Genomic DNA, 60948 nt, shown 5'->3' with positions numbered 1-60948 from the left:
TTTGGATTTGGGGAAAAATCTGCATTAATTATAAAACAAATGGATACAGTTAGTATGTTAACGATACAGTAAGCAGCGGTACTGGATACAAAACATATGATTCTATTTTTCAGATGGTTCACATTCTAATGCAGCTCATCTTAAAACACAGCAGCTGGCTTGTTTGCTCGTTCCTCCTCCTCGTCTTCCTCTTCAAAGAATCCGCTAACACCATTTGACGTCTTTCCAAAACACATTATTCGCTGTACGTGCCAAGTGGATACAAGCTGCTATTAGAAAAGTCGATCTGATTGTGATAGGGCAGCAACCGCGTCTCCTTTTCCTTCCTGTCACAGATATAGAGCTGCACTGAGGGTATTCGGTGTCAGTCCGAGTGGTGGGTTACTATTCTGGACCTTAATGCGTGTGGACAGAGTCTCTTTCTCCTTTGTCTCTTGTGAAAAATAAATGCTTCCGCTGGATGTAATAAAACGCCGCATTATTGTTCATAACTGCACTCGGGACGAACATGATACGACTCAAACGGCCTCTTCGGCCACGATTATATGGGCCGGATCAAAGCCAGTGGTCAGAGTGAACTGTTTTGGGGATATAATAGCCGGGCAGCTGTGAAAATGAAGATTTAATAGCAACAATTAATAACTGTAACACAAAGATATCGATAGGCCCCAATGCCAGTACAACACCATGAAGTGTGTGCGTGTATAAGCCAAAACAATGTAATACTGGGCACAGATAATTAATGGATGTATTTAATTTCCTAACTAGCTCATATGTCCCTTAAGGAACAGGCCACTGTGGGGAAGAGTATACAAACTTTGTTTAGTAGGTCAACTCTGCAGTGAATTATTTTATGGTTTTGGGGGAATCCACTAGACGGGCAAAAAATGCTCGGCGTACGGCGCTGGAGAAAATGCACTTTTCTTTATATATTTCAACAAATTATATTTTGTCTTTTGAAATACAATATTGTATTATTTCGTGTATACATCAATAGCCCTCAACCAACTTTCAGTCATTTAAGTCATTTGAAATATGTGCATTTTGAGCACGAGCGATTGACAAATGTCCACAGTCGACACGCTAAAAATCTACGCCAGTGCACATAAATGAGCTGTCAATGACAAGAGCGTTTGAAAACCTAAATGGGCTCGATTTATGAATTTCTCCGAAATTTCCTCATTTCAGTACAACAGGCTGCAAACAAACCCGGGGGGCTAGCGGCCACCTGGGCCTGGTAATGGCAAAGCTGGCCGATATTAACTTCAACCTGGAGAGAGCAATAGACTGCACATGGCCAAGGACACTACGAGATGGAAGGAGAGTTTTATTGTGGCCCTTATTGCCCCAAATTGGACCGACAGGATGACAAGCTTTATGTCTGCTTTCTTTTGGCACATTGAGCCTGTTCCTTGCACAACGCCGTGATCAATACTTTGGCACTTTAACAAATATATATATTTTGTACAGAGTATTTTTTATTTTGTATTTGTTGTACCGCAGTTTTTTCTTAAAAACACATTTGTTCATATAACCTGTGAAGGAAAGCACATCCAGATTTAACCTTTTTTGTGCAATGCGTAATGACTAGTTATATATAGATATAAATATATATATATATATATTAACTAATTTCCATATCCTTAATTGGTGAAAACTCTCAGGAGTACAACCATTATTACTACAAATCCTAATTTCAAAAATATCTAAGAAAATACTTAGTTTTAGAGTGAAATGTAAAATGATATCCTGAGTAGTTTTATATATCACGAAGAAGAAAAGCAAAGCCTAATAGGCTCTAATACAGGAAATTACATATGGCATTTCAAGAATTTAATGTGTAAAAGGTGCAGTTAGTCTTAAGAAAACAATTTAATCTATAAAGGCTTTCTTTCGTTATTTTATCCTTATTTGCTTTTTGTTACTGGTGTCAAGGGATTGGTTTGCTGTTGTTTACGCACGGAGATAGCTTGGTTAATCTTACTGAATTTAACATAATCAAGATTTACATTATCCAATATTCGTCCACAATCTTAAATAAAAAATGGTTATGTTTAACGTAATAGTAGACAGTTCAACGAAGTCAACTTGATGTTGACCACTTCAAAGACGTTCCCTGTTCTGCGAAAATCAAGAATCAGAATCAGCTTTATATGCCAGATATGACTACGTACAAATAATATTTTTTTGTTGTTAGTCCCACTGTACTTGCACAGAAAATAGACATACAGCTAAAGACAAGGACAACAAAACTAAAAAAAAGTAAACATACACATTTAATCATTCTGTAAGTAGCCTAGGTGACTATATGTCGGCTATGTATGTGTGTATATATATATATATATATATATATATATATATATATATATATATATATATATATATTATAACACACATTGACACACGCCAGACCGTTTCTGTAGATTGTAAAGAAAGAACAAAGAATGTTTAACAGTACTCTTAATCTCCTGGCAACACTAATTTTAGCACCTTTACATTTAGTGCGGAAGTGCCCAGTCTGTCTTCAGGCTAATGGATGCACCAAAACGGCTTTTTGCCAAGTCATTTCGCTAGAGGCGAATTCTACCTACAATTAAACACATTGTACTCTAAGTCCCATTGCCTTCATATTGTTTGTCCTTGTTGGTGGGTTCTGCAGCTTTTTAAAAACTCAATTTAAGACCATATTTGTATAGTTTCATTTGACCATGACTCTCACTTGAGTATTCATTTTTGTTTTATGAATCTGATACTTCTGTTTTGCACCTAATGAGCTTTGTGGTAACATTTGATTTGAATGAACAAACAATCAGGTCTTAAGACAGGACTGGTTGGGAAGGGATTTTAACGCTTGTTAAACGATTACATTTATGAAATGTTGCTTTTCAATATATATATATATACATTTTTCAACTTTGTATCATGCTGGACCTCGCCCCTTCTAGGGGGTAATGGTGGTGCATTAAGGCAAGGTGAGGGAGCACACTGATTGCTCTGCTGCCTTTTTCTCCGTCTCAGCTCCATGATGGATATGGCTCCGGCTGCTACGTAGCCACGGAATGGGAGGGACTGCCCGTCTTCCAGCATTTCCATTGGTTTTACAGTCTGCACGGCGGAGAGGGGGGTGCCTCTAATCATATCCAGCATGTTTTGCACAAGAAATGTCAGCCAGAAAGGGCTATCTTCTCCCCTCGCCAAAATACACCACAATAATGTCATGTTCAGACAGTCCGTCAGGAAATGCGTTTTTAGTGGATTCTCTGATCGGTGGCCGCACCGAGAGCGGCGGAAGTCACTATGCTGGGAGCGCGGTGTGCGTGCCTCATAGCGCCGCTACAGAAGTGCCTTACGGACTACACAACTATGGATACTTCCCAGGTATGGGGAAGCGCTGCGAGGTGGGTCCCCAAAACATGGTCTCCGCCTCTAGTGCGTACATGTCCAGCATGGAAATGTGGATGGACGCGCAGAGGTCATGTCGAATGGACCAGGAGCACCCGGTGGGTCCCCAGGTCGCACCCTGCTCGTTCCCGCAGAATATTAAGGAGGAGAGCACCTACTGCCTGTATGAGCAGCCGAAGTGCCCTAAAGCCTCAACCGCCGAAGATCTTACATATTCGAGGTTAACAGCAGCGGGCCTAGGCTCGAGTTCTTGTACAGTTACCGATGGTGGCGGCGGGGGCTCAGTGCCTGTGCCGGGCTACTTCCGCTTGTCTCAGACGCACGCACATTCTCATAAACTTTACAACACCAACAGCCCCCAGCCGAACCCTTCCCATTCTCATTTTGGCCTACACCCCATTGCTCCTGCTCGCTTCCACACACCACCAACTACTCCAGCCACGACGCAGGAAGGGAGGAACACCGAGGAGTCCGTGTCCTCGGGAAACGCCGACCTGCAGGCTCACGCTACACCGGGGACCGAGGAGGCACGCGAGTCCTCGGATGCAGAAGTCTCTTCAGCTGACGAGACGGAAGAGCATGCTAAAGAGAGACCAGCAAAGACAACTAAAGGTAATCACAGTTCAGAATAGGTGTGGTCCTATACTGTGGCTTTGTTTGCATGCAGTGCAGGTAGACTGAGGCTTTTTAATAATGGCACCTGTGTAGTTCTATTTTACTGGATAGACTTGCAATGCCAAGTCAAAACACGGGTATGGGAACGTTGCATTGACATATTATATTCTCTAAGTCTTTTGTCTCTAAGTTGTTGTAATATGAGTACGTTATGATGTATATGTGCATGATTACGCCCCGAAATAATATGCGTAAAACCGGAAAAAGTCAATTATTAAACAATACTAAAGTGTTATTTCAAATAAACAAAATAAAGGAATTATTGTAAAATAAAATATAATACATATTATCTACCTATACCTTAAGCCAGCATTTTTCTGAGCGCTGCGTAAAATGTTCTTAGGCCTACGTGTATTTGTGTAGGCCTTTGATATTTTCACAGTCTTTTTATTCTTTGACGACATATGCCACAAAACAAGATTTGTTTCACTGCACCATTGGTGTCAAATGTTCATGTGATATTTTCAAACTATTACTGACGTTTCAACTCTAAGTCAAGTCTGAGTCTAACAAAGCAGCCATAGTTTACGCATAAGACACACACACACAAACACACACGTTACTGTAACGTGTGTATAACACAACCGTAAACACTCCTAGATACATTACACACACACACACACACATACACACACACACACACACACACACACACACACACAGACACACACACACTATCCCATGTTCCAATGCGTAAAACCATGTATCTGCCATTTTCTGTAGGAGAAACAAAAAGTGAAAGCACGGCCAACTGGCTGACAGCAAAAAGCGGCCGGAAGAAACGCTGTCCATACACCAAGCATCAGACACTGGAGCTGGAGAAGGAGTTCCTCTTCAACATGTACCTGACCCGAGAGCGCCGCCTAGAGATCAGTAAAGGCGTCCACCTGACGGACAGACAAGTTAAAATCTGGTTCCAGAACCGCAGGATGAAACTGAAGAAAATGACGCGGGAAAATAGGATCCGGGAGCTCACCTCCAACTACGGATTTTCATGATGAACAAGGTGATCACATTGAAATAGAAGATCACTGGTGAAAGCAATGCCCCTCACCCTTCTCACCACTGTCCACACATTGACTCATTTCACTGTGGGGTTTATTTCCAGACACGCTTAAAGTTGATGTATCGTCCTCTGTGAGCCACTGAGAATAAGAAAAGGGGGGAAAAAAGTGAACGTTATGAGTTCAATTTGATTGTTTTCCGATGTTGTGTTTTTGTATTGTTGAACTGTTTCTGTCACTTCTGTCGTATGGTTGGATAGTGTTGTCAGTGGACTTAAATTAACGCAATTTAAAAAAAACATTGTGCCCTGAAAGGTGGCTTAAAATGACCACTTCTCTCCCCACCGCTGACAAATATAATATCTTTAAATTTACTCAAACAAATATCAATTTATTTTCTTTTAATTGGAATTGCATGATATAAAGTTATCATAATAAAAACAATTTCAAACCACTGGGATATAATGCCCATGTATCACCAAGGGTAGAATAATTCACCTTTGACCATTAGATGTAGTCTACCATAATATAGGCCTTTTCTATGTATGAGCTAAATGTATGAGTTGAATCTTTAATCATGTTGAGGACGTTTACACGAGACCGGTGTGCAAAGTGTAGTAGGAATGTTTTTATTGTATATTTCTGTGTACATATGACAGTGTTTTTGTGTAATGCTTAATAAATTATCAGCTAGCATTGAGGAGTATCTGCCTGTATGTTTGTACTATGGGATTATATTCAGTCAGTGTATTCTACAAAATTACAAAAATAGATTTGTTCAAATCCCAAATCCCAAATAATACGGGCTCCATTGCTGGAGACTCAACAGTTTTTTTTGGTGAACTGGCTAACAAATGTTCTGGAGGCTAATGTAATGGAGATCGGAAATAATTAAGATATTAGGCTATAAGCCGTCTTGCTGCATGCCCAGCCGGCTATTGTAGAGTTTTATGACTGCCTGCTATATGAGGTTTCTCCCTCTCCTCTAAGAGCAGCTTCAGTCGTGGGAGAGTCTTCCAGACGGAGAGGAGGCCCGGCTCTCAGCTAGAAATTCGAACTGTACAGATACACTGTGGATATGATACATTACCTTCTGCTTTAGTTTAGTTTTGGAATACTAGGATTAATATTTCGAGGATCGGGTAAGTCCATTTATCAATGTGAATGTGTCCTTTTGTGCCTTGTTGCACCGGCTTCGTGTGTACAAAACAGTTGTACTTTCTCAATACAGACGCATTTTGGACACTTGGTGACGGGACTGATGACCACGGTGCATTACGAATTGGCTGATTGTGTTTCACTTGAGGCCCGGATCGACTGTCGAGTGGTTTAGGTAGTTTCATGTTGTTGGGGTCCATTTCTAACTCTGCAACATGAAACTGTCTTAATTGCCGCAGTTCCACACATCAAAACCAAATGGGAAGCAAATCGGGGACATAAAGATGATGGGATTTGATGAAAATTGTGGAGATGTGTCTTGCAAGCATGTTCTAAAACTCCCTGGTTTATAAACCGAGGAAGGTTGATTGGCTATTGTGTAGGCTATATTCTTAACCTGTCTCCTGCAATGTTTTCTTTAGACTTTGCTACTTGTAATTCGTCGTTAAAATAAGCCCACGCGTGTGTGCTGAATCTAAACGTGATCAAAGCAGAGCTGCAGTATGCGTCGTGGACTTGGGATTAGGGTTAAACCGTGAGTGTTTTCCGTGAGTAGCAGTGACGCAGACACGCCAGACAAGGCCTCGGTTACGACCACTGCAGTGGAGGGGAAGGGGAAGGTGAATTGGACAACAGCGACCTCCGTGGGCAATGAGACCGGATGCTTCCGCTGCGCAATAGTGGCTCAGACAAAAGGAGGGGAAGGGCTTTATGGCGATATTTAGATCCGCCAGACAGGCTGTTATCTGCAGAGGCAAAAGAAGTGAATAGCCCCTGCGGTAAACTGGGTGAAAAAAACACCCTGATTTAGGTTTACAGCCTGAGAGCCATTGGCAAAGTGGCGTCTTTTCCTCCTCTGAAGGTGTTTGTCTATTCTAACTTTTAGTGCACAAATAGGAGGACAGCCGCTCCTTTGCCCCCTCGGCTTGTTTGATCTCTGCTGGCCAAATAAAGTGCAACTACCATTGAGGTGATAGCTTGCAACCAGAATGCACATTGTGGACAGCTTGCGCCCATTTCCTTTGCTTCTCTACCTACTAAATGCAAAAGTAAGACCTGAGTAGAGAGTATTCCTGCGCGTTGAATTGCCTGTGGCCTTGTGGGGTGTTGGCCAAGCCCTTCGTTTATTTGCTGGTGATAAATAAAAGCCGCAGCGTAATGTGTGCGAACTCAAGGTTGCTGTTTTGTAGACGTGATCTGCAATGTGGAGTTAGGTTTAGGATATTGTGGACGCTTATAAGCATTTAGTAAAAACAAATCTGCATTGCGATTCAGTTATTAATGCTTTCTGAAATATACATACATTCTCAGTATTTTATTATTGTGATACAATGTTTTTAGCTAAATGCATGTGCCAGTTGACATATGAATTTTCCACAAATACAAAGTTAATATGTATGCATTTATTTAATTATTTGTATGTTAACGCTTCTAGCGGGCGATGTCCTTATAATTAATTAATTAAATTGAATATGCGTGTTAGTATATTATAATCTCAATCTCTAGTACTCATATTTTAAATGTGCTCTTGTCTCCTGGTGTTCGCCACTGCTCGCACCATTTCGTTTTAAAAGGGGAAAACCACAAGCACCACATTACGCATATTCTTAGCTATATTTAGTGTAACGTTACACCGAGGCACTGGCTGCAAGCAGGCATTGCAGTTAATTTGTTGGTGGTGGTGATGATGGCGACGTAAAGGCCTATACAAGTGATAACGGCTGTGTGAATAATAAACGCTTGGGTTCAACTACGAGAAACTATGAGCCATTAATGGTATTTGTAAAATCTTCATTAAATATTTGGGTATCACAAGTTAATTCAGTCGGTCAAAACTACATTTTCACCACATTTATTCTGTTTCCCTTAGATATTTTAATTCATCGTATAATATATTTATATTTTGAAACCCAACTATTGTTTCAGATGTAATAATATGCAGTCATAAGCTATCCCGTAAATGTTATTTTTTATTTGATGCCAGTGGTTTTACACCGTTATTATAGCCAAACGAACACGTCAAACTGCTTGATTTTCTCTTTTGTTAATTTGATTGAAAATTTCTAAATAAAATCTTTCCCATTTTAAAGAAATAATGATGCTGATTGAGTTATTCTTCTGACTATGAGAAATGTACATAGATCTGCATTATCCTCGGTAAGACAGTAATGTGGATTATTAGATGTTAAAGCTGTAGCCATAACATATACGTGAAGTGGGCTATCAACTAAAAGCTAAATCACGAAATACGGTTATTGAAATATCAGCCCAGATACACATTATGCTTATATGTTTTAAACAGCACAGGTCGACAAACTATCTTTTTTAGAAATGTTAAACTGAAAATAACAGTTTTAGCCGCCTAATGTTAGACATTACCGCATATATTGTAGTGCGTCATTCTATACAATTGTTCAATGTGTGAAGCTGAAAAAAAAGGGAAGTATACGGACGTGTATGTCTGATACAGCCGAAAAAGAACAAATAAAGAAAAATTGAATTGTGGTTATTTGAGATCCATGCTTTGTTTCAGATTTGAGCTGCTAAGTTGCTTTAATATAGCGGTGGTTACAATGTGTTTTGGTGAACAGCAATGGCAGGGTGCTTACGTGTCCTATAAAGAACCTCGTAAAATAGGGCCTCCAAAAACACACTGCATCGTTTTGGATAACCAAATGTAATTTCATCAGCAGCAGTTGGCTAAGGTACTGTAAAACACCTTTTTCAATCAGTTATTCTATATTTCCGTCTTGTAGATCTAAATAATATCCTGATAATTCTTAGCTTTAAAACTAAAGGTTGTTATAGGAAAACGGGTGAGTATTTAATGACCAAAGAGATTGATTTATCCTTTATTGTTCAGCCTTTATGATCACGTGTGTCTGCTACCCAATGGCATGGCAGCCTGTCTCCCCATTACAAGCCCACTGTAGTTCTCTGTGGGGCCAAGTTGCTACTTGATTTCTCCACATTGTTATTTTGTGAGGCTGGGTTTACTGCGTGTGTATGTGTGTGTGGTGTGTGTGCACGTTTTACTTTTGCATGAATCTGCTGTATGGCTGCTTACATGTGAACGTATAATTTTTCTGCCATGTCGACATCCGGAACATTGACTAGTTACTACGTCGATTCCCTCATTTTGCCGGAGAGCGAGGAGCTCTCTGTGCCGAGATACCCCTCCGGTCCTGGGCTGCAGCACTCCAGGCAGCCCGCCTCGATTAGCGACCACAGCGAGCTCGGAACCTGCACCTTCCCGTCCAAACCTCCGGTATTCGGGCCATCGTGGAGTCACGTCCCTGCTCCGTTCCCAGGCACTGTTTCTTCTGTGTATCACCATTATGGGCATCCTCAAGGCCCGGTCGGTGCAGATTCAGATGGCCGCTATCAGTCATGGCTGCTGGAGCCGATGTCTGGTTCTCTGCCCATGGCCGGATTACCGACGACCCATCACTACGGAATCAAACCGGAGAGTCTTGCTACGCGAGCTGACGGCGCGCTGCCCGGCTCCCATACAGCGCTGCTGCTCTCTGATTACGCCAACGGGACGGTAGCGACGGCACCACCGGTGGAAAAGGACACACTGTCCGGCCAAGGAGGGGACACGAGCGGGGAAGGTGAAGAGAAACCGGGCATTGATCCAAGTAAGTCGCTGCAGACCCCTCTATGTTTATAGTCTATTTACATCGCATAAAGCGGTGACGACTGGGGTGCGTGATGGGGGTGCGCGTCTGAACAGATGCCATTCTGAACGTGCCATTTCCTTATGGGGACTGTTAATGGCCCAGCTCCCATTGTTATATTAGATAACCTTTTGCAGCTTAAAGTGAACGTGAGCTAGAAGAAATAGGGTTAGGTTTTATTTGGATGTAGCCATTTTCTTCTGATCAGAGGGGATATTTTTTTGGTCTGAGCCAAATTATGAGTGATGTTGTTTTTTTTTTGCATTTGGTCACCCCGGCACCGACCCCTCACACCAATGTCGCACCCCACTCTTTCCAGATAACCCAGTGGCCAACTGGCTCCACGCGAGTGCCACGAGAAAAAAGCGCTGTCCGTACACCAAGCACCAGATCCTGGAGCTGGAGAAAGAGTTCCTCTTTAACACCTACCTGACCAGGGACCGTAGGTACGAGGTGGCGAGGCAGTTAAACCTCACCGAGAGACAGGTTAAAATCTGGTTCCAGAACCGCAGGATGAAGATGAAGAAGTTTAATAAAGAAGGCGCACCGAAAGAGATTGACTGAACCGTAGATATACTATTTAGCGAGCTTTGTGTGTGGAAGCTCTTAACCCTGCTGGACCTTGTTTTTAAACTCATTGTCTTATTGTTCTGTATAACAGAAGCTGTTAGGCTTATTTGTCTTGTAAAAAAAAAGCATGTTGGGCTTCAGTTTGATGCGACTTTATATTGCACAATTTGAAGGGTGCACACTCGTTTTGTATTTGTTCTTTTCCCTTGTTGATTTTATTAATACCTCGTTAAAGTGTATTAGTTGGCCTGGTCCCTTTGCTTGTTTGTGTATGGATGTTTCTAGCTGTGTGTGCTCTTGTTTGTAGTTATATTTGTTGTCTATCTCAGAGTCCCCTGAATGTATAGTTTATCAAATGTATTAATTTAGCTGTTGTTTATCCCTTACTGCTAGAACTATGACTGATGACCATGAGTTTGAATCTAACGTTGGACCCGTATACCAGACCGATGGCATTTGGAAGTAGGTTCATAAACCTCATAAAACACTTGAAAATGCTAATACACTAAATTAAAACATGTAATAGAAGCTATATCACACGACACGATTGACTACCTAGGTCTTTCAACTACCTACAATAATATTATTTTTTTCGATTGCGGATTATAGATTTGCTTGCATTAGATGCTGAACTATGAATTTCAGGGAGTAACGTTTTCAAAGTACATAATGTTTGTTAGTGAGAGGGAAATAAATAAAACACTGTAGGCTATTGAATACCTCACGGTCTGCTGACCGTCTGACTTTTGGTTGGCAAATGTAATTTGTACTTTATTTATTAAATAAAACAAATTATAGGCCTGTCTGTGAATGTATGCACATTCTTATTACATTTTGGCCTGGCATCGAGATATTTTTATTCTTCTAAAATCTCAATTCGAGAATTATCGCTGCACAAAAAAGTATTTTTATGGTGTTTTTTGCACTGCAAAAAATATGAAGGTTACCGCCGTCAACTATATCAATATCCCCCCCCCCCCCCCCCCCCACACACACACACACACAAATACACAAAGGAAACATACTAAATATTTGGATAATTTAACAATTACGAATACAAAATTAGTGCAAATTAACAACATTTTACAGGTCTTTGTAAATATCTTCAAGCCTTTCAATGTGTAGAGAACACACACTCTCTCTCTCACCCACACACACACACACACACACACACACACACACACACACACACACTGGATTGGGGAAAGAGCTGCGTCTTGGCAGAGGATGTTGTTAGCTGTATGCAGCCATAAAAGACAATTACCGCTATAACCTTTTATGGGGTGCGAAGCGCTGCGAGGCGAGAGGACACAAAACCAAAAAAAAGACATCGAGGGCTTCAACAGCTGAAGCCCAAAATAATGCAGGCGATGTATTGCTGCTCAGCTCAGATATGACGAGGCCGCTCGGCCTAAAGCTCCATCATTAGCGCCATGTTTATAACCAAGAACGGAGTATTATGAAATATAACAGCACAAGGAATTTGGGATTTTAGACGCGACGTGACCTCAAATATTCTATCCCAAACTTTTTAGAGAAGAGCTCTAGCTTCAAGTCTCTGCATGTTGGTGTAAATATTTGGCACAAGGGCACAGAAAATACAGCAGTGCAAATCCAACATGAGCTAGCTGCAGAGCTGCTAAGTTTGAGATAGGCCTACGTAACGGCTCTGTCGGATACACCAGCTGTAGCTCTTATTAACGACTTCACATACACTGATTGTGGTAGTTAGAAGGTAAGTCGGACTTCAGTTGGAGTGCTGTTGTGACGCGTTAGGGGACGCAGATGGACCCAAACTTCAAAGACTCGGCCAGAGACAGTGCAATAAAACGCCTGGTCTGCTATACTGTCTGGCATTCCAGTTGTAATGGCTTTATGGCCGTCCAGACACAATTAGGCCGTTTCCAGAATGGCACCCATTTGTTTTTTCTTCTCTTTCTGTGGGACTGCGCCCTGGACAAAAGGCCGAGCGGAAATGATCAGCTTTATTGGACTTTCCCCGACGGGGACGCGCAGGACTCACGGTCATTTGGAGCGATCCTTTGTTTCTACCTGGGAACCTTCCGCCCTCTGCTCCTTTGCTGAGCCCATCCTAAAGGAAAAGGAGCAATAAAGTAAGCAGCTAGCTTCAAACGCAGTGGTTGGCCTATAGATGATGCTTTTTCTAAATACAACTGGACATGTCTGTTAAAACGCATCATCGCTCTGCTCAAAAAACAACGAGGAACATACATGTTGAGCTTCATTTGTTTTAGTTTTGTCTTGCACTAAATACCAGATTGCTGCAGAAAAAGAAAACGCCTGCGCACTGCTGTGTTCCCACCCTGCAGTTTTCACTAGCCACCAGAGGGTGGCGACACTGTTCCACAACATCACCCTGCCATTTTAGCACTCCTCAATGAACCTGCACTGGGGAACAAAATGTAGTAACATTTTTTAAGGGTCCAGCAAAAATAATTTCACACCTTTTTACAGTCTCAGTGCAGAAGCTGCTTCTCCAGCCTGCGGCTCAGCAGGGAAGAATGAAACAGTCAGCACTGTGTAGATTAGCCTACTGCGTTCACCCTCAGAAAGTCGCTCTGTTTAATGTTTTACTTTTTAGGATGTTTTTATAGGCTACCGCTTTATAGACGCAACTCATTTGTAACTTAGTTAACTTGAGTGATGGTAGGATTATTAAGAGTAACATAAAATATGAGCAGTTTCCTCTTTGCACGTATTACTTTATTTTTGAATTTCCTGAATAGAATATATATTTCCACTATAGGGTTTTCGATTTAAATTACAATACGCAAAACATAATCGGCTGCCACAAATATTGCAACGAGTTTAAGGTGTGTTATTTGTATTATTATTATTGTTTCTTTTATTGTAGTTCTGTTTTTGTCCAGTATAATTCTGACGATGTGTTCTTTTATCTTTGAGTTTTGTATTGTAGGCATGCTTTAATTAGTTAATTATTGGTCTTATGGACCATTTCAGTGACAATGTAATGCCAGTAAAACATCTCTGGAGGGTGGATTGATGATTATAATTGTATACTTAAAGTAACAATTGTTGTGACATATTCTCACCTCAAACATCCAGTGTCAGTGCACAAATTCAAAGCTATCATATTCCAACCTAGTAGAAAATATACAGTTTCTACACATCGTCGATTGTTTGCACTTATAGGTACATTTTAATCAAAATATTGTTATATTTCATCCGTACATTTTTTTAAACAGCCTAAGTATTTTGGTTAAACAAACCAACGAAATCACATTCTGTCGGAATAGTTACTTTACAATTATGACACAATTTTAGCCAAATATGTACTGTATATTAGTGTAGCCTATAAATGTGTGTAGATTATTTTTGTTATTATTAAGTAAGTGCTCTGTATACGAAGGTGTATGAAATAGAAAAATAAAGCTTTTTATTAAATTAGATGGTTTATATAGATGGTTATTTATAATGTTAGTAGATATATTATAAACAACATGACCTAATACAACCTAAATTTCCTCTAGAACACTGGGATTGTGAGAATGTATCTCGTATGTGTTTACATGTGTGTATGTAATCGTGTGTGAAGCGTTAATCCCACTCTGCAGTCCTGCGCCATAATGATATCCATGTCTGCTTGCTGATTGGGTGAGAGCTGCCAGGCCCGAGTCACGTGGGTGAGTTCTTTGGTCCAGAGTGAAAATGGGGTTTGGTGTAAATCTAGGGTGTATTGCTGTCATATATCACGCTACCTCGTAAAAACGACACTGAAGATTCTGGGCCAACAAATCAGAGCGAAAAAATATGAGTTCTTATTATGTGGATGGTCTTCTTAGCAAATATACGGCGGGTAGTTCTCTCTTCCCAAACGTAGAACGGGCGTCTTGCAGTATTGGACCCAGTGGAGAGGACTATGCCTCGGCTCGGACTGCTGCGGCCATTGCGTTCTCACCATCTCTGTCTGGAGTGTACAGCGTCAATAATGCAGTGTATCAGAGCCGTCCCGTGTTTACCTCGGGATATGGCCAGGGGCAGGACGCACATACACTGCACTGCAGCCTGTTCGACCAGAGCCGCCTGTTCACCGACAGCTGCTGCCATCCGGAGCCGGGACCCCTCACCTTGCCGCCGGACAAACAATACCGGATGTACCCCTGGATGAGAGCATCAGGTATGATACCGTCTCTTCTGTTCTACTTCAAAGCCCTCAGGTCAATGCTTTTACAAAACATTGGGATACTTACATTGGCCGTTAGTGGTTCAATTAATTTCGTGAAGCCATTGGTGTTGCATGGAAAGAATCGTAAAACTTTTATTGCGCAACTAATGAGTTCTGCAGCCATAAATTCATTTGGCCAGCGCTTCTGTGTGTTCAGTACGCAGAGACCTTGCCGCTGGGGGTTTTCTCTGCACTCCTATTACTCTTACAGCCTCTTCTCCCCTTTGTGGTTGTAAAAAGACCTGTCTGTTGTGTAAATCAGTTCTCTTGCACTCTGCAGCTCCTTTCTAATTGGGTCGCACTGCAGAGGCTCTGGTATTTTCTGAAACTCGCTCGTACACATTGCTGGATCAATATGCACCAGCGTTGTCGGCTACATAAAGAAGTCAAGTGGATTTAGAATGCAAGCAGTTTGAAACATTGGCATTTGTTATAATTTTGAGGGAGAAGGTGTTGGTTGGTGCTGTAATCGAGTTACTTATAGCTCCTCTGGTGCGCAGAGCGTCACTGGCATTTAATTGGAAAGGCATGCATTGTATGAAAGGATGGGCCAAACATCCCAGCAGGACTGCTATAAATAGATGCAGAGAAGTTTACAAAAACAGTATTTCCCTTGTACTGATATGACTGTGAGGAGTGTGTTCTGCGAGGGAGGGTGTCGATGATGTAAAAAAAATATGAGCTGGCTAGAATAGACGTGATGATGGTTTTATCATTTTTATTGTCAGTATACATTTCAATACCATATAATTGATGGTTTATGCTGTATAACTTTTTTAAATACAGTTTGCAATAGCTCATCTTATCTTACACAGATCCAAATCGAAAGCGAGGGCGGCAGACCTACTCCCGGTACCAGACCCTGGAGCTGGAGAAGGAGTTCCACTTCAACCGGTACCTGACCCGCAGGAGGAGGATCGAGATAGCCCATGTTCTCTGCCTCACGGAGAGACAGATCAAAATCTGGTTTCAGAATCGCAGGATGAAGTGGAAAAAAGACCACAAGGAGGAATCCACGTCGATCCCCGGGGAAAAGGACGGTGATAACCAGGCGGTTTTAGAGACCAGAGAGCACGAAGCGGGAGACACCCGGAGCTCTGGTTTGGAGTCAGAAACAGCTGCAAAGTAACGAAAGACACGGACAGAGCATTTAATGAAAAACACTATTTAGTAGGGATTAGGGATACATCTCAAATGTTTCTCACATACAATTCATGCACTAAGAGCTTTATAGGCGGATTAATTGGATGACAACTGAAGGCAATTATGTAATAAGCATTTAACAGTAGGCTGTAGGTCTGTATAAACCCAAAACACATTCAAAGGCTCTGCAAGAAAGAGCAATATTAACTAAAGGCCTACCTATCCAAACTATATTTTTATATATACGACGTGTAATTTAACCTGATCGTACTACTGAGGCAACATTCCTTAACAAAAGACTACCTAATATTTACGTGCTAATATTAAGCGCTGACACAAGGAATTCAACGTATGTTGAAATTGACGTAAAATATTCTATTCTACCTATTCGAGTGATTCTTCTCAACAGACGGTTGTATTTCTAAAGGGAACAAATACACCATTCTGCTGAAATGTGCCTTTGGCTGATTGAAAGTGAATATTTTGTTAAATGCCTCCAACTGTGATTTAGATGCTTCGTTTGATTTCAGTTAGTGTATTATTGTTTTTTTAATATAACTGCGTATCACTTGGAATGTTTATATGCCTGTTTTCGCTACTTATTTACCCCTCTATACATCCCAGGATTAACAGAAATATTGTTTAGTTTCGGATGATCTCATGTAACCTACCTCGTCAACTTGCTTATTTTGCTACAAACAGAATCCTTACGTGTGCTGTAGTCTTAGCCGTGTACTGTAAAACTCCCTCGCCTATTCTATTTAGAGAAAAAAAGTAGCCTCAAAATGTCAGACGTGTTTGTTAATGCCAACAAGAAACGCATGTTATTTATTTAAACAGCATTTCATTTTAGTATGAAGTTAATAGTTTTTGTCGGTGTAAAATTAATAGGCTATTGTAATCTAATTTGGGCAAATACTGTGATATATTTAGGTTAAGTGGCCACGTTTTCAATGTGAAGTATCAGTAACATGTGAACAAATAAATAACCTCTGGGAATGTCTCAAATCTGTAAATGAAAATATAATGGAATAAAATAGCTTTTACTTGTCTATTTGTTTGTATGTAATATTTGCGAAGTTGTAACGACAACCACAGTTCAAATATCAGGCGCGGGCTGAGTAATAACATGTCCAAGTCACTAAGTGCTGTTGAATGTGACCAATATTAGGTTGCATGTAAGGAAACATGTTGCAGTTATGTTATGAGTGTTAGGTAAACACTTAAGTTCGGGAATGTGAACTATGAGGATGCGAGATGGGGCAGGCTGCAGATGAAGGGAAATTACTGTTGAACTCTGCATTCCCTCTGTCCTCGGTAAGATGGCGCCTGACGGTGACCTGCCCCCTTCCTTCTCTGCCTCTCCCCCTCCCTTTTCTCCCCATCTCTCCCTCCAGCGCTGGGTCATAAATCCGTTGTTGTTTATGAAAATTTACAACATAGCAATACAACTTAACGACGCGGCTCCTCTTCCTATTGGCCGCAGCTTGTCACGTGGCAGGGAGCCATGAACATGAACTTTTTATATCAAATTTCCAATAGCGGAATACAGCAGCCTTTCATTTAACGGTCTCGGGCTTCCACGCGGCTGTTTTCATCAGCGACCTTCTACATTTTTACACCTTTTTGGGGGAGGCTTCTCTCGGTCAGACAGGCTCGACGCGAAGGAGCTTTGCTTGGGACATGACTGGATCGTTTGCTGTCGCTTTCCTGACACGTTTGGGCAGGATGAGTGGAAGGAGCCCCGGTGCGTCTGACCCCCGGGAGCCCCAGTTTCCGTCCTGGGACTCAACTATACTTCCATCCGTCACTGCCCGTCTGCACCTGCAAACTCCCTTCTCCTCCTCCGTTTACAAGACACCTTCACAAGGTAAGACAACTGAAACCTGTCACTGTGTTTGCTCTTTGATCAATTTGCAATGACAAACAAATTAAGCAAATACTAATCAGTATTTTATTTAAATATTGCACCTCGCTTGTTTTCTGTTGAAATATCCAGAGGTTTAAATCACGTGGAACTGGTTTAATGTTACAGTTTATTTAATTGTTTACTGAACTGAATGGCAGATGATACGATCCATCTGAAAGAGAACACTAGTGGTGTTTCAACATTCCTGTCGGGTCTTGCATGCTGTCGAGACATTGTTTGTTTGTTATTGGATTTGAATGTGAATGGGCTTTCTGCTGCAAAATTCATTGGGTGGATGCTGGCCAAAAGATGTGCTCTTTATCGCCCTCCTGTGGAGACACTGGGGGTATGTGGTTGCCGTTCGGCCTGTTTTTGCTTCGAATGCCTTGTGATGCAGGCTCGACAGGCAAGTCGACCTCTATTCCTGTGTGTCCATGCAAAATGCTCCTAAATTGTTATTAATACGTGTGCATGCATTCCCTCACTGACTTTGCTGAAACGACCAATGGGACACTTTAAAGTGACCCAAACAATTCTTTTTTTCTACCGTTTGAATGACCCACAGGAATGTCCCTGTCGATAGTATTTTTAAAAGGAAAATATTTCAAAATGTTTCCATAAGGTGATTTGCACTCGCTGTTTGCACATCAACGTTGTTCACAGTGTTCCTTAACGTGCACTTAGCGAGCCTCATATGTAGTGAGACACTGCAGTTATTTGCTTCGTACAATCAATTATCAGTCGATCAAGCAACCACGTTCTGAAGATTTAAATGCAAAGAAATATTTTTGCAAGGTATCAATCGTGCAAAAGTGAATGCATAGTTAACTGCATCAGATATAATGTGCATTTCCTATATTCCATATCTGCGTATGATGACAATTAGTTTATATTTTGTTCCGAATTCGCTTTACAAAAATGTTACTTTTACATTTATTGAGTCTGAATTCATTGACTGCTGTTGCTCCCGAAATCCAATTGTTTCTGTGGGAAAAATATGTTTGTCTGTTGCTATTATGGTTAATAATTGCTCATCGTATTCCTTAAAATGTCGTGTCCACTGTTAGTTTTAATCGTGCCACAGACGTGCGTAATGATGTTTAGGCAGAAAAAGAATCATAATAGTATAATATTTTATTTGTATACTTTTAGATTCACGAGTGCTGGTGTGTGAGGGTGCCTGCAGAGTGCACTACCCTCCTGTTTTCCTGCAGCAGTGGTCCCCTCGCTCCCAGCCCGACATTGTCTGACACCAGTGCGAACTCACTCCTTTCATCTCCTTTCTTTTGGTCCTTATTTAGTTCCTGGGTGTGTCCCTGGCTCGACTCGGTGAAATCATTTTCGTGGGAACTTTTTTGCTATTGGCCAGCCATAAATCAGCTGTTGGAGCATGATTGTTGAGCCAACACACTCTGTAGTTCTTCTCTTAGTGTGGGTCCACTGGATGTGGGAGCGCGGTATTCGCATTGTGCCTTCTGGGGGTCTGTAAACGCAAAAGGTGCACATACCTAGAACATAATTAATAATCTATATCTCACTGTTTTTGTCAGTAACACATGATTGGGCTTGTGCTGGGTGAAGGGGCTGCTCGGGGGAAATAGCTTTTGGGGGGAAGCAAAGGACAAGTCACTGCCTTCGAGAGACGAAGGTACCATAAAAATTCCACAAGGAGAAAACCAAATGGAGAGCGCCAGACGAGGCGCCATGCCTCTATTTAGGCTTCGTGTGTCGGGCTCTGCAGGTCTCCTGTTTTTGTTTTCCTGCTCAGATTTAACACAGACAATAGATGGTTGAAGTACAATGGCCAGTTTACAGTAAGAGCTGCAGTGATAGCTGGAGAGAGCTTCAGATTGTATTTATTTATTAATTTATTTTTAACACGTTTTGCCGAAAACTAAAAAGGTTAATATACCTTTTAATCATTTTGATAATCAATCATCTTTAATTTATGTCTGTGCTGTCTTATAATCTACCAAGTAGACAAATGCTTTAAAAAGATACTTCAATAATACATATAAATCGCCTTTAGTCTATATTTTTAATAAAATAATATATATTTTTATAGTTTATAAGTGTAAGTGAATTAAGTGAAATTCATATCCGCTACCGATTTGTAGCCCAATGTTAAATACGAATAGCTTCCAGTACAAATACAAATGACGACTTATCATCTGCATTTTGTGGCTTTTTGACCTTATATTTCAAACAAGTTGGCTTCTTTTCATACATTAATCGTTTCGAATATGTCCCCTTTTATTTCCTTTCAAATGTCATTTATTTTGTTTCTTTAAACTGCACAGTGACTGTACGAATACTCTGAATAGCTGCTATAAAATGAGTTGTTTGTTGTTCTCAATTTTGTGCTGATCACAAACGTGCACATACTAAAAATGGAATTTGATAAGATGTTGACTGTTTACAAGTCGATATGAACGACAATTTGCCTCGACGGCGCAGTAAAGTCGGGTTACGTGTAAAATGCTCATAACCTCTAAAGGGGTATTGTTCGAAATCGTAAACCAACCTAAAATAAACAGTAAAGTGGTTTTACGTGTGTTCATATATAGTCTATATTCAAAGTTGTTTATTCTGCAATGTGGCAAACACACAAAGGACTGTCCTTGAATGGCATTCTATGTGTTAATATTCAACATTGTGATGTTTGCTTTGCCCAAAACATATTCATTAGTCTTTTCCCACATTAGTGGCTGTTCGTTTGTTTTATGATTATAAGAAAGCGTGAAAAAACGCAGACCTGTTTTGAATGGGCTTTTATTCTATTAACTGCGCAGACTATTTGCACTCATCGCCTATCATAACATGCATAACACATTCTGATCGAATTATTTCTGTACACTATCTTCGCAGAGATTGCACTCTCAGCATGTCACTTGTTGTATTGTTTAGGAGCCCGTTGGTTTTTGCCGCAATGGTCGTTAACCTCTGAATGACCCCATGTGGAGCCCACGCCTCAGAAACCACCGCAGACAGGCAGTAACACAGTTGAGCCAGAGGATGGCGCACCACGACAATCCAAAACACCCAAGCTGTGGCTCAGAGTTCGCCCTAGCCACGAGCGCATGGAGGCGCGCCCCCTTCACATCCCACCCAGTATTTCCTCCATGCACGAGTCTACCTCTGGAGGTCACCAAGCAGGATTTACGACTGGTCAACAAAAGCACGTGATACTCCGCCGTACCCCATATTTGGGTGCCTACGTAAGAGAGAATCAAGTCCATGTCCCACTCATTTCCATAATTCATCATAAATTGTGCAAGGGTGCTATAGGACGCGCTAAACCATAAGAGCCACAAATCAAGCACACAGGTTTTTGCTATTTTACTTCTAAAACAATAAAAACAACAACAAATACCTACAACGAGCAAACGGTGGAATTGTCAACAAATGAGCTCCTATTTTGTGAACTCATTCTGCGGTCGCTATCCCAATGGCGCGGACTTCCAGTTACATAATTATGGAGACCATAATACGGGAAACGAGCAATACAGAGACTCAACCGCCGTGCATTCCAGCAGGTATGGCTATGGCTACAACGGGATGGACCTAACAGTCGGACGGACCGATACCGGACACTTTGTAGGCAGCGAGCAGACACAGGGATACTCCCCGAGTCACTCAGCGGCGACAACACCCTCGGTGGAGCCGGTCAGGTACACTCAGTCCGCCAACAGCACCGGGACATCGTCTCTTTCGCCACCACCAGAACCACTACCGTGCTCCTCGGTCGCCACCTCATCCCCGGTCACCGACACTCAATCTCAACACCGAGCTGTGAAAAACTCTCTAACGACCCCGTGCTCGAACTCCAACGGAGGCACGCTGCTGCTCAGCCGGGACTGTGTGTCCAAAGCTTCGCCCCTCGAGGAAGAGAAGCCTGCAGGAAGCGCACCAACAACTCCTCAAAATGTCACCGACTCAACACAGCCTCAGATATATCCATGGATGAGAAAACTACATATAAATCATGGTAAACTATTTCAATTTTTCATGATCTTGTATTGACTTTAGATAGCCGGTGCTGTGTTCTTCTTTGGTAAAGGTGTGATCTTGTTTAGAGCGTATTCAGACTTTTTAACGAGAAGCAAAACAGGCCAAAATTGGACAATTTTGACACAGAATGTATTTACTTTCAAAGAGACATGAAGCGCCACAGGCGCCTCTCACCTGTTTGGTGTATTACTGCTTTTTACTGTCAGCATAGACCAGGTAGGGATAATTTTATTTAAAAAAAAATATATATATGGTTTAAGTTAGTTAAAATATACATTAGATAACTGTGTTATAGGTTATAGTGTATTTTTAAGGTTAAATAACCCACATGTTACATCCTTAGGCTACTACTTCATTACTTATTCATTTTCGCAAGGTGCAGTTGAAAAGGTGTGTATCTTACATTGCTACTGTTGTTTTTAATAATTTGGGGATCTATTAAGCGTAAACGTAGTCAACTCTTAAGCCATTCCTGCAGAATGAAAAAAAAGGTAAAAAAAACCAACCAAAAAATAATAAGAAATGTGGTCAAAAGAAGTTTCTGTACTGTTTTGTTTTAACATCCACTTTGTCTCATATATCTCCCCCCTATAGATTTGTCAGGACCAGAGGGGAAGAGAGCCAGGACAGCGTACACCCGCTACCAGACCCTGGAGCTGGAAAAGGAGTTCCACTTCAACCGGTACCTGACCCGCAGGCGGAGGATCGAGATAGCCCATGCCCTCTGCCTCTCGGAGAGACAGATCAAAATCTGGTTTCAGAACCGAAGGATGAAATGGAAGAAAGACAACAAGCTGAAGAGCATGAACATGGCGGCTGCAGGCGGGGGAGGCTACAGGCCTTGATATTCCCTCCTCCACCCCTGATAGCGAGCACTATGAAAATAAAACAAAGATTGTCATATCAACTTACTCCTCCTCCTATTTCAAAAAGCGCAGAGACTTGTGAACGGGCTGTGTGCGGGACAGGGGACACCCCACTCAAGTCCACTGTATGTTCAACCACCGTCCCATTATATTCCTTAATATTATTTCCTTTTTTATTTCCACCATGGTAATGCTTATGTGATTTAAAAAAATGCATTATGTACAGTTCTGTCTAGATTTAGTAGAAAAAGAAACGAAATAAATGTTTGTTTAAATTATTTCTTGTTCAGACGAAAAAAAATATAAACGTCAAAGCTTGAAATGCTACCTATACCGCAAATAAATCCAGTAAAAGTTGTGTAATGCACTCAGAACAATACCAGCCTAAGAAATAGAGGGTTGAGGTTGAGCTGCCTTTGTGTTTAGCCTTCGTTTTCTATGTATGTACTGTATATGTATGTATTTATTTGTTTGATGTAATGTAACAACTTGTCAGATAACTTGCTTCCAAAAGTAGAGCCAGCAAAGTACGTACGCCTTGTGTGGTTATTGTGTGCGTTGTGAACACATGAATGGACAGAGGTGGAGACTCAGTCTTGTATGTATGTAGCCGTGCCTTGCATCTTTGTTTTGTTTTTTTATTTGGCTGCTGTTTGCGTTGTTCACCTGGACATCTTAGTAAAAACGTGTTTTGTCTTTGTTTTCTCTAGCTGTTTTGATGTGGAGGGTCCCCACAGTAAATCCCATTGCCTATTTGTATAACTCCATCGTGACTAGCTTTTTGTAAATGTTTTTCAAAGACTGGAAGTCAAGAATATACTATAATATTAATAATGATGATGATGACGATGATAATGGCCATTATAATAAACTTTCTACTGGAACGGCAACATTACAATGGGTGAATGTTTTTGTAAAATGTTAAGGGTTTGTTTCGACGTTTGCCACGACTGCATCGTGGAAAAGAAAGGTCAGAACTTGCTGTTTGGTCTAAAATATCAAAGTCACCAGTATGAGCTGTCAGACATTGTAAAAAGTTTCCTCTAGTAAAATCCTCGAATTCAACAGGTCCCCTTGAATGAAAGCTGCATGTTTTACTCACCTTGCTGTGGAGCGGGGAGCTTTGGGGTCCTTGGCCACTAACCGGCTCCAGTGGCCGGCCGTCCCCTTGCGCAGAGACTCCTGGGCTATTCCCTAAGAAACAGCTCGACTTTTCAAGCTTTCAACTTTATTAGGGCCGATTCTAGCTCTCTGACATTTGGGTGCTAAATGAATGGGGGGTTTTGTCTATGAATTAGATCGTAAAAATCATCCGGAGCGCGGCCAGATAGGCTCACTGGCCATAAACGGTCACGTGGTAGCCATTAAAGTAAGTTTTATGGTTTTGGGGAGTTGACAGTATATTGCACATAACATATAATCGCACTGACGGCGAGGCTTCGTCTGACTCTCTCTTTGCAGGGTGTAAGTGTTACTTGACCGGTGCAGACCGTCACTATTGCTCAGTCTGCCTCAGTATGGACCGGACGCTTTCCAGGATGAGGACCGCGTCTCTGGGTAAGTTTCTGCAGACTATCCGGTAGCCCGAGAACAGCCAGCCTGTGTTAAACAGCCTTATTATTGTATTTGCTCCCTCTATTTGTCCCTATTAGTCCATTACACTAATTTGTCAGTTGTGCAGTGCTGAATACTGGTCTCCGCAGATGTTGCGCAGGGTTGGGTCCGGCTCATGGCTATTTAATTGCTTCCTTCCCCGTGTAACTTGTTTCCCTCCATCTGTGGTGCAACTCATAATCCATTTTTACATGTTGGATAATTATCCCTGTGTCCATTTCCACCCCCACAAACTTCTAGTTGTTGTCGTTTTATTACATTGGAGAATTCACAGACCGTGAACCAGAAAGTTTCCAAAGGATGTGTGGAGATTTCCTTGATAAAGTTAACTGCTAATGCAGGCCTACAGATTTACAACTAGCTCCGTTTGATTGGATTCTGTATGTGCTGATGACTTTTGGAAGTTCTCTGTCCATCTCTGGAACAAAGAAAGTTGCAGTTGTTGTTTTGCTGAGCGCTGCGCTCCACATGTTGGCACCGTGTATGTCTTTAGGACGGGCTGTAAACCGTGTCAAGTAAACACAACATGGAAACAAACAGCAGTGGGGAGACGTTTGAAAAGGAATTCCGTTTTGTGTCAGCCACGTCGTTTTGTGTTTGGGGTTGAAAAGTTCAAATGACCTCTTAAAAGTCACTCTCGCTTTGTGGTGACCTCTTGTCCGACCAGTGCCAGGGCGAAACCAGCCACTATCGGACCCTGATTCAAAAAACATGGATTAATAAAAGGATGAATTTAAAAATCTTTTCAAATGCTTTTTTTGGAGGCGTTGGCCTTTTTCTTTTTACGCCTCTGCGAATTGTTTAACTAAAGAGTATGTGACTCGATGCACAATTGAAATCTCCAGGCCAAATATCAAAACAATTTTTGGATATCACTATTTGAGTCTTGTGAGTTTTTTGCAGCAATACACTTGCAAAAAAACACCCAGATTTCTCAAAGTTGTACATGGGTGGATTTGCAAAGCTAACATTGTCCGTATGCCATCAAAACTTAGTTTGAATTTTGGTGCAAAGGCCTTCTGTATAGACTCATTACTGGTTGTTTCTCACATTTTCTGCAAATAAAAAAATGTATTTACCACTTTAGATAACTTACTCAATCGATTTCCACCAATGCTGGAGTGGATTTTCAAATCTGGTCAATCTTTGAAAATACATTCTGGACAGATGAGGGGGAATTCTTACAAAATGTATTTAAATATTCACTTGTTTTCATCAAACAGAAATCAAAGGTTGCACCAACTGTAAAATTAGCAGAATTAATCCAAACTGCTAATATCCCTCGGGTTATTATATAACAAATGATATTCTTTGTTATGTAAATAATAACAATTTTAACGAAATACGGAATTTTCACTATTTCCAACTTGAGTTCAGACGCACAGAAAAATCCAACAGGACAGAGAATGTGTCTATTTGGAAATGAAAACCGTTGCCAATAATTCAAAAGGAGAAATTTCGACAGGGCCCCATGTGCTACTGCCAGGCAGAGAGAGAGAGAGAGACGCGCTGTAGGTTCATCTGGAGGTCAGCCACAGCACCAAGATAAATCTGCATCCTCTCAGAGCCACCAGCAGAGCTCGCTTTAGGCCAAGTTCACTGTCACCCTGCTGTATATAGAGAGGGGAAACTACTCGCACATCCACGTTACCACGCGCACACTGGGCTTCACTTTAATGACACGTGTGCTTGGCGTTGCCTATAAGCATAATGCGTATAAATTAATTCACCAAGGGACACAGAGCCTGTGGTAACGTCCTGCACTGGAGGAGAAGACTATGTGAAGTGAGAGGGGGAGTCTAACTTTCAGTGTTGCCTCCAACAAAGACTGTTGGCTGCTTTGGTTGCTCTATAACGCTAATGAATGATTTGCATATTTTACGGCCCTATTAGTCTTGAGTGGAAGCCTATTGGATTTATCTTTTCACTCCCTCGTTGGAAACATCATACAGCTACAATTGCATTTTAGGTCTTGTGCTGGCATCTTCACTAATTATGAAATTTGTGAAAATGATCATCGTGATGGCAAGAGATATACACATTGTTCAAATCAATTTTTCGTTTCGAGAGGGGTAGATATCTCACCGGGCCGGGACAGATGAGAGCGAGATAGCAGCAGAAGAGGAGAAAAAATTGGGGTCAAAAGTTTAGGCGCTGAACAAGTCTCCGTCATCTGTTCACTCGGAGCTTGATGCCAGCCTTATAATAGCGATCTTGACTCTCCACACAAAAGACAGAATAGCTTTGAATTACATATGTTGCACGGTGCACTCCAGGTGAACCCTGAAAGTGCGGTGACCTCGCGTTTGGGACCCGGGGAGGGGACCCCCCACCCGTCCCCAGCAACAAGATTGAGTGGCTGGCGTTTTATTAAGGCGGTTGATTGGTGAATTTCCTTTGAATAAATTGCATTTGATATGTTTAGGGACGAGGGCAACATTTGCATTTTGAGGATTGATACTCTCGACCCGGTCACAGGGTAATGGGAAGGCCCACAGCCCCCAAATTGAGCCCCCGGACCCCTTAAAAAACATTTAGCCCCTCTCTTCCTGATCTGATGAATAGAAGCCTTTTAGGAAAACAGAAATGGCACAGATGTCTTTGTGAATTCTAGAAATAACGCTTTTTTAAAAAAATGTAGAAAAATATAATTGGCTTTATATACATTTTATTTTTACTGGGCCTATTTAATCCCCTTCGAAAATGAATGCAGCTATTTCTCAGATAAGCTAAAGCATTGAACCTTTGTTGTATGTGTGAGAGCGCAATGAAACATACAAGTGAAAACAACATGGCTGATAACAAACCCAAATTGACACCAAAAAACATTATTAACTATATAGACATTATGTTTAAAAAGCCTTAAACTGGGTCTGGGTTGAATCACATAACTTATTATATGCAACCGGCAATGCAACCGCATGGATCACACGATTTTGTTAAAAAATAATAATAGAAGAATAATAGAACAAACTTGCAATCTGGGATCCCTTTGATAAAAAAATCCCAATAAAATCCCAATAAAATCGGACTATATTGGTACTTTAAGGTTAATGCATTTTTTTGTCATGTCAAAATTAAATTAATTGAAGAAAAACTTTATTTCAAGACATTTTTTACAAATCCTAATTCATTTCTAGTAATTTAGCACATTTGTCGGCATGTACACTGCGCGGCACAATACGTGCATTGCACTTTGAAAATGTTGAAATGTATTAACAAAGGTCAATGAAATGAAGAGAATGCGGGTCGTTTGCTCATTCAAAACTTTGTTTATTGAATTAAAAATAAAAAGCTTGTCAATGAAGAATGGAAATGTCCAGATACGATGCAAGTGAGTTCAACTGAAAGTCAATGCGCCAAATGTTATTATTTCACTCGGGTTTATTCTGTAATTTTCAATAAAAAGCATCGTTTCATACATTTTAATAAAAAAAATGGCACTCTGATCTTTAACTTACCTTAAAGTGCACACTCCAACTTATTTATATATATATATATATATATATATATATATATATATATATATATATATATATATATATTTACATCTGTAATACGTCTATAACTTACTTCAGTTTTTGAAACAAGTGTCGCCCTTCTCTGAAATATTCTGTCTCAATACGTTTAATTATAACATGCAGCTCTTAACTTAGAGGAATAAAGAAGTTGACCATGCATTTTCTAAAGGATGGAGCTGCTTTTGTTCGTCTCTTTAACTACCGTTGAAGGCTTGAAAGTCACTATGTTTCTGTCTAATCAAAGTTTGCAGCTGTAGGCTGTATTATTACTGCAGCCAAAGCCATAGTTATTGTGAAGGCTCGTTTTGTTGCCAATCCTTGATGTGAAGTGGTGGAAAGGACAATCACACGTGACATACTGTATACAAGAAAAATATTGTATTACCAGTGTATACTTATATCAAAATATTTCCATTAGGGCATGAAAGGTGTTTTCTGGCCCGAATCCTAGGCACATCTTGAATGCAGAGAGGATTTTTTATCCCGCCGTCAGGGCTCCGTATAGACAAGAGACCTTGTGAGAGCCATCTGCAATCTGTCACTATCGTTACAGCACTTCGCTGATAATCTAAATTTACAGTAAAGTGTCAGCTTGATGTATATTGGCTAAATAGACCTTCACCTCACAGTATATGCTCTGAAAGGGAACACCGTGATCTGGCTGTTATTATTTAGTCCTAAAATAAAGATCTCTGAACACAAAGCTGTAACGGGTTTTATTCACATTAAGAGCAAATTAGGTCTTTACATTTTGTGGAAAATTACTTACATTGTGTGAGTTATTTTTAACATAGCTTCCAATTGCTTCCTTTTACTTCAATGGTCAATTTGATGATATTGATGATGTCCTATTATGTTTTGTGCATGCTGCATTGTTCGAGAGATTTTCCGATGCTTTATTGCATTCAAATATACAGCAGCACCTTGCAGGCCTGGACTAGATAGCGGAGACATTACCAGCACCGTTATTAAAAGACTTCTTTTGGAGCACTGAGCCGGACTCTTGCATCATGATATGTTTTAATAAAGTCATTCACGAGTGAAACAAAGAAAAAATACTCCATATGGCCAAAACAAGAAGAATGACCTGTAAAACCCGAGTGCTGATCTGGCCCATATTTATACAGTATACTTTAGAATGGCAGCAGAATGTAAATTTAGATATGAGGTGAAGTCGTTTTACCGCTGACATTATGTTGACATATTGCCTCTCAGGTGGTCTCTTGGCCATATGGATACAGTGGATATATGGCGAGAAGTACATCAGCTGCCATTTACAATGAGTTAGGTGCGAGAAAGCCTGTTAGATAGTAGCAGCTCTGGCTTACAGCAACAGTGTGCTACAAAAAAAAGCAATTTTGAAGGGGAGAATTTGAGCCCTGCCTCTGGTTGCTGTGGGGTGGGGTGGGGGGGGGGGGGGGGGGAATAATAATGTACCTGTTAAGTCGTCTGCATAAAAAAAAACTAGAGGTTTCGTGATGGAGATCAGCACTGTGAATTTTTTTTTATCAAATGTTATATCAGACCATCTGCAGCGGATTTCTTTAGTTGCAAGATCCCCTATTCCACATATTCTAACACATAGTTTTACGTGTGATTTTCTAGATAGTTTGAAGCCTTTTGCACATTAAAAAAATCCTTTGGGAACCTTACTGGGTGCTGACCCAAGCTAAGTACTCCCCCAACTCCCGAGGGCTGAACAGACCCTGCAAAACTGAAGTCCAAGTCCGGGGTGAACCCCAGGTCACTGCGTCTAACAGATATGAAAATGTCGCCTCTTTGGAAAAAGGGCACGCCTTGTTGTTTAACAAAGAGTGTCAATGGGAAAGATTAATCAGAAACAAAATGGAAACGGTGTCACTTTGGGGTCAGGCAGAAGTTATCTCTGTTTAGAGGAGCGAATAGAATAGGCGGGTGGGGGTGCAGGAAAAAAGGAGAGAAAAGAAAGCTTTCAATATTTCCAAAGTTTGGCCTCTTGTTTCTCCATGCAGAGGCCTTGTTGACGTGGACAGTGTGGATCCGCTTTGTGAAGAGCTGCTGCATCTTCAAGGGACACATATACAGTGTGCCACCTCGGACATGGGGAGGAAACAAGATCTGGACTTGATGGCTGATGTCGAGGAGCACGGTCAGATACTTTACTATTTTTCTTAGAAGTATGCAGTTTCAAAATTATTGATGGTGTTCAATCTATTTTTATATATGGAAGTTTCCCTGCAGTAATTACATTTACTGCTAGTATTATTATTGCTATAATTATTTAACCCTGGAATTCAAGACATATTTTAGTTAATACAGGGCGATGTTGTTACCTTAGCCTTGGTTGTTTACAGTAAAGTGGTGGTGCAGAACGCACAGGAAAGTCATGTTAAGATACTGCATATTTGTTTTGAAATGTTGGGAAATTGTTCCTTGGAAAGGTTTAAACAATTTCCAAATTCAATCCGATTTGGACAATTTTAGTGGATGCGAGAGTGCTGTAGAGAGAAATTATGGCATGGACTGCAGATGCCACGCTGTGTTTGGTATGTGGCTATAAAGAAAGGTACGACCACTGTAATTGTTTGTCCGGTGTTTGGATTTCCTTTCAATGGCAGTTAACACAGCAGAACTGATGATACGTGATGGCCGTGCGATCAGAGCCAGATAACTTGTGGTACAAACACAAAGCAGAAATAGCTGGAAATTATTGCTATGTCCTGGCCAATTGCTTAAAACAACCGTTTTCACATATACATGGAATGAAGAAAAAGGAGCCTTTTGCATTTACGGTGGTGTGCAACGTGAGAGATGAGTGTTTTCTCTTGTTTATAAGTGTGTCATAAGCGAGTATCACCGTGTTTCACTGATGCACATGTCATATGCTTTAAAGGTAGGCTTGTATGTCCGCAGAGCAGCGGCTCGTCAGTGCTTGCAGGAAGCTTGTGTATTGTTATATTTTTCGATCATTTGAATCAGCTGTACAACATTACAGTTTGCACTGTTGTGTTGGCGTGTTTTTGTTTCCCTGTTTGTCTCTTTATTATGACTCAACACGTTTTCAACTCCAACAACCGATATTCACGACACTAGCTATTAGAAATAGTCCTTTGTTTGTGTTAACCTTTATTTTGTCAGGGCTTGGATTTCATATCCACTTTCTGTTACACAGGAGGTGGATTTTATCACATGGAGGAAAGCCTCACCCACATAAGTTTGGCCCCATGCAGTAAACAAGTTAGTTGATTGGTTTTGCTTTATATACTGTGATTTAATAAGGAAAACATCAACGTAAGCCAGTCCAAGCAGTGTTGGTGGTACCAATGCCATGCTTTCCATTGGTTCCTGTTTACATGATGCCCACAGGATGCGCAGTGATTGGTGGCGCTTCACACGTGACCAGGCAACTTTGTACATTTGACAGGGAGTAGGAGGGTTTTGTGGAGATCAGAAAAACGACAGCGCGATAAAAATTAGTATTGTTGCACTTCACAAATTAATGACCATGAGTTCCTACTTGATAAACTCCAACTATATCGAGCCTTCCTTTCCTCCATGCGACGAATATCAGCAGAGCGGATACATCCCCAACCCTGGTGATTACTACGAGCGGTCAAAAGATACGGGCTTCCCCCATCACGACGAGCAATCCTATCCGAGGTCAAACTATACAGAAACGGGGTACGATTACGGCAACGTTCCCGCCACCGGACTCGATGATTTCGGCGAAGGACATCACGAACAGCCGCAACCGGTTCCACAGAGCCACGGTCCTCGCGTTACCGCGGCCCCAGATGGTGGCGCAGGGGCAAATGCGAGCAAAGACTGCAGCCTCGCCGGTGAGGTATATCCCGGTGCAGCGAAGGGCAAGGAGCCGGTGGTCTATCCTTGGATGAAAAAGGTCCACGTTAACAACGGTGAGTTATCGTCACGGCTAAATAGCAGAACCACTGAGAAACAACCACTGGAACACACGCAAGCCCATTGAGGCAGCACTAGTAGCAGCCCTTACAACAGCAATTTACGACTATCGAGCAGCAGGGTCGGTAATTAAGGACCCTCGTAAATTTTATTGCCTGTGTTCGTCTGTCGGGGCCATGTGCTTTTGTTGCTTTTTAACCCAAACTACCTCCACCACTGGAGCCGAGCCAAACTGTAATATCCAACCCCGCTGTTTGTTAATCATTTCTAAGCTTGATATGTCCCTGGATGCGAGTGCTTGTACACTCGGCATCTCCACATTAATGCCATGTCCGTAAACTGAAACAAGGCAGACAGTAAAACAAACAGAGTGGCTGTGATTTTCCAGCAAACCCAGAAATGTTATAGAATTTTTCCACCATTTAATATGTCCGTTGGAGGAACTTTACTGGTTTGGAATAAACGCTATATCAGCCTGGATGTAACACCTGCTTGCATGCCTGTGTATGGCTTTTCCCCCCTCCAGTCAATCCCAATTACACTGGAGGAGTGCCCAAGAGGTCCCGCACTGCCTACACCCGCCAGCAGGCTCTGGAGCTGGAGAAAGAGTTCCATTTCAACCGGTACCTGACCCGGCGCAGGCGGGTGGAGATTGCGCACACCATGTGTCTGTCAGAGCGCCAGGTCAAGATCTGGTTTCAGAACCGGAGGATGAAGTGGAAGAAAGAGCACAAGCTTCCCAACACCAAGATCCGCTCTTCCAGCTCGGCCTCGTCCTCAGCCTCGGGGGCCCAGCAGCAGCAGCAGCAGCAGCAGATCAAAACAGGCCAGCAGCTTGTCCCCACGCCGTGCACTGCAGGTCTATAGTGCCTGAATGAACCCCATCCCACAAAAAACCCAATCCAGACTGAGATGGCAAATATCACAAGTGGAATTTGATGGACCGATTCTCAGTATTTTACACATGGTGTTATCTATTTCACCTTGCCTCTGCCATTGGGCCCCTATCACGTCCTTTGTACCCTTTCTCCTCTCCGGTCGTCCTCGCCCTCTTCATATAAGCTTGAAATTCACCTTTAATTGCCACGATGGCAACTGAAGTGTTTATATATTTGTTTATTATTATGAAAGAAGGATAACGCACATTCAAACGTATGGATCAAAATGTATCATTACAGTTAAAATCGAGTGAGTTAAAAGTACGTTTTAACTCATTTTTCTATCTTCTCTTTGAGTATTGTTTTTTATTATTATTTCTCATGGAAAGCTCTAATATACTTGAAAGATATTTAGCGAGACTCTAGATGGCTGTTTAGAGGTATAGCATCCGTCAGAGTAACAGTGTAGTTTGTGTGTTTGAGTCGGTTGGTTTACTGTTGAATGTAGTCCATGGTGACTTTCACATTTAATGTACATAGGCAAATCATAATGAAGGCACAACAAGAGAAGCATTTCGTCACGTAAAAATATGTTTGTTGTTATTGTATGGTCTAGGTTTATTTGTGCTAGTCCGTCCCATGTTGTGCTGTGTTCTAAACTGTGAATATTTGTATGTGTTGTCTCAGTAATGACCTTTGTGATGTAGGCTAGTGTAGGCTCAGTCTGTCCTTGTGAAATAAATATGTACTTCACTTATAAGGTTGACTTTGTTTTGGATATTATGTAATTGCTAATACTGACTTGGCTTTTGCGAAATATGTATTTTTTGAAGCCGTGCGTAATAACATGCCAGATGCATGTATTTACCTCTTTAAAATAATATTAATAATTTGGGGATTACATTTTCAAATTCGAACATTTTACTTCCATGTCGTTTGCTTGAATTACAGCGTATGGACGTGGAATGAAAACAAACTGTGATTCATAAAGCATTTGAATCAGTTATCGAGTGTTTGGAGATGAATGCGTATAATTATGATAGTGTGCGTAAAATTGCATGCGTACAATTGTGACCGAACATTGGATAATTTACTGCACCGCACTTTAATAATACTTGAACTATTAACTTTGTCTAAATAGAATCAAATTCTATTTGGTTTATTTATAATTTATTTGCAGAGATGATTCACGTGTTAATGATTGCGCAAAGCTGCGCAGTTTCTCTTCTGTAATATTTACAGAAATGGTAACAGATCCAACATTTCAGGTGTTTAATATGTGTAACCTATTGTGAAGGAACTATGTCTTACACAAAGTATTTCCGTATTCAAAACATTGCGTTAAAAGTATTTTGCCTGACTCCATTATGTCTTTCAACCCTCACTGACTGGAATTATAATCCGAAATGTGCCAGAATGTCACGCGGATCTTCGTGGGTAAATATGACATGTGGTTGGGGTTTAGGAGGCAGCGATATCAGCTGCTTAAGAGTTGCAGGCTTTACTACTGATACTGGAATCAAACCAGATTGTTAAATGTATCCGGCCTCACATATTGTTCTCTCTTGCCATTATAAGGAGATCGCAGCCAACCTCAGTGCACCAGAGTGCGAGTGTTGGTCACTACCTGATACATCCAAACAATAGAGTTCAACCCGGGGACACGGCCAGCTCTGGCCAATCACCAGCTCAGAGCACTTCTTCTGACCCCTGACCTTTCAACACACACAATGTTCAGACCATACATCAGTGCTAAGACCTCCACGGGCTTCTTCTTCTCATTTACGATTTACCCAGAGACAGCGTGGAAACAAAAACGTTGTTTAGGTGTGAAACTGAGCCATAGATTTCCCCAAAATTATTCTTAAAGACAGCTCTTCTGCAATATATCACAGAAATACCCCTGTCAGGTCGTTCAGAGAGGGCAGATATGAACTGAAACATGCTGTCATTGGGCAAAATATTCAATATGTTTTGGCACTTATGGTTTCTGCTCAATATATCTATGCCAATAATAGCACAATGGATGGGTCAGCAATGCATTTAATAGTAAATGAGATAACACTGAACTCACCAAAATTCCCACAGAAAAAAAGCCACAGAGTGACAGATTCATTGTCCGAATTCACACAAAAACGGTTTTATAGATATTGATACAGTTTTTGTTACATCTTTCACTCAACATTTGTGTCTGTATAAGACAAATTATCCTGCAGAAATGTAAAAACCCTCTCCGCATATACTACCCAGCCCTCTGTGTAGCACTTGCTGCAGACATGGAAGCTGTGCAGAAGATGGCGTTGAGGCTGATTGGCACCGATTTTGCGCAGACTCCAAGAAGTCCAACTAGTTAAATTACAAGATTTCAAGTCATTTGATTCGCGAATAGAGGTCACTTCCAATGTACTGAAATTTTAATTCGCTCTTTCACGTGACTTGTTGAATAATGAATGCCCCGGGGTCAGAAATAGATCTGAAAATCTGCCTTATTTTCATTTGAAGTGATGCTCTGCAGGGTGCGAGTCAGATCTCTTCTCATCTGACAGTCACAGAAAACTGTCCGCTGGACACAGACTGCCATGACTTGTGAGTAGATTTGGTTGTTTTTTCCTTGTATTTGTGGAGGTGTTAAAGGATAGTATGGCTATACCAGAAGTGGAGTTTGCTTCATGATCTTCTGGTTAATATTCATGTATATTGTAATATGATCTGCTTATTTCCAGCTATACGTTACTTTAGATTTTCTGAGCTTGCTAATATTCCAATCCATTATTAAGCTCAACTAATTTCATAGGCAAAACATGTTTATTGACTTAAAAAATACATTTTTTACATAATATGTGTATGTGTTTGTGCTTAAACGTTTAAAGATACTTGAACCTATAGGAAATATGATACAGGACAGCAAGTCGAATTGTCCACAGTTTCTTAAATCTTCAAACCACATTAGGTTGATGAAATGTAATAATCACTTTGCCAACAAGTGTTTTATAAAAAACTTTTCTTTTTAATAAATTGGTACACATTTGATTGCAGATGTAATGATGTGGGTGCAGGTGAAACTTTATTGGGAAAAAGTACAATCATTTAAAATTGACATGAATAGTAGTGAAATGAAGCATCAGCCTGCAATTATGCTTGCAAAGTTTACCTCAAAAACACTAAAGATGGAACAAAACTTGGTGGTTGTTTGTATGAATTTTGAATTGGCAACGTTTCTGTTTGTTATTATTTGTTATGATTGTGATCAATCTATCAATCTATAATTCCACTATTGAATTTAAAGATGAGAGTAAGTGTATTTCAACAACAGTAACAATACAAAGGGCTTCTGTTGTCTGCAAGAGCCTTTCAATGAGAGTGAACACAATAGGCAATTTAGACACAGATTAAACATTAACAAATCACCTAGGGTATGTGACAATGCTAATAATAATAATATAATAATGATACGTATTTTGCAAATAACTCCAAAATGTAACGGACAGCAATTGACTAAAAACCTACCAATATATTTCATTTCGTGACTATTTCACGAACTGCCGTGAGACTATGTTATTGTATGATCTAGGAACATTTTCAGTCATGAAGAGCCAGTAAGAACATGAAAATTGTTTTATTGCAACCACCTATTCGCAAACAATTACGTTGTCTTAGTTCGTCTGCATCCGTGCATGAGAGATGTTTCCAAGTCTGCTCAAGGCGTTGAATTTCGCATTAGCCTTAATGTTGGCCGATGTAAACCTCACCGAAAGAGTTATCTTCGCCTGAGTGTAGGTAACCCAAGCCTGGCTGTTAAGAGCTCTGAGTGTCAACATTGTGGGGAGATATGGACCGCCGTCTGGCCAACATCCAGAGGTCTGCGCCTCTAACTCCTCTTTGCTGACAGTGATAAGGAGCCCTGATTTGTGTAAATAACTCTGAAACATTTGTTTTATGCAAAAACAGTTCAGATTTAAGACATGATCAATCATCTACTACTTTTGAGCAAAGGGCAGGTCTAGAAAAAGTGCAACAAAAATTTAAAAGTAGGCTACCAGCCGCGGGCCTTTAATTGGTTTCCATCTTCTTGTTTTTCAACCCAAAATAACTTCCCACTCGACTCTCTATGCCTCTGCCCGGGTCAGGGAAAAGTTCAGGTGCTGTGTCGAAAGCCAAAGTGGGATTAGCTTCCAGAGCACGGTCATGTCCAGCCATATAATCCTATAGTGACAGCTCCACATCTGTATTTGCAAGAACAGAGAGAGAACATGATAACACATTACAGACAAACTGTGTAACAAAAAAAAACCTCATGCGTTTAAAACCTGTGCGTAAAACCTCTTTTCTAGTCCTGGTCATTGTTAATCCTCCTCTTTTCTTGAGTTGTTGAAGTGTTGAAGGTAAATTAATAAGAGCTGGTCTGCTTCCGTTCTTGTCTTTAAAAGTTTACCGCTCAAGTTGTAGTTTGAGAAGACAAAGGCTGGTGTGGGAGTGGGATGCTGTCTATGTCCGCCCCGAATGATTAATCGTTGTGGTGGGATTTTTCCACGCCCGCTGCTCGGTGTTGACGGAAAACAAGCGCCAAACGGTGCCGAGAGAAGAGAATCTCTTCCGGGATAGGACTTTAGGCATTTCACAGGGTATATATCTACCATTTTTTAAATAGGAATTGGTTTATATTATGGTGGTTTTGGCACACAGCAGGATTTTGTACCCAACCCCACACTTTTGCACCCAACCCCTCCCCCTTACAAAACACTTAAACTCATCCTTTGCAAAAAATCTGTAATTTCTAACACCACTCAGTTGGTCAAAGGAAACGGGTAGGTGCATTTAGGTCAAATGAGGGTCCATGTACTGAACAGCGGGGTCGAGCAGCCTCTCTTTGGTTACCTCACCTCCACTTTCCGCTCACTGCTGACTGACACACATCCCTCACGACCACCAGGACACCCTCCTATGTAGGACAGGTAAATGTGTGACATTTTTTCGCTTGGCCAAAGGCATGCAACATTTCGCTGATGGAGAACCAAATGCTGATTAAGTGGCACTACAACCAAACCGTGCGACTCTGGACGAGGGGGGCGATATTGAGTAAAGCTCTCCACAGCCCCAGCTGTGTTGTAAAGATAAATGAGTAGACGTATGCCACTCTTAAATAGTATTTTAAAAGCCCTCTTCATCTCACATAGTGCGAATTGTCACGCTGCAGTGCAAGACATTCTGGTTTGAGCCTGCATGGCTCAGAGCAGAGCTGGCTGCACTTGAAACTCTACATAATACAGGCAGCCTTAGCTCTTTCAGCCGCTAACAGGCACCAAATATATGGCACTTTAAAACTGACAGAACGGTCTTTCCCTCTGAATGGGCGACACGTGGAAAAGCTGCTTCTCTGCGAGAGACTTGCTCTTCTGCCAGATACATTGCAGTGTCACATACCCCTCTTTTTTTCTCCCTCCGAACTGATCCGTTTCTCCTCAGGGGCAATGACTGCCTCCATTAATGATTCACGGGCTCAAATAAAAGGGATTTAAGTTGACGTTGCGTCACGTGAGTGGGGCGCATAATACTGCGCGATGTTATGGCACGGGGAAGAAAACCGGAGCCCCGGTCTGGCCATATGATGCTGATTATATGCGGGTTACCCCCACTTTCCGTGAGGGGAGTCCGGTCTTTATAGTTTGTTTTTCGAGCTGAGAAAAAGAAAAGAGCGACAAACTGAAAGAGAAAGGATCCCGGGTTTGTGGATGTATTATACTGCTGTCACGGACGGATATGTTTTTCCACGCGGACAGAGTCAGAGATCGAGCTTTGGGAGGATGGATTTTATTTTGAGGTATTTCCGCCGATTGTTCATTACTGTCGTGAGTTATTGCTGCGCGAGGCAGAGGTCAGTAAAATAGGTGTCCAGGGTTTCTGCAGGGCGAGACAATGTAGACAGGTACCAAGAAGCTACCGATATCAATTTATCTGTTAATATCTCCGATTCATCATAGCTAATCGAATGAAACATAAACAGACCTTCAGATTTTACACACAATATATATAGGTGACGATTTAAGGTGTTGTGTGGGCCATTAAGATATAGGAATGTTTCCATGTTATGCTTCCTAAGTTAAGCATTATATTGAAAGCATTATTAGTTTCCATGTGAACTTGAGTAAGACAGACTGAATTATTTCTGATGTATTCATATTTGTAATAGTAAAATCAGCCATTTGGATAAAGGGGCCCGTACAACAGTTTGTAAATAAAGCGGCCATTTAAATATTGGCTTCCAAGAAAAGACCCCAAGCAGACCGTGCGGCTGCTTCAAGGTGCAACCAGTCCTATAAAACAAAACATCTCGTCTTTACGTGGGGTTTTGTGCGTAAATGATACATCAAGAAGATTTACATAAAAAGTAGGGGGAAAGCGGTGAGGTTGTGTCGCTCCGCCAGGGAAACGAGGATATAATGGAAGACGGAGTGCCATCCAGGATCGCGCGGCCGTGCTGAGGTCACGGCGCTGCTCCTTGATTTATGGGCGCAGGGACTTGGGGAAGATGGTGCGCGAGAGCTAATGACTATTCGATCCGTTTGTGGAGAAAATGCTTACCGGCCAGCAGGGAAACTACAAACACGTTATTTGCATTGTCCCATTTTATATTATTAGTGATATTACGCTGATGGGGAGCAATATTTGTTTGTAATGTTATTTTTGTCTGATGATGGTCTTTGCATTCTGGCTCTTATTTATGCATTTTGTCTATTGTTTTTACGGTCTTTTGTTTGCTACTGATACATATATTTTGGTTGATATTTTGTTGTAAATGCTAAATAATAATGAAGATATTAATGCTCTCCCTTAGCTGTAAGGATATACCTTAACACAAAGCCTTGGAGCCTGCTGCTAAATCTAAAATCTTACGAAATAATTATCTTGAAAATGCTTGCATCGAATTTGACTAAATTAGGTTTAGCCTGTTTTCGAGATGTTTCATTCTGCGCCTTTTTAAAAAATAGGCCAAAACAATTACGTATACTAACAATAGACTTATTTACAATCAAACTGTCTTACCATAAAAAATAAAAATCGCACTAATATATTTTCCAGAACACGTTTAAAGGTTGTATTATCTTCTCAGAAATTGAAAATGTTTATTCCTCTATGCAGAAATCCAGCAAAGTAAAATCAGGCCATCGCACGGTCTCCGAGACACCTTGAACTGCTTTCGGTAAGTCCATATATCTTTATTGATTTGTGTTATGAATGCTTGATGGTGATATCCTTATTCAATTTCTAATAAGTACCACACACGCCCACCAAAGCACTTGCAGGGATAGAGAAGCAGCCTATGGCTTGTACATTTCCTTCGAGCAGCAATATGACCAGCCCGAGAGCAATAATTCCTTCTCTTCCACTTGTCTTTGTGGTGTAATTTGTCACTATAAAAGTGACGAGGGGAATCGCAGCTCTTGGAGCGGTGCCTCACTCCTTTCAAAAACTACTTTCAGTGAAAGCCATCTGCTTGTAGCTGCTATAGTTTACTGCACTTAAGTTTTAAAAACGGATTTTCTTTCATCAACATTTCAGTTTTTTTTTGTCTCCCACATTGTTTTACGCCATATTGTGCACGGCACTATACGACCACCACTTCATGACATTTCACCCTCAGCTCAGGGCTAAACTAAAGAGAGAGATGAATCAGCATTTTATAAATATACAAAGAAGTAAATAATTATACAATGTGACTCTGGTTTCAAAAAGAAGAAAGCCGAGTTGGCTAAAAAAAGTCCTCACGCGTGAATTTTTGTCCCACTCAGTCTCCCACGTCGTCCGTGTGTTCTACGTAATTTTAATTGTCATTGGAGTTTGTCTCAGAGCCTGAAGCCAGCAAAGAAGCTGCAGCTCTGAACATGTTTACCGCCCGACGAAGCTGAGAGGACATAAATCTAGTTTCTGCCATTCTTTCTTTGGCTGCAAAAGAGAAGCATTACCCTGCAGAGGGATTCCCCCATGCTGCCGACTCTCTTCTCCCCTCTTCCTCGCTGCTTGTCCTCCGCTCTGCCTTTTGGTGATGAACCTTCTTCCCATTTTTCACACCCTGATCCTGGTGGGCTTTTCCCCTTGACATACTTCGAACACGGCTTTGATCTGAAGTTGTTGTGCTTTCTAATCTTAAACTAATACTTCTTCATATAAGAAGCCATACAGGCAGTGGAATACCAGCGCTGGAATGAAAACAAATTGTGCGTCCCTTGCGCCTAAAGATTGAAGACTATATGCAAAAATGCGGGTTAATGATCAAGCCGCGGATAGAAGCCCTTTATGTCCCGTGGAAATGGAAATGCAGCGTGGTCAGCGGCTGATTATTCCTTTGTATTCTCCCCTCTCCCCAACATCGTCTTCACTGGGATCATAATTCCACCATGACGTGGAGTAAATAATAACAAAAATATTTAAAACACTTTAGGGATGGACTTCCATTATATTTGTAAAGATTTTTTGTTTTATAGATACACTACCTCATTTGGTTGGGGGAGGAGGAGAGTCAGCCACTTGATTTGAACTGGCTTTCCAAGGCGCTACTTATTTGCATAATTTTTTTTGTCTATGGTGACGCTCTGGTTCGGGGCAGTTCACTGGTGTCTGCATGGTACTGGTGAAGGATCACATCGTCTAGCATAGCCTTGGCTGAGTTTAATATTGCTATGAAGCCCTGGCCATTGCTCTAAAGCATGACGATACATTCAATCTTGAGGCCAGATAACTCTTATCTCGCTGACCCGACCGCTCACGTCTGCTTTCGTAATCTCGGTTTACCCATCCACGTCGAGTAGAGGGGGGAAAAAAGAAAAGGGGAAAAGGAAAGGGGGTTCTCTCGGCTCTTCCCTTTTTTGTTGTGGCTGCTAATGCCTGGTGCATGGCAGGGCGCACTCTGCTGCTGCTGCTTCACACAGCCAGCCCTGCCTTTAAACTTTTCTCTGGATTACTGCTTTGATCGATTTCGTCACTGAATGAGAAAATATCGCTTGGTGCTCTGCATTCGTCGTCAGAGGATAAGGTAAGCAGGCCAGAAATAGGCTCCCTCGGTTGTAAATGGCGGAGTTTGTGTGTCGCGCGGTGATTTATCACCGTATGACTTAGATCTCGGTTCAGGAAGAGTTCACACACACAGCCAGGCAGCCAGATTTCTCTAACGTGGAGCAGAGGGCTGCGCAGAAAGTCTGTCATTTGTCTCTCTTTCTCTCTTTTATGACTATCGCAATGGCTCGCCTGGAGATATAGACCACAACGCTTTCTGATATCTTCTCCAGTTCATCGTGTGTGCAGATACAGCGAAGACACCTTCTTTCACTCTGCGGTTTAACTACATTGAGGAAAAGCTCGGGGTTCATTTTATACTAATTTGCTTTGCACGGCTGTACAAACCCAGAGTTTGCCGACATTTTCCTTTCAGTTCTTTGCGTTCATTTTATGAAAATGCATTCTCGTTATGTTTGCTCCGTAACTATGGGCTACACCTATGAATTGAAATCAGGAAGTTTTTATTATAGCCTACAGTATTAACATCGTTAATGTTGGGATCACATTTACTATCAGACACATAATACCATCCTATTAGTTTCAGCAGTGAAAATTTGAAGTGAGGCTTGCAATCAATATCTTTGGATTTTATTGAGTTATTAATTATTACATTTACAGTCCAAATGATCTGCTTTCTTGATTGGATCGACTGCAATTGTTAAATCTAGAGTCCAGACAAAGGAACTGCATAATTTCACAACCAAATATATATGAATAGGGTGGCTTCATTTTATATTTATGGGCCTAATTAAAATCATTCACTTTTATTTAAAAGTATTGCACATTATTATTATTATTGTTAATGCGATCATTATTACTTTTTATCGTTGTTGTTATAATAATAATTATTATCATGCATTTCACTTTCCTATTTAAAATGGCAATGGTTAAATCATCGGAAGTCCACATCAAATATTTCGCTATTTCATTACTAATGTGACATCATGAAATATTTCCCCATGATGACCCTTGGATCTGTGTCTATTATGGTTTATAGATTCCCCAATAATCTTTTAGAAAAAGATCCCCATGGTTACCTGCGTGAATTATGGTGGTTTATCAGCAGGCTCTACCTGTACCATGCCGGGTTTCTGTCCGCCTGAGTACCGGGCTTGGCTGCGCACCGGGCCACTCATTCTGAGCAGGCCGTCCCGGCCCACTGACCCCCATATATCACCGCGACGGGCCGCCGTGCACACAGCACCGACAGCAGCCATTATTATGGGCCTGCAAGGAAAAGTTCACACCGTGGTCATGGAGATGCACGGAGGCTCGCCCAGTTTTTCCGGTTTCCTCGTGCTCCTTCCATGTATCTTGCAGCATGCAAAGAGAAGAAAGAAAAGAAAGAGAATGCGGTTATTTAAGTATTGCGTCAGGTGGCCGGTGAAACACAGCGCATTGAGGTCTATCCTGTTTTCTGAAGGACGATTGTTTGTTAAATCATAGTGAAAAACAAAAATGTTTATTGGCCAAATGGAATGCATTCATTTCTACAGAAGACATTATATACAGTGTTGACAGCCCTGTTGGCTAAATAACAATATATCAGAGATATTATTTTCCTGTGTGGTTACCCGCTAATAACATTTCCCTACAACACATTTTTACTTACAGCATTTTCTGTAAAGGGTGTTCTGTAACTCTGTATTCACTTTCATTGTTAATAAACTCAGAAGTTTAAAATGGCACGCAGTTTCTTGTTAGGTCCTAAAATTGATTTGGCAATCTGAAATGCTTTTGAAAAGGTTTGTTTTGATGTGGTTTGGCACAGATGGTAATACAAGGTTAGTGCGTGCCTTTGTGCCCTGTGTAAGCCATAAGGTAAACGGTAATAGTCTACAGAACTGTTGGCCCTATCTTGCTTCCATAGTCTCCAGTGTCAGGCCTGTATTGAAAAGTAAGATGGATCGCCACCATTTCTTCTCCTCACAGTGCGTCTTGTAACCCTAGGTTCACCCGAGGAGGCCATTGGCGGAGAGGCGTCACGTGACCACGGGGTGCCAATGTTATTCTACAAGGGTGTCAAGACCCTGTCAGTTTCTGAAATAAATATTGGGAAACGGCGAGATGCAAAAGGCAACCTACTACGACAGCTCCGCAATTTACAGTGGCTACCCATATCAAAGCGCAAATGGCTTCAGTTATGATGCCAATCAGGTCCAATATCCCCGGGCCTCTCATGTGGAAAGTGAGTACCATCGACCTGCCTGCTCCCTGCAGTCTCCTGACGGCTCCGTGGCTCTGCAGAAGCCGGGGGAGATGGCGGAGAGCTGCGACAGGACCACAGCCATTCAGGCGGCGCAGTCCAAGGTTCATCCTGAAAGCAATCAACCACAGGTGCCCGTGTCAGGCCCACCCCCTCCCTCACAATCCCCCGGTGCTATCAGCCAAAACACAAGCAACGGGTCCAACCAGCCCAGTGCCAAGAACGGCTCCCCGACCTCTACTACTCGCAAACAGATCTTCCCCTGGATGAAGGAATCCCGCCAGAACACGAAGCAGAAACCCAACAGTAGCTCCAGTTCAGGTACTTTCAACCTAAACACTGCTGCTGCTGCTGCTGACACACACATAACTAGATAGCCTCTGACCAGAAAGTTACATACATTTGTTGAGGGAGGAGATAATATATGAGTATGAGGGGTGGCTGTAGATCTGGTATAAATTAAATAAAGTTTTCTAAAATTAAAGGTAAGGTGGGGAGAGGAGAGAGGGGGCAACCAGAAACTGGACAATGTCCTTGTGAGGGGTAAAATGTTCAGTGTTTTCTGTGCTAGTGTCAGAGAGGTGTTCATTCTACTCTGTAATGTTCAAGTCAGTTGTTGGTGGTATATTGAATTATATTTATGTTTATATTTTGTTCCCTCTGGGGGACCCTTAAGTTATTCAGGAACTACAGCCAAAAATGACCACAGAGTTTTAATGAACACGTCTTTGATACATTCAGAGTATATGGTGTATCCTGTATCTTCTTGGAAATTCTCCAAAATTATACCCCAAACATGATACACTATAAATAAACGATAAGGTTATAGACTGTAGAAGAATAATTTGCCTCAACATTGGAAGTAGAGTCCACCATTTGTTGTCCCTGTGCCCTGCAGCTGACCTGTCCTTACTGTAAACATCATCCACTGATCACATAATGTTCCTGGAGAGACAACAAACAAACACGCACAACAGTTGTTTCAGTTTGTCCTGCTGTTTTGATGAGAAGGAAACTTGGTGGGTCAGAGTGGGGGGTTGTGTTCGGAGTGTTTATTTACATAGAGCCAAACAAAAAATTCAGAGATGCTCATCTTCCCATGACCTTGCTATTTTGTAAATGCAGTGGGCACTATTTCAATTAAGGTACAGATAGTATTCAACAGATGAAAATTACGTTCTGTGACTTAATTTTGATTCATGTGCTAACCATTTAAGCATTTTTTTTAAGCACGTACGCAAGCCAGATCCTGCTGTTTTGATGACAGGAAAACTTAGTGGGTCAGGTTGGGGAGTTTGGGGTCTTTATTTGTATAAACTCAACTTAGACCTTCTTTGTTGTAAATTAAATGGGCAAGTTTCATACTATACATTTAGAAAAAGTAAGGACAATTTACACGCGATTTATGCACGCATCAGGTCCTGCTGTTTAATTGGAGGGAACCTTGGTGGATCACAGTAAGGAATTTGTGTTTAAGATGTTTACTTGCATCATCATCTTATGACCTTTTGTGTAAATTACGTGGGTAATTTTCTAATTACGTTGTAGGTAGTCGTCTATATAAGCTAAAATGTTAAGAAGTATCGCACCCTTCATATGTTGGGAAGATGTTTTATTATAATTTTTCATCAACTGGTAAAAGTGCTACAATTTATGAAAACTATTTTACGCACCTACACTGGTCCGATTCTGCTATTTAATTGGAGGAAAACTTGTTGGGTCAGGGGGAGGATTTGTGTATGATTATATACCAATAAACACCCCTAATCTAAAAATGTCAGTGAATCTTACCTTCCCATGGCCTTCTCTTTTTGTAACAAATAGATAATTATCAAATTAAGTCATGTATTTTTCTGCTCTAAGAGTTTAAAATGTAAAGCAGCATGTTTAGTGAGGGGTTTTCATTATTTTGACATCACATTGAGGGGCTAACATTGATGAAAAGCCTTTTACGCACGCACGCCATGACAGATAACATTAATCCTGCACTTAACACACATTTCCGAAATCAGTCTTAGTTAACTATCCTTTGAATATTAAGTCAAGTATCATACAATAATAATCGTTATCACAATTGATAACAATGCCCTACGTGAGTATTCCCTGTGTTAACTTCTCTTTCATCTCTATAACCTAATAGGTACGGTTATGTCATGCTGCATTCCTTTTGCTCCACGTTTAGACGACAGGTAGTGAAATTTATTAAGTGTTGGCCGCATGCCACAGCGGCAAGTAGACCAACACCTTGCTATTCTGCAGCCAAGCTGCAGCTTCTTAGAAGGGGAGGCTTATCAGTGAGGGCAGTGGTTTATACACCCTAAGGAATACATAATGCTTGTGTTTGCATTACGCTTGTGCTACTTTGTGACTACGGGGGAAGAGGAGGGTCAAACTGTTTTAGAAGTCTAAGGTTACCCGATTCCATATCAAATATTGACCCACTGTTCTCCAGTTACATTTTTCTATGTAGTTAGTGTAGCGTGTACACAGCCACAGTGCCCATACACTGATTGTTCATTGTCTTATGGAGCCCTCTTGATAACCCTTGTGCTTTGCAGTGGGTTTATCAAAATGTGCGCACATGCTCACTCGCACGTAAGTAGGAGGGAAAAAAAAGTCCATGATAACACCCCTATTTAAGTTGTGAATATAGGGCATATTTATCTAGTAAACCACCCCCTCCTGATGGTTGAAAGTTCTGTTATCAGCTATGTGCGTGTTGTCAGACGATTTTACTCTCACTCTCACTCTCCTGTCTCTGCCTCTACCCGTCTCAACCTCTCTCTCTCTCTCTCTCTCTCTCTCTCTCTCTCTCTCTCTCTCTCTCTCTCTCTCTCTCTCTCTGTAATGGATTACTGATTGACACCCTCCTCTCCTCCTCCCTGACAGTGGAGAGTTGCCCCGGAGACAAGAGTCCTCCAGGGTCAGCAGCTTCGAAGAGGGCCCGGACAGCTTACACCAGCGCCCAACTAGTGGAGCTGGAGAAGGAGTTCCACTTTAACCGGTACCTTTGCAGACCCCGGAGGGTGGAGATGGCCAACCTGCTCAACCTCACTGAGAGACAGATCAAAATCTGGTTCCAGAACCGCAGAATGAAATACAAGAAGGATCAGAAAGGTGTCGGAATGATGCCTTCCCCTGGTGGGCAGTCCCCTCGGAGTCCCGTGGGTCCGGTCTCCGGTGGTGGTGGAGGATACCTCAACTCTATGCATTCTCTAGTCAACAGTGTACCTTATGAATCCCAGTCGCCGACGTCTTACAATAAACCTCATCAAAATGCATACGCTATGGCCACGTCATACCCCCCTCCTTTGAACAGCTCCCTCAACAACTGCCCGCCCTCCCAGAAGAGGTATCCCGGGACCGACTCGGCCACGCCCGAGTATGACGCGCATCCTCTCCAAGGCAATGGCAACTACGGGACTCACATGCAGGGCAGCCCCGTTTATGTCGGCGGAGGTTACATCGACTCAATGCCCAATTCTGGGACCTCCGTTTTCGGTCTAACCCACCTCCAGCACCCGCCGTCCGCAAATATGGACTACAATGGAGCAATCACAATGGGCAACAGTCAGCATCACGGAGTGTGTGATCCGACACCGACGTACACAGACCTAACGTCGCACTACTCTCAGGGAAGAATCCAGGAAGCGCCCAAACTGACGCATCTGTAGCGGTGGCGTTGCCCGGATCACTCCGCCCATTGTCTTATCCACCTCCAGACACATTACTGCTTCGTTTCTGCGCCTCCTCACGGCTTCCACCTTCTCTCAGCCTTTGTTTATGTTCTCTATAGTTTGATGTGTGAAGTAGCGTAGGATAAATAATCACGACTTGCTTGAATTTTTCTCTATTTGCTCGTGTCATTGTCTCACAAAGACCTTTATCTGAGCTGTAGGACGTAGAGTGGGAGGGAGGGGGGGGGGGGGGGCACAGTATAAGCATAGGCCTATTTAATCTTTTTTTTAACTTGTTTTAAAATCGAAACTCAAACAGGGTATTATGAACATATGTTATTCATTTGAATGTGAATTTGTCCGTCTTTTATTTATCCGCAGTTGAAGAATTGTGTTTTGCATTTTGTTGCACTTGTGAAAGGATCCTTCAAGAGCCACGAGTTGGGATTATGAGGGAAATACATTTTCAAAAACAAGGGACATGAGCTCACACGCCGCCTCCCTTGCTTGTGTTGTTCTATTGGACTTTTTAATGTTATTTATTTTGTTTGATGTTAAGATAAGAGTCCTTTAGTATTATTTGACACCTCTGCGATCTATGTGTGGGGACAAGGTTGATGGGAAATTAGCGCCTCAGCCCTTTACCAGCCCATATATGTATTCAGAAGCTCCCCAGCAGCACACCATGTTGCTATTAGGTTATGTTTCCGTTTCTTCTTCTTCAATGAGATGTTTTATTTTCTCAGCGAATGTAAAATCAATCAGTCATGCAATAAGGGTGGAAAGAAGGACATACATTAGCATTTTCTTTTCTTGAAGTAAAAAAGAAAAAAGACATCATACATTTTCTTTTTCGATGTCATACATTCCTCGCTGCTCCAGTTCGAAGAAATAAATAAAACAATTGAAATATAATTGCAGCAAACCTTGTAGTTTTAATTTAGACACATCGGAAGCATTTCACGTAAATACAAGACAGTTTCCTAAATAAAAATGTCAATACTTTCCCAGTTTTCCAATTGGTACATTTAGTTATTGCTGTTATCAATTTCAAGACGGTATATAATGGTAGAGGTGATAACAAAAAAGAAAAACACATTTTTAGACAATTGGCAACGTAAGAGACAATATAATGGTAATAGTTTAATTCATCATAATTGGTACTATCTATATATTTGTATAAGATTTATGCATCCAACATAACGTGAAACCAGTGGCCACATGTAATATTCAATAACAGAAAGGGAAATGGTTGCAGATAAAGTCAAATATTGAATTAAAGCTACTTGTTTTTCTCTCCCCTCCTCTTCATTCGACGTGAAGAAAAGTCGGGTGGCCTTCTCACCTCCTCTCATCTGCGTGGGCATATCCATAATAATACAAATGTCACACGGGCCCTTCTGGAGATTCTGCAAGAAGACAACAAGCTAAATGAGAAATCGTTTGAAAAATAATTCCCTGATATGTTCAGTCAGTCAAATGCAGTCAAAAATCGTAACGGGGCTTATTTGTGTCATTATATTACAAATTTACAGATCCCAGTGTGAAGCCAGGTCAACATGAAAAGCCTTGGTCTCGTGGATACTTACAGCAAAGCAAATTATAAGTGGAATGCTGACAAATGGGTTTGAATTCCTTTCGTATTTTTTGGTTCGGATAAAGGGCCGCCATACAAATGATTATACTTTGTTTTATCTTTTTTCAATTTCAATTTATTTTCATTGTCTGCAGTAATTCAAAGCATGAAGCTAAAATATCTGTTTTGTAAATCTGTCAATTCTTTCAGGAAAATAGTTTTTTTTACCATGCTGAATGACTTTTCTTCTTCTTCCGTCAAATTACAAAACATTTTCGTACCATGTTTACTTTTTGTGCATATGCCTTTGTGTAACTTCAGTATTATTTGGTCTTACGGATTTTGCACCGAGACATATTTTTCTGCGCTATCTGATTGATATAAGAGGGCATGGACATTAGTAACCCTGACATATGGTTAGCAGGGAAACCCAGAACAATTGAACCATGGTGTGTCCCAGTAAAAAAAAAAAGAAACTGATGCATTGAGTATTCCTGCATCCAACACAGACACGCGCACACATGCACACGCGTGCACAGCAAGACGCTGATTTGACCCATATGCGCATGCAGGTATAGCACATAAATAACGTTTTAACTAAGATACGATTTGTATATCTTTCATTGCATTTCCATCCGTGGGAAAGTGGTCTTAAATCAATGCTGCTGTAAAGACAAGTGTGTAAGACAGACTGGGGTCTACTAAATGCCGCCACCCACTCCTTTCCTTGCACACAAAGCCTGTGCGTAATTCCAAAAAAGCCATCCATCTCTTCCCCTAGCAACTCTGTCCCACATCACACGGTCGGGTCTGCTCACAAACCTGCACGTCTACCAAAACGACAAAAATCGTTGTCTTCGTGTAAATGCGTTTACAATTCGAAGATAAAAGCCAGGTGGAGAAGCTGCTTCGCCCTACTCACCGTTGGCGCATTACCGCCTCCACAAAAAGGAAATGGTTGCATCTTGTGTCGATGGATTCTTATTTATCTTATAAAAGATCCCTCCAGCGACAGCCCGGCTACAACTGCGAGCAGAAACTGGTTCTAATCTGAGTGGCCAGTGTTTCTCGCCGCTTCCTGGCTGCATTTGATCCGGGGGAGAGTTAGAAGCCTTAAATGTGTTGTGAGGGCACCGAGCTGTCAGACCTTTTGGCGAGTAAGATTGATCGCGCACAGGCTTCCAGGACTCTTTGTTTGGTATATAAGCAACAAACTGAGAGAGGCCTACCACTTCTCTTCTCCCCCTCTTACTCACCAAGTCATATATTTTTCAAATGAAAATAAAACATGTATTGCTTGACGAAAAACATCCCAAATGTGGCTTTCACAGATTATTCTGGAAGGGCAATGAAACAAAACACTGCAGGTTAGCCCCATTCAATAACATCCATTTACATAATAACGCTGCAAACGCTGCAAATGGATTCATTGTAAATGGTCTATTCTAAACATGATGGTGTTTGCTTTATTACAATTTCATGTACAATTGATACTGGAAATACAGTGAGATGTTTTTCTCAGCTTTTTAGCTACTGTCCTCCCAGTAAACCCTTTATCGTTTTACACTATTAACATGAACATGAAACCATTCTTAATATTAGGATATTATTTCAAATAAACGTACAATTATTACATCCTTTGGTTATCGAAAAAAGGGTCCATTACCAATCCTAAAAGAAAGATATCCTGTTTGATTAGCACAGTGGTTTTTTGTTGTGCAACACCATGGGCGCTCATGACCTCGTTATTAAATCGACCTTTTGTGGAATAAACGAAAAACATATGTGCTTTAATATATCTACAGAAGCCACATAAATAGCCCACAATAAAACAATGTTCATGACTGCGCATGCATAGACTACATGCGTGTGGGTCTTTTTTTACAAGTTCCTGGACCTGAGCTGTAAATGTTAAACAGCTGTTATGGGATGAAATGGTCTGAATGTGTCATATCCGTCAGTATTAACTTAATGGATGGGCTTTTTATTGCTACACATGTCGATGGGTGCACTGCATATTTCATTATAATGCATCTTTGAGGAATCACATCTACTCGAGTCCACACTCACTGAACAGACTGGATTATTGGGGGTTGTCTCTGTCGACTTCAGTCTCAATATCAGTTTTGGGCTTATGTTATTTTTTTCACCTCTGAAGTCTGACTCTTGCCTATATGAATAGCCACTGGCGTGACATGTGTATGTGTCTGTGTGCGTCTGTGTGTGTGTGGTGGGGGCGTTCTCGACTGACATCCTCAAACAATACCAGAAAGAGGAGTGCACGAATCCGCGCACCCTATGCTGGTCTCCTTCCCTGTAATAGTGAGCGTCAGCCATTCTTAAAAAACACATTTTGTAGCTTAGTGGACTGGACTGGAAGGGCGAGAGGAGGATAAACTGAGCGGACAAAGATGTAAATAAAAACAGTCGTCCCCCAACTGATCGAGGCGTTCTTCATCAGCGTTTTTGGATCAATCAGGCAGACAGTGGCTCCTTTTGATTAAACCCCAAATTGTCATTGGGCAGAGGTAATCATGTGACAGGCAATTCGGTCCAATTTCAACCTTGTCTCCATGAATTCAATAGTTTAATAGTAGCTCGGTCCCCATACGGCCGTAATCAGTGATATAGAATAAAAACACCACCAGGATATTTTTTAATGACTTTTTCTTTCTCGTCCTCACTGAGCCGCAACATTTATAAAAATACGCGTGCAAACTTTCCTCGGCTCTCAGGGAGCGGAGATGAATTACGAATTCGAGCGAGAGAGCGGTTTTATCAATAGTCAGCCGTCGCTTGCTGAGTGCCTGACATCTTTCCCCCCTGTCGCTGATTCATTTCAAAGTTCATCAATCAAGAGCTTGACGCTTTCACGCCCGACACTGATTCCTCCTCCCTTTGAGCAGACCATTCCTAGCTTGAATCCGGGCAGCCATCCGCGGCACGGCCGGCCCAGACACAGCCCCGACGGATGCAGCCCGCTACCCACCGCCTCCTTACCCCCGGAGTACCCCTGGATGCGGGAGAAGAAAGCCTCCAAGAGGAACCACCTGCCGACCTCCACCTCAACCACCATATCCAATGGACCTGAGTGCTTTTCTCCAAAAGGTGGGTGATTTCAAAACACGGGCACTTTACTGCAAAAGTGATTACTATCTGTTGCTAAATTTGAGCTCAGTAACATACGCAGGCCCTTCCTACAAAAACAAAAAGGCTAGATACGTTTTATTGTGATATATTTGTGGTTATTGCTTTGTTGTGATTGTGGATGAAGCAAGAAAAAAAAAACAGTTTGGGTAAAGTTTGGTGAGATGATTTATTCCCCTAGCCGTAGCAGAGTTTTGATGTGTGACAGTAATGAAGAGTGATGGAGTGCTGTTGCCGAGGAGGGCAGCTGGAGCATTCATTAGTGTCCTACACCAGCATGGACCTCACTGCTTTTAGTGCACCGTGTTTGCTTCACGCTCATACTAGACGTTATTTTGTGTGTAAAACAATCCGATGAGTATCTCTATGCCCTAATGATTTTTGGGATAAATGCTGTACAAGCTATAAGCTTGGGTCAGTGGCTCCAGCGGCCATTTTGCTGCAGCGTGTTGTGAGCCACTCTCTGGTGGATTGTGATAGCCATAATGTTAGATTCAGGAGCAGCGGGGTTATGTAACTGTTGTGTCCTGCGTTTTTAATCCCATGCTACCGTGATGCTTATTTTCCAGGCTCGCCTGAGATTGTGGAGAGTGGTGGGGGAGGAGGGGGCTCCCGTCGGCTGAGGACAGCGTATACCAACACACAGCTGCTGGAGCTGGAGAAGGAGTTCCACTTCAACAAGTATCTGTGCCGTCCGAGGAGAGTGGAAATAGCGGCCCTTCTGGACCTGACCGAGAGGCAGGTCAAAGTTTGGTTCCAAAACCGGCGCATGAAGCACAAGCGGCAGACGCAGAGCAAGGAGAACCACAACGGGGAAGGGAAAGGGCCGGGTGCCGAGGACGGCATCCACAGCGACGAGGACGACGAGGGCCCCCTATACGAGCGGAGCGGGGCCCTGCTGGAGAGAGATACCTGCTCCTTTCAGAATAACTCTCTGAGCTCTACACAGCAGCTCCACAATAGCGAGTCCATGAGCTTTGCTGCTGCGCCGCTGAACAGCAATGACAAAAATCTGAAACATTTCCCCAACCCGTCACCCACTGTTCCGGGCTGCATGTCAACAATGGGTCCAGGCTCGGCATCTGGCCCGGACAATGGCGACAGTCCCCCGGCCCTGGATGTTTCTATACACGATTTTCAACCTTTCTCCTCGGATTCCTGCCTACAGCTCTCCGATGCAGCCTCGCCGAGCTTGTCAGAGTCTCTGGACAGCCCCGTGGACATTTCTGCGGACAGCTTCTATTTTTTCTCGGAGTCCCTAACTACAATCGACCTGCAGCATCTGAACTATTAACTGAAATCAATCACAAAAGCTTTCTTTTTTTTCCTTGGGACAATAAATATCAGGTTGTGATGGTATTAACTCTGCTGTTATTTGTATATTCGGCACATTTATTCTAATGATATTTGACTTGACGATTAATACAAGGTAAGGATGAAATGAAATCACTGAAATAGCTATACTCACACGTGGCTTGTAATTTACATAACAAATTGTTCTCTTGGAATGATAATTATGAGTGTTTGTGAATAATTACACAATATTAGGCCTATGGAACCTGATCATTTTATTTTTGTATAGCTTGCAATGTCTTGGATATTTTTGTTAGAATACAATTAACTTGCTACAATCCTTTTTTTCTGGTGTTTTGAGTCGTTTCTTATTCGATTTACAGACTTACATTTTAGCTTGAACTATTTATGGGGAAATTATGCAAAATAAAAGAAGTAGGGCATGAAAAGATAGAGACGTTATGCAAATTCAACAACAGGTTGGCAATGAATGCAAATAGTCTTGATCGCGTTGAGTTGTTAAAACACACACATGATTGAAATTTACTTTTTAATGTAGAATTTAATTTCAACATAATGTTTTAAATAGTTAAATGAAACGTAAGTTGTCTGTTTTTTTATAAAAGGAATGCTATGGCAGATCATTTTCGAACTTCAAACTTTTTTTTGATATAGTAAAATTACTTTTAAATGTCTGCTATTTAGCCGTTTATCAACTAATGCTTGATGCAAAAAGTAGCATTTTGTTTTGCTGAAATTACTTTATATTCCCCCCCAGATTTACACAGACATGTTGGCACTATATTTAAAGCTGTCTACAGAAACCCTACTGCCGATTATTTTTATTTTCACCTTCAAACTTCATACTTTGGAGAGAAAAAGCAAACACGCCAGCGCGGATCTTAACATGACAGGGCTCTTAACATTGTGTGCATGTTGCAGTCGAATACCCGAACCATGTTTGCCTTCAGGAGCTCATAAATCACTCCGTGGCATGAATGAGACGGACATTAAGGAGACCAATTGTGGCGTAATGTGCACAAATAAAACCTCACTTACATTTTCATACGGGACTCCCCAATTCCTGTGCTAGAAAGAGACTGAGTCCCCGCATGCGTTTGGCAATAATTCATTTTTATAGCTTCTTTAAACACGGCTGTGGCTCGGGGACAGCGGCAGCATGCAGGCTGCTGAGGTTATGAGGCTGCGCACTTACCGCGCGTATAGCTCAAATTCAAAACAGACTACTTTTCGACTAGATGTTATTCATCAGCGACACATTTACTGAAATTAGCTGTGGAGTGAGTATCATTAAACAATATTTGGCTTCTTTTATCAGTAGAGTTTGTGCATTTTACGGGGGATTTTTTTTTTAACATTGTTTGGAGCAGTTCCATTTAAATAGGAAGTCTGGAGTTCAATATAGGGATTATGAATGGTCTTGTTCTAATGTATTGCACTTGACTTGACTTATGGGAATCAGTTATTAGCTCATGCACAGCTTCACTCAATAGGTTTTTCCACTTCAACAGCTTTATGTGTAAGAACAGCAAAAACAACCACCGGTTGCGACGCTGGCCTGTACGGATCGATTCAGAAACTCATACACAAACTGGGTGTTCAGCGGCGGTTTATCGAATAATCTGGAAGCCATAAGAAGCCAATCGACTGGTTTAACATAAATCTACTGGGTAACTCGAGTATGTGTTTGTTTAAGGAGGGGGTATAGTGGTGAAAGGGGGGTGGCAGATCCTCTACACTGCACTCCAGCAACCAGTGACTAACCACGGGGCCAGCATAACCAAATCATTCCGAGACAGCGCGCCTTTTCTGCTCACATGTGTTCACACAAAGAGCCAAGAAAGCTCCAAGGCCTGGCGAAGTTTTCACAGGCAGACAAGGCAGGATCTCCTGCGCCCACTCACTACTGTTGCAGAGGCAGCTGGGAACACAGAGAGGAGGGAGGAGGGGGGTATTGACCCCACTGCGCTTTTTTTTCACTGGTGGGAAGTTTGCATCACCTTCTCACTTTCTATAATGTTCCATGAGTTTGAAGGAGCTGAAAACCGTTTTCTATGAATTTGAAAAGTGGGCCATTTCTATTTAGGCTTATATTTAATCTTGTTTACATCTAAATCCAAAAGCAGTGGTAAAATAAGTTTTCCGTTCCTTTACTTAAGTAAAAGCAGCACTACACTAACACTCCGATACAAGGGAAAGACATTTTCAAACTTAGAAGTAGTATTGGCAGGTTATATAGGGCAGCATAATACCCACTGCCAGTGTTGCCGAATCACATAGCCTATAGTATCAAGTTATTATTACTGATATTGCAGCTCCATTTCAATACTGCAGCTGGTCAAGGTGCTTCTAAATTTAATTTATTTGTAGTCCTGTTCTGTAGGCCTACTCCGTTCAGCCTAAATGTTATTTTCTTTATATCTATCTATCTATCTATCTATCTAAACACACTTGACATATTTGGGTGTTTAACCACAGACGACCATTGGGGGCGCTCATCCCTCCATGTGATTCTCTCCTCCCCCTCCTTCCCTCCCTCTTTCGCCTTCTCCCCTCTCCGTTCTTTTCCTTCCTCAGTGAGAGGTTGTCTCTGCACTCTGCTATCTCCCACGCACGCCCCCCCCTACTCTGTCTTTTTTTTCAGCGCAGCTTTTCGCCATTAATTCCAAGCAATAAAGCAACAGCTTTATTTGATGAACTTAACAGGATAATCAGCCCACAGTCGCACCTCGGGCTGTATGTGCGCATTAGCTCTACATCGGGCCTCGCATTATCAGATCATTTGATCACTACACATTCATAATGAATACATGTGGGAGTGAAATGAGAGTAGATGGCAGACCCTATGACCCCGGGAGAGGAAAAATTAATACTAAATCATCTTAATGTTTGATGGGTTTTCTTGTCGTTACTTCACCTGTGACCTCCCAGCAAGTACTGAAAAGCAACCAAACATTTCTAATGCGACCTTGATGGGGAGAAAAGTTATTAGAAAGCTCTCTTTGATTGAAATCGGGTACTTTTTGCCTGTCAGGGGAGAGACCTTCCTGCCTCTCCCTCATTGTCACACTGTGAACATATTTGCTGAGCAAATCCCTCACGGTGTTAAAGCGTGAAACACTTCGCATTGGAATGGGACACTAATGGCGCACATAGCCTGTGGCAGTGGCAGACACACACTGAGCTATCCATCCATCGAGGAGAGAATGACACCATTATACATATGACATCACGGCTGTTTCGCGCGGGCGGATACAGACACCCAATGAGGGCACAAGCACAACCGCGTGCGCGCATATGCATCAACACATACACGCACATACACTTATTCTCCTCTCTATTCCAAAAATACCGTACCTGAGGTCAGAGTGCTAGGTCGTCCTCATGTAGAGGTTGCAGAGGGTGAAGCGTTAATCTTTCCCCGGGTGGGAGAGCGCGCAGCGGGGGTTAGAAGACGCCGAGTTTGCCGTTCACCGCTCTTCATGCGACCCCGGAGCTGTCCACCACCGTCTGCCTCCCAGCTCATTGTTTGCACGGCCAATACATTAGTGGCGACGCGCGTCACCTTGATCGACGAGCGCCTGGAATTTAAATAGCCACTCAAACACCAATCTGTCACCGGCTAAGGGGATAAGCACAAGTACCTCACTGGCTGACCCAGGCCCACGTGACAACACCCGTTCATTGATATCGGCCCGTGCGCCCCCCTCCCTCCTCTGATAAGGACACAGTATAGGTAAAGGTTGGCACGGTCACTTGGGGTAAGAGGGGAGAGAGGAATAGATCAGAGGGTGTCTGTAGAGCGGACGGTCCCTCGGTCCCAGTAGAACAATGCTACAATGAGCAGCTTCTTAGACTACTCGGTGATGAGCGGCGAAGGTGGCTCATGCTCTGTCAGAGCTTTCCACTCGGACCACGGGATTACAACTTTCCAGTCCTGTGCAGTCACTGTCAACAATTGCGGGACTGATGATCGCTTCATGGGGAGCAGGGCTTCCCCTGACGGCATCCCTCATCAGCCGGGGTCATACCAGTCTAATACGAGCTCTCTGGGTCTCGCCTATGGGGCCCATCCGGCCTGCAGCTCCAGCTATGGACCCCAAAGTTTCTGTACAACGTATAATCATTACGCTCTCAACCAGGAAGTAGACTCCGCAGCGGGATTCCCTCATTGCAGCCCACTGATGTACTCTGGTAACATTTCCTCCTCCACGGTCTCTCAGCATCGCCAAGGTTACAGTGCCGCCCCCTTGGGTCAACTGCAGTATGCCCATGCTGCCTACGGCGGCGGGCACGAGCAAGCAGCCCCTTTTCCTGGGTGCTCAAACCCGCTGTCACCACTGCACGCAGCTCACCTCGACGCTTGTTGTTCACCTCTGTCTGAGGGCGCATCTTCTGCACAGACCTTCGACTGGATGAAAGTCAAGAGAAACCCTCCAAAGACAGGTGCGTGCCAATGTGCAGTGGCAAAAAATGTACATGTCTATAACATTGGCTTACAAGTGATCCAAGCTCTTTAAATGTAAATGATGTCAGACAATGTTGGTAGATGTTTGTGTGTGGGACACACTGGAAAATAAACACATTTAAAGCCACGTTGTGGAGTTAAAATTGTATACTTTATTGACATTTGGTGATTGCCTTGTTTATAGTTATGCTATCTTATAGGAAAAGACAGAAAGCTGGAAATAACTTGTATTGTACAATGAAGTTTCACAGATGCTGTATTCTAGTGTTATATCCGTTAGACCGTATGTGCACATTAGGCTACAGCATATTTCAGACACAAACAGTTAATAGTCAAATAACTCATAAGTGCTGAGAGCAGACAACATGTATACGGTAACTTTGTTTTTCTCCAAGTTAACAGGGATTTGTTTCTCTGTCTGCAGGCAGGTCTGGGGAGTACGGTTATGGGGGTCAGCCGAACACGGTCCGAACCAACTTCACCACCAAGCAGCTGACGGAGCTGGAAAAGGAGTTCCACTTCAACAAGTACCTGACCCGTGCGCGGCGCGTTGAGATCGCAGCTGCGCTACAGCTGAATGAGACTCAGGTGAAAATCTGGTTCCAGAACCGCAGGATGAAGCAGAAGAAGAGAGAGAAAGAAGGGCTGCTGCCGGCCAAAGCTCCGTCCTCAGACCCGGGAGAAAGCAGTCAAGAGAAAATGGACGATGGAGCATCAGGGAAGTCTATCTCACCCCCCTCTACTCCGTCTCCCGCATCCTCCACGGTGTCTGATCCTTACTCCTCCAACTAAGAACAAACTGCCCCCTTACCTCTTCGGGCCATGGCGGCCTATTCCAAAGCTCATCGCCAGTGTATCAAAGCCAGAGTCCTGTTGATGGATGACAAATGTGTACATTTAGGAAGGATTAATGCACTATGTGAAACTTTGGACAATAATATGGACCATTGCTGAGTTATAGATTTGTTTTATATTGTGTAGGCTATTGTTTTCGGAAGAACGATGACATTGCTGTCCAAACAAATGTAGGGCGATGGTTGAAAATGTGTCCACTTTCTTTTGAAATTTGACGTTATACGCGTTCCACCACGACTATGATGGTGCAAAAGATATCCAGCTCCTTCCTTACACCTGCTCCTGACCAGTGCGGCTGGATGTGCCAGTGTAAAGTCACAAAGCTGCCCACACAAACAAATACCTCAAATGTGCCAAAGTTGTGGGTGATTGAACTGGATGTGGTCAAGGAGGCATCACACAATCAAATAGATGACCTCGTTTATTAATCGTTATAGAGTGCATTGTCATACTACCTCCTTAATCACTGTCACCTCTGTGTTTAAGGCCTGTGTGTTTGTGTGCCACGACTGTTTGAATGTATATTTTGTGAGAATCGCATGATGCGTAATGCTTTCATGTATTATTAGCGGGGCGCTGAGTTTTATCAGTTGGGGAACTGGTCATGTAAGGCCATGTGTGTTCCAGGCTTTTATCTGTTGTCTATTTAATCCAGTGGAGCACTATACAATATGTTGTGTCCAGAGAGACGTTTACGGGTCAATCATGTGTATTAAAGTGCGTTTACCTCTAAAATAACTATTCATCTGTGTCATTGCTGAGGGGAGACACAGTTAGAGAGGCTTTTCTGAGTATTTCAAAGCAAGTCTTCCATCTAAATCCGCCAATCAGACCTTTATTCTAGCTCCACGGACAAAAAGGAATCACTGTCCATTTTCCCTTCGTTTGAGAAGCTGCATGTGTCTCTTTTACGCACCACAGATTCTCTCAATGTATGCGGCCGTGCGCGCTCCCGTCCCCGGGGTAAAGAGTTATTGGCATAATAAAGGCATGTTTATCCACGGAGGAGATGAGAGCGCGGATGTCAGCGTCATTTGTGATGACAACCTTATCGAGCTCTTGGCTTATTGAGGGGACAAAAAAGAAACTCTATCGATTAAAACATCGAGGTTAGGCTATCGACAAGGATGGGGACCCACTGGCCCTGTCAGCGTTAACTCCTCAGTTCGCCAAGTCACAAGGAGGTGTCATCTTCCCCACCGGATGACAAGATGAACAGTGAAATCTTGCAGCACTGCATGTCGCACAGTCAGCTACACATATTGGCTTTTACAAGTATTTCAGGTTCTATATTTACCCCTGACTTGTTAATCTGCTCTTTAAAGATATATGCATTTTGAATGAATAATGGTCATATTGACTCACATTAAAAGTGTAATAACTTTTATTAATATTCATTGATAAAAATCAAACACGTACCTCTAAACTGCATTTTAGACAGAACATTTAGTTTAGTTTTAGTTGTACTGGCATTTCTCAAGATAGTCTGCATCCTCTGTCCAGTTTCCATACAACAAATGTGTTTCCTGATTATTTTTCTATTTGAATTTCTTGTGTGCATGCTGCGATTCCATCATACCATAAAAGGCAAAAAAACAACAAAAAACGCCCAAAGAGCCATGATTAATGACAAATGTTCACCTGGGATCTACCTGCAGAAGCTGCTCTTTTGGAGCTGCGGAGACCTGCTAAGGCTGCAGCACAGGCTGCACAGTCTAATTCAGCAACAGCAAACATAGTAAGTTATGTAGCCAAACTCTTTTTTAATTATCTCACATTGTTTTATTTTTTATATATATTGTTAATGCGTTGTATCAGGTGTTTTTCCGACATTCAGGACAGGGCTTGCTGTCTATGGAACACGTGAAAAGGTTAGTTTGGTAATTTAAGACCCCCTTATTTTGTTGTTGGAGGAGTTGTTTCGGTACAAATAGTAAAGTACAAACGTGTTGCTCAAGGGGCCTGTTTGTCTTTCTCAGGTCAATCTGGATGAGAATGACGTGAAACATTATCTCTTTTATATCCGGGGAAAAAAACTATATGCAAACACTATTATTTGAACAAGAGGTCTGAATTTGAATCTAATGTCAATGCAATATATATTTCTAAATGTTTA

At 41.9% G+C, this 60948-nt stretch overlaps 9 protein-coding genes across 9 annotated transcripts; all 9 read left to right on the top strand.

The window, feature by feature from the left end:
- The first annotated feature begins 3151 nt into the window (after positions 1-3151).
- LOC306708706 (homeobox protein Hox-A10-like) lies at positions 3152-5698 on the top strand. The gene is made up of 2 exons (XM_079176623.1): positions 3152-4014; positions 4801-5698. Exons 1-2 carry the CDS (start codon positions 3162-3164, stop codon positions 5073-5075), a joined length of 1128 nt encoding a protein of 375 aa, XP_079032749.1. The 5' UTR covers positions 3152-3161; the 3' UTR covers positions 5076-5698.
- A 3618-nt stretch (positions 5699-9316) lies between these two features.
- hoxa9a (homeobox A9a) lies at positions 9317-11393 on the top strand. The gene is made up of 2 exons (XM_079176750.1): positions 9317-9880; positions 10239-11393. The coding sequence occupies exons 1-2, from the start codon at positions 9331-9333 to the stop codon at positions 10481-10483; spliced, it is 795 nt and encodes a 264-aa protein (XP_079032876.1). The 5' UTR covers positions 9317-9330; the 3' UTR covers positions 10484-11393.
- Positions 11394-11510: 117 nt separating this feature from the next.
- LOC306708043 (homeobox protein Hox-A7-like) lies at positions 11511-16830 on the top strand. The gene is made up of 2 exons (XM_079175729.1): positions 11511-14648; positions 15512-16830. Exons 1-2 carry the CDS (start codon positions 14282-14284, stop codon positions 15823-15825), a joined length of 681 nt encoding a protein of 226 aa, XP_079031855.1. The 5' UTR covers positions 11511-14281; the 3' UTR covers positions 15826-16830.
- Positions 16831-17440: 610 nt separating this feature from the next.
- LOC306708081 (uncharacterized protein) lies at positions 17441-39686 on the top strand. Its single transcript, XM_079175772.1, has 4 exons — positions 17441-17709; positions 24087-24182; positions 29752-29888; positions 39676-39686. The coding sequence occupies exons 1-3, from the start codon at positions 17523-17525 to the stop codon at positions 29865-29867; spliced, it is 399 nt and encodes a 132-aa protein (XP_079031898.1). The 5' UTR covers positions 17441-17522; the 3' UTR covers positions 29868-29888; positions 39676-39686.
- Positions 20988-23504, top strand: hoxa5a (homeobox A5a). Its single transcript, XM_079175596.1, has 2 exons — positions 20988-21736; positions 22354-23504. Exons 1-2 carry the CDS (start codon positions 21154-21156, stop codon positions 22602-22604), a joined length of 834 nt encoding a protein of 277 aa, XP_079031722.1. The 5' UTR covers positions 20988-21153; the 3' UTR covers positions 22605-23504.
- hoxa4a (homeobox A4a) lies at positions 31239-33287 on the top strand (the record flags this gene model as incomplete). Its single annotated transcript, XM_079176512.1, has 2 exons — positions 31239-31656; positions 32187-33287. The coding sequence occupies 2 exons, from the start codon at positions 31239-31241 to the stop codon at positions 32525-32527; spliced, it is 759 nt and encodes a 252-aa protein (XP_079032638.1). The 3' UTR covers positions 32528-33287.
- A 3970-nt stretch (positions 39687-43656) lies between the features above and the next one.
- hoxa3a (homeobox A3a) lies at positions 43657-47627 on the top strand (the record flags this gene model as incomplete). Its single annotated transcript, XM_079175562.1, has 2 exons — positions 43657-44116; positions 46685-47627. The coding sequence occupies 2 exons, from the start codon at positions 43657-43659 to the stop codon at positions 47467-47469; spliced, it is 1245 nt and encodes a 414-aa protein (XP_079031688.1). The 3' UTR covers positions 47470-47627.
- A 4165-nt stretch (positions 47628-51792) lies between these two features.
- LOC306708628 (homeobox protein Hox-A2a) lies at positions 51793-53823 on the top strand (the record flags this gene model as incomplete). The annotated part of the gene is made up of 2 exons (XM_079176499.1): positions 51793-52156; positions 52765-53823. The coding sequence occupies 2 exons, from the start codon at positions 51793-51795 to the stop codon at positions 53487-53489; spliced, it is 1089 nt and encodes a 362-aa protein (XP_079032625.1). The 3' UTR covers positions 53490-53823.
- Positions 53824-57348: 3525 nt separating this feature from the next.
- On the top strand, positions 57349-58769 carry hoxa1a (homeobox A1a; the record flags this gene model as incomplete). The annotated part of the gene is made up of 2 exons (XM_079175682.1): positions 57349-57959; positions 58406-58769. 2 exons carry the CDS (start codon positions 57349-57351, stop codon positions 58767-58769), a joined length of 975 nt encoding a protein of 324 aa, XP_079031808.1.
- Between the last annotated feature and the right edge of the window lie 2179 nt (positions 58770-60948).

Source organism: Pholis gunnellus (genome assembly GCF_910591455.1).
Source record: "Pholis gunnellus genome assembly, chromosome: 16".
Classification (NCBI taxonomy): Eukaryota; Metazoa; Chordata; class Actinopteri; order Perciformes; family Pholidae; genus Pholis; species Pholis gunnellus.
The sequence above is the reverse complement of the archived record's forward strand: the minus strand, read 5'-3'. Positions and strand labels throughout refer to the sequence as shown.

What these genes read in the sequence shown, in the direction of transcription:
- hoxa5a (XM_079175596.1), top strand. Translation starts at nt 21,154, where the DNA reads ATGAGCTCCTATTTTGTGAACTCATTCTGCGGTCGCTATCCCAATGGC. An exon ending in AAAACTACATATAAATCATG is followed by an intron (nt 21,737 to 22,353) that starts GTAAACTATTTC and finishes TCCCCCCTATAG; the next exon opens with ATTTGTCAGGACCAGAGGGG.
- LOC306708706 (XM_079176623.1), top strand. Translation starts at nt 3,162, where the DNA reads ATGTCAGCCAGAAAGGGCTATCTTCTCCCCTCGCCAAAATACACCACA. An exon ending in ACCAGCAAAGACAACTAAAG is followed by an intron (nt 4,015 to 4,800) that starts GTAATCACAGTT and finishes CATTTTCTGTAG; the next exon opens with GAGAAACAAAAAGTGAAAGC.
- LOC306708043 (XM_079175729.1), top strand. Translation starts at nt 14,282, where the DNA reads ATGAGTTCTTATTATGTGGATGGTCTTCTTAGCAAATATACGGCGGGT. An exon ending in CCCCTGGATGAGAGCATCAG is followed by an intron (nt 14,649 to 15,511) that starts GTATGATACCGT and finishes TATCTTACACAG; the next exon opens with ATCCAAATCGAAAGCGAGGG.
- LOC306708081 (XM_079175772.1), top strand. Translation starts at nt 17,523, where the DNA reads ATGACTGGATCGTTTGCTGTCGCTTTCCTGACACGTTTGGGCAGGATG. An exon ending in TTACAAGACACCTTCACAAG is followed by an intron (nt 17,710 to 24,086) that starts GTAAGACAACTG and finishes CTCTCTTTGCAG; the next exon opens with GGTGTAAGTGTTACTTGACC. An exon ending in GATGAGGACCGCGTCTCTGG is followed by an intron (nt 24,183 to 29,751) that starts GTAAGTTTCTGC and finishes TTCTCCATGCAG; the next exon opens with AGGCCTTGTTGACGTGGACA.
- hoxa9a (XM_079176750.1), top strand. Translation starts at nt 9,331, where the DNA reads ATGTCGACATCCGGAACATTGACTAGTTACTACGTCGATTCCCTCATT. An exon ending in GAAACCGGGCATTGATCCAA is followed by an intron (nt 9,881 to 10,238) that starts GTAAGTCGCTGC and finishes CACTCTTTCCAG; the next exon opens with ATAACCCAGTGGCCAACTGG.